Source organism: Quercus suber, unplaced genomic scaffold (genome assembly GCF_002906115.3).
Source record: "Quercus suber isolate HL8 unplaced genomic scaffold, Cork oak 2.0 scaffold_60, whole genome shotgun sequence".
NCBI lineage: Eukaryota > Viridiplantae > Streptophyta > Magnoliopsida > Fagales > Fagaceae > Quercus > Quercus suber.
In genome coordinates, this window is record NW_027069525.1 from 1025243 (window position 1) to 1097331 (window position 72089).

General features: G+C 36.2%; 3 protein-coding genes across 3 annotated transcripts; 1 reads left to right on the forward strand and 2 right to left on the reverse strand.

The window, feature by feature from the left end:
* Positions 1-19371: 19371 nt before the first annotated feature.
* On the reverse strand, positions 19372-20698 carry LOC112032845 (uncharacterized). Its single transcript, XM_024065617.2, has 2 exons — positions 20643-20698; positions 19372-20383 (listed from the first exon to the last, which is right to left on the reverse strand). Exons 1-2 carry the CDS (start codon positions 20696-20698, stop codon positions 19372-19374), a joined length of 1068 nt encoding a protein of 355 aa, XP_023921385.2.
* A 3238-nt stretch (positions 20699-23936) lies between these two features.
* LOC112029964 (AT-rich interactive domain-containing protein 5) lies at positions 23937-39439 on the forward strand. Its single transcript, XM_065772543.1, is given in 15 exon segments — positions 23937-24384; positions 24857-25417; positions 25538-25671; positions 25769-25808; positions 31524-31576; positions 31753-31798; positions 34141-34230; positions 34817-34939; positions 35070-35121; positions 35217-35289; positions 35993-36059; positions 36167-36217; positions 37482-37551; positions 37554-37573; positions 39106-39439. Coding segments are annotated over 14 exon segments (1455 nt in total). The 5' UTR covers positions 23937-24384; positions 24857-24886; the 3' UTR covers positions 39211-39439.
* A 20915-nt stretch (positions 39440-60354) lies between these two features.
* Positions 60355-62568, reverse strand: LOC112029958 (AT-hook motif nuclear-localized protein 27). Its single transcript, XM_024062636.2, has one exon. The coding sequence runs from the start codon at positions 61531-61533 to the stop codon at positions 60622-60624; it is 912 nt and encodes a 303-aa protein (XP_023918404.1). The 5' UTR covers positions 61534-62568; the 3' UTR covers positions 60355-60621.
* Positions 62569-72089: the final 9521 nt, after the last annotated feature.

Here is a 72089-nt window from a genome sequence, read left to right on the forward strand (position 1 = left end):
ATCCTGCCAACAATGCCTTATATTCGGCCTTATTATTGGTCGTCGGGAAGTCTAATCGGATCATGCACTCGATCCTGTCTCCGTCAGGGGTTTGAATTACCACCCCGGCGCCTCCAGCTAGCCTGTTTGATGATCCATCCGTGTGGATGTTCCACTGTCTGAGGGCTTGTGGCTCCTGCTGCCCCGTTTGCGTGTATTCGGCGATGAAGTCAGCCACAGCTTGGCCCTTTATTGCGGTTTGCGGACGGTAGTGTATGTCAAACTCGCTCAGCTCTATCGCCCACAGGGCCATTCGTCCGGCTGCTTCGGGGCTGCTCATTGCCCTTTTTAGGGGCTGATTTGTTAGGACGATGATGCTGTGGGCTTGGAAGTATGGTTTCAGTTTTTGAGCTGCGGTTATCAGCGCGAAGGCAAGCTTTTCCATGTGGGGGTACCTTTCTTCAGCCCCCCGAAACCCCCTGCTTACGAAATAGACAGGCCGCTGCGTCCCTTCTTCTTCCCTTACTAGGGCCGCGCTTACTGCCACCTGCGAAGCGGCTAGGTATAAGTAGAGGTCTTCCCCTGGTTTGGATGGGCTGAGCAAGGGTGGCGAGGCAAGGTATTTCTTTAGATCTTCAAATGCCTTCTGGCACTCCTCCGTCCACTCGAATGATTTCTTTAGGACGCGGAAGAACAGTAGGCACCTGTCTGTTGCTTTTGAGACGAACCTGTTCAAGGCGGCAACTCTGCCGTTCAAGCTCTGTACGTCCTTCGCTGTCCTTGGTGGTTCAAGCTCCATGATGGCCCGTATTTTCTCTGGATTGATCTCTATTCCTCTTTGGGACACCATAAAACCCAAGAATTTTCCTGTCGTCACCCCGAATACACACTTGTCCGGATTCAGCTTCATGTTGTATGACCGTAGGGTATCGAATGTCTCCTGGAGGTCGCTCAGATGATCTTTTTCGAACGGGCTCTTGACCAGCATGTCGTCAACGTAGACTTGTACGTTTCTCCCAATCTGGTGTGCAAACATCTTGTCCATTAATCTTTGGTATATTGCCCTGGCGTTCTTAAGTCCGAACGGCATCACCTTATAGCAAAAGAGGCCTTGGCTGGTGACGAAGGACGTTTTCTCCTGATTAGGTTCCTCCATTTTGATCTGGTTATAGCCCGAGAAGGCATCCATAAAACTTAGGAGCTGGTGTCTGGCCGTGGAGTCGACCAGTGCATCTATCCGCGGGAGGGGGTAACTATCCTTTGGGCATGCTTTGTTAAGGTCCGTGAAGTCGACGCACATCCGCCACTTTCCACTAGCTTTCTTGACAATGACCACGTTCGCCAACCACTCTGGGTAATATACTTCCCTGATAAAACCCGCCTCGAGTAGTTTTTCGACCTTTTGTGCTATTGCTCTGTCCCGTTCAGGAGCGAACACTCGCTTTTTCTACCGGACTGGGGGGGTTGAAGGGTTCACGTTCAGCTTGTGGACTATAACAGAGGGATCGATCCCGGGCATGTCTTCATGGTTCCATGCGAAGATGTCTTGGTTCCTCCTGAGGAATGTTATGAGGGCCTGGCGTACAGGTTGGCAGGCCAATGTTCCCATTCTGGTTGTTCGCTCCGGTTTGGACTCGTTGAGTGTTACTACCTCCAGCTCTTCAGCCGGTTCTGCGACCGTCCGCTGTTCTTCTATGCACATTGCCTGATGGTGATCTTCCATTTCTAGCATGGCAATGTAGCACTCTCGGGCGGTTGCCTGATTCCCTCGCAATTCCCCAATCCCGTAGTCCGTTGGGAATTTGATCATTAGGTGGTATGTGGATGTTGCTGCTTTCCATGAGTTAAGTGTGGGTCGTCCGAGAATGCCATTGTAAGCGAAGGAGCAGTCTACCACGAGGAACATTACATTCCCAGTGAGTTCTTGTGGGTAATCACCCACTGTTACCGGTAGTGTGATGGAACCTATTGGGAATACCCTGGTCCCTCCGAAGCCGACAAGCGGAGCGCTCGCCGGCATTAATCGTGCTCTGTCTATCCCCATTTGCTGGAATGCTGGATAGTATAGAATGTCTGCTGAGCTGCCGTTGTCGATTAGTACTCGGTGGACGTTGTAGTCCCCCACACGTATACTGACGACCAGCGCATCGTCATGTGGATGATGGAGTCTCCTTGCGTCTTCTTCGGTGAATCCTATAATAGGGCTCTCCACTCTTGTGGTATTAGGCCTTGAGCCCGTTAGGTGGACGTTCAGGACCGATCTGAGGTACGTCTTTCGAGCTTTTTTAGAAGAACCGGTAGATGCGGTTCCCCCCACTATCATCCTTATGTCTCCGATAGGGGGTCTCGGACGCTCGTTATCCCGTCGGGGGGCCGGCTCTTGGCGACTATGATCCGTTTTCTCTTTGTTGACGAACTTCTGTAACTTCCCTTGTCTAATGAGGGCTTCAATCTGCTACTTTAGGTCATAGCAATCGGCCGTGTCGTGGCCATGATCTCGGTGGAAACGACAATATTTGTCTCGCGGCCGTTTGCTTGGGTCGCTCTTTAGTTTTCCCGGGAATGTTAGTGTCTCCTTGTCTTTGATTTGCATCAAGACGTGGTCAATCGGGGCGTTTAGGGGGGTGAAACTTGTGAACCTCCCGCTCGGGGGCTTAGGGCGTCTTTCGTCCCTTCTGTCTCCTGTCCTTGGTCTTTTCTGCCCTTGGTCCTGGCGCATGTCCACCTGGCGTTCCCTCTTCCTGGGCCTTTCTTCCCGCGCAAGTAGCGCGTCTTCCGCGTTCATGTACTTGGTGGCCCCGTAGAGTACTTCTGACATGGTTTTGGGGTCGTTTTTGTATAGTGAGAACAAAAACTTGCCCTTCCGCAATCCGTTCGTGAAAGCTGCCACCAGTATCTTGTCGTCGGCTTCATCAATTGAGAGTGCTTCCTTATTGAAGCGGGTTATGTAGGATCTTAGCGTCTCGTCTTCTCTCTGTCTGATGCTCATCAAACACGCTATGGACTTCTTGTACCTGTGTCCCCCTATGAAGTGTGAGGTGAACTGAGCGCTTAGTTCTTTGAAAGTGCTGATGAAGTTCGGTGTCAGCCGACTGAACCAAATCCTCGCGGGACCCTTCAGTGTAGTTGGGAAGGCCCTGCACATGATTTCGTCTGGTACCCCTTGTAGATGCATCAAGGTCTTGAATGTCTCTAAGTGGTCTAGGGGATCCTTGACCCCATCATAGCTCTCTATTTGCGGCATTCGGAACTTGTGTGGAAGGGGGAAAGAATTGACGGGGCCAGTGAATGGAGAGTCGGTCCGGTTCACCAGGTCATCCAGATCGCTGGACACTCGCCCCTTTAGGACGTTCATCATGACCTCCATCTGTTCCTTCATCGCCTGCATCTCTGCGAACATAGGCGGAGTCGTCGCATCCGTGAGGGATGGGAGACTCATGTTCTGTCGTTCTGGCCTGCTTGGGGCGTTACTCCCTTCAGGCCCTTCTCGTTCTCTTTGCATGGCGCTTATGCCTTCCTGATCCTCCCTCTGGTTGTGGGGTGCTGTGTTTCTTTGACGCAGCTGTTCTTCCAGGTCATGATTTTGTTTGGTGAGACGCTTCACGGCCGCAATGAGGGTCCGAACCTGTCTTTCGAGTGCGGTCGTGGGTAGTCCCTCTCCTTGGATGTCGTTGGTTGTTGCCATCGAGCGAGTGAGCACCATGCAACTCTTCTGTCTCAGGGATGAAGCAACGTCTGACCGCTTTCTTCTTACAACGTTCCCACAGACGGCGCCAACTGATGAATCAAAGAAATTCACCAATGAGTCGCACAATGCTCTTTTCGCTTGTATGTTAACCTGCACGAAACAAAGGAGAAAACCTATCGAAGGGCACCGGTGTGGTGCCGGCCAAACACCCTCCGAAAGTTAAGTCAGAAAATATTATCACAACTCTAGAGTTCTAGAGAGGGTTAAATCATGCGTACCTTGGTTTGTGAGGGTATTGGGGCTTTTATAGTGGCATAAGGTTGACATCCCTTTCTTGACGCGGAAGTCTTTTCCTTATAGGACTCTCCTTGTAGAATCCTAAACGTGATGAATAGATCTCCTCCTTATATGGAAGATCTTTACCAAATATGTAAGATTTCCGGAGTCCTACTAGCGCAAGGACTCTATTTGGGCCCTTATGAGAGTGGGCCAAAATATCCCCCATGAAGGGTCCAACGGGCCCATGGACAACCAGCCCACCTTCCTTCACTCCGTCCATATCCGGCCCGTTCACATCAGATTCGTCCATTGGAGGCCCGTACAAATGACGGACTCGCTTATTCGGACGTCTGCGAACCATATTCGACCCGTCCAATCTCATAAGACATTCCAAGGTATTTTGTCCCTTTCAAGGGGAAATACTATTATTTTCATCCTTACATTTTTACCTCATTCTTACTTTGGTTCCTACTTTTTTATTTTACAATTTTTATTTCCTAAAATGAAAAACGCGTTCTAATTTAGTCCCTACTATCATCTCACTAACGGAAATTGTCTACATGGCAAACGAAGTGTATTGTTGACACACTAAATGCTAACGTGGCCATTTAAATAATAATAAAAAATTTATTTTACATTAAAAAAAGTCACATTAGCATTCAAATTTAAAAAATTAATTTATTAATTTTAACTAAAAAAAAAAAAAAACAGAATTAAAACCCAAAAATCACATGAATTAAGATCTAAGTTTATCTTGAACAAAAATAAACAAGGACACCAACCCAGATTCAAGAACACAAAATTAAAAACCAAAAATCATAAACCCATAAAATAATAACACAAAATTAAACTTCAGATCCACATTAGATTAAACATGAACACAAAATTTTAAATCCAAAATTTGGATTTCTAGGTTTTGTAATCCCTCTTTCTCCCTCTCTCAAATCTAAGGCTCAAATTTTTATATTTATTTTAATTTCCACTCAATGAGACTCCTAGGTTCTGGCTCTACGCATGTGTGTTTGAGTTTGAGATTGTAAGTGGAGAGGTTTTGTTTTTAGGTGCAAAGCTTTTTGGCTTTGCGTTTCATTTCTGGGTTTTGTTTTGGTTTTTGGCTTTATAGGTGCGTGTGTGTGTGTTTCTCTTTCAGTTCAAGTCTTGAATCATTTGGCAAAATTTGGGAAGGAGAAAGACATGAGACATGAGCTGGTTGATAATTTGTTGGCCTAAACACAAACGCATTAGAATTCACGCCAACATTCTTGACAAACCTAGATAATATTGATAAATTAAACATGAACACATTAAACATTTGAACAAGAACACAAACTTAGAAAATTTAAAACCCAAAAAATTAACATCAGATCCACATCAACACAAAATTAAACATGAACAATTCAAAAAATCTAACCCCCACACCAATACACCACCAAAGCATCAAACACAAAAATCAAACCCAGATTTTTGGCCCCCTAAAACACAAAATTCAAACCTAGATTTTCAACCCCCAAACATAAAACTCAAAACCTAAATTTTCTTATACTTTCTAAGAAACCAAACACAAACCTTAGATCCAAACCTCAAAGTTGAAACCAAAACCACCTCCAACCTCAGATTCAAAACTATCAAACTCAAATGAAATCAACCTCAAACTTGAAATCGACTCAATGAGAGTACCAAACTCCATAAAACCATTGGATAGATTACACCCAGCTAACCAAGAAGTTACCAGAGCTTTTTTTTTTTTTTTTGGGCATGGCTGCTCTACAATCTACATTCCACGAAGGGAAAAAGTTTGTGTTCTTATTTGGAAAAAGGTTTGTTAAATCATTTAAAAGATTTCAAATTTCACCTACTAGCTAGGTTAGATAGATGATTTTGACTATCGGCATGGTACTAGGTTTGAAAGGCACCCAAGCTAACTGGGGTTTAAATGGTACGGGTTGGTTTAGCCGGCTGAAGGGCACCCAAGCTAAGAATAAGTAATGTGCTTCATCAATTAATTGGCTTGTACTTCCCATCCAAAAAAAAAAAAAAAAAGGAAAAAGAAAGAAGAATTGGCTTTTAATTTTGTGTTCTTAAATCTGGGTTGGTGTTCTTGTTGTTTTTGTTCAAGATAAACTTAGATCTTAATTCATGTGATTTCTGGTTTTTAATTATGTTTTTAATTTTTCTATTTAGTTAAAATTAATAAATTAAATTTTTTTTTTTTAATTTGAATGCTGATGTGGCATTTTTTTAATGCCAAATAAAATTATTTATTATTATTTTAATAATCACGTCAATATTTAGTGTGCTAACAGTGCACTTTGTTTGCCATGTAGACAATTTCCGTTAGTGAGATGACAATAGGGACTAAAATAGAACGTGTTTTTTTTATTATAGGGACTAAAAACAGTAAAATAAAGAAGTAAGGACCAAAGTGGAAATGGTGAAAATATAGGGACGGAAATAGTATCTCCGCCCTATATATATATACCCGATCGAAGAGATCTCCATATCAATTTATAAGAATATATATATATATATATATTGTTGGGAGTGGAATAGTCACCTCTCGGGCCTGAAGCCCAAGAAGCAGTTGGGCCACGAGAAAGATTTGGGTCTAGCATGTGTATCACAGAAAGAATTAGGCCACGAAAAGAGAATGGCTGGATCATCCCAAGTATCACAAAAAATAAAAAAATAAGTGACGCAAAAGATTAGTTCCCGTGGAGATGATAAGGTGCCACTTTACTCGAGGTATGGGGCGTGGGTGGTCCACGTGTGATAGATGAATCCTGGAAGCACAGGAAGGTTCAGGAATATGCAAGAAGATTGAAGATCTTTACCTCCGCGTCAGTGATGAGGTTCTTACCTCACCTCTGCCGCATTAAATGCAAGCGAGACAACCTGAACAATAGCAGCAACCCCCAAAAGTCAGAGTTCCAGGATAAGGGAGAGGAGGAATCCGATAAAGTGGAGAAAAATTTCCCTGAGGCTTTGGTAGGCAATAGGACAGCTGTGGTGATAAGAGCAAGGATTGAAGATATAAAAGGGGGAGGGGAGGTAAAGTAAAGGGGGATCAGAAAAAATCTATCTAGGGAGTGAAATAGAAAGAGATAGAGAATATCACTAAGGGTGTCACCAGGGGAACAAGAAAGTTTCCTATATTAACGTTTGTAATTGTAATCGTTACATGAATGGTCAAAGAAATCCACTGCTTGTGTTTCCCATTATGGAGTGTTTATTCCTTGTTGTTTATATGTATTTAAGTTGTGTGAATTATTATAGTAGAATTTCGAGGTGAGTTCCTCAGGGGCCAAATTTTGTGTCCTTACATATACATACATACATACATATATATATATATATATATTATATTAAATCACAGAGATGGGTTCAAGTTACACCTGGTGTATCTTTAAAGAGTTATACATTTTTTAAACTATTGGATTTAAGTAGATTCAACGGTAAAAAAAATACCCTAATTAATGCTAATATTTTGATTAGGATCTCATTAATTATCCCTCGTTTATTATATTTTATATATATCTCTAAACCCAAAAAAAAAAGTGTTATATTTGACTCTCTCTCTCTCTCTCTCTCTCTCTCTCTCTCTACGTTTCTCTCACTGTCTATCATAGCAAACCTTGAAGCCTATTCATCCATAGATTCTTCAATACCCTGTGAAATTTCAAATAGAGATGTAGAGCTCTTGTCACTCATAGGACCACTGACATAGCTTGTAGTCACTCCAAAATCAGCACCAAAACTTCCAAAACTCAACTTGGTTCTTTCAGACTCTCCATGGATGCTAAAGTTGGTTGTTGCTACCTATGTTCCTTGAATTGTTAACTCAGTCCATGGGCAGTCTAGGGCAGATGATTTTTATTCTTATCTGGGGTATGTGTACTTTTAAATAAGAGTTTGTTGATTTGGTTATCCAATCAATTTTAAAAATAAATAAATAAATAAAAAATAAACAACAATAACAAAGAGTTTGCTGATTTGTAAGCTAAGTTATGGTTGTAATAATTATCTGATGTTTTCTGAACATTGTACATGTGTTTTGCTACTTGAAAAATATGGATTTTGTCAAATTTTGTCTCTATTGCCTAGTTGATTCTCTTCTGAATGAATTATTGCCATTGTAGGCATGTGTTTCTGTCAATCTTTTTGGCTATAAATGAGGAAGTTAGAGCTGATTCGATCTTTTGCCTAATTACTTCTTGCTGTATCTACTAACATTTTACTGTCAGCCAGAATTATTACTGTGATATAACACTGATTGTTTAGTCTGAGTTCATAATAAAATTTTGATGACTTGCTTAATATTTATGAGTAGTTTATGATTTTGTCTTCAACAGTTGGTCCTAATAAGGAATGGAAACCAAAGCCAACAAATATTAATGTTCAAGATTATGGAGCAGCTGCTGCACTTGAGGCTCCCACTATTTTGGTTGAAGTCACTGCGTTGACACAACATGACACTAGTGTCCTTGATATGGAAGAAGCAACTTCAAAACTGCAGAGGAAGCTGGAGGAGTAACGTCTTCCACAACGTCAACTTGTTGTACTTCCAAACCATATCCATGTCCCTGAGTCTGAAAGAACCAAGTTGAGTTTTGGAAGTTTTGGTGTTGATTTTGGAGTGACTACAAGCTATATCAGTGGTCCTGTAAGTGACAAGAGCTCTACATCTCTATCTGAAATTTCACAGGGTATTGAAGAATCTGTTGATGAATAGATTTCAAGGTTTGCTATGATCGACCTTGAAAGAAACATAGAGAGAGAGAGAGTCAAAAGTAACACTTTTTTTGGGTTTAAAAATAGGTATAAAATATAATAAATGATGGATAATTAATGAGATCCTAATCAAAACATTAGCATTAAAGAGGGACTTTTTTTACCATTAGATCTACTTAAATCTAATGGTTAAAAAATGTGTAACTTCAACCTATCTCTAAATCATGTGAGTCATTAAATTATATAAATAAATTAGTACGCATAGATAACATTTCTGAATGCCACATAGTGGGTCAAAGGAACATTGTGAAAATACTTTATCTATATTTAATATAGAGATGCAGATGAATTAGAATTATACATTTAATTGTATACATTTAATTAAAAAATAGTAACAAATTATAAGTCAAATTATAGATTTTTTAGAAAATAAGTTTCCTTTTCGTCAAAAATAAAATAAGTTACCTTATTTTGTTAGGTGTTTTTTAGATAAGATTTTACATAGTTTTATAATAAAAAGGGTAAAATACAGTCAACAATCTTGGGGTTTGGCTAATGTCAGCTAAGTCCGAAATATTTCAAAATTGACCAACTTGGTCTATAATCACTGTGAGAGATGAGAAAAATGAGAAACGCTTTAGGGACTAAGTTGATTAGTTTTGAAATATCTTGGATCTGGCTAGCTTTAGCCTAAACTTCAGGCCAATGTTATGAATACCATTTCGGAGCCCGTTTTAGTTTGTCAATTGGAACGGAATATTTCGATACCAGTCTAATACTGGTCTATTTCGGTATGCCATTTCGGGTTATAGCTATTTTTTATATATTGTATGTTATTCATCAAAACCCATATAAATTTTTAAGAATTTTATAATTATAAGTTCATATTTTAACTAATATGTCAAACTTATTAAGCCCAAATCCCAAATATCACTCAATAATAATAATAATAATAATAAATTAATAATTATTTTTTAGATTATAACAAGAGTAACGATAAAATTAAAATTAAAAGAGGAAAAAAATTAGAAATGGTGAGACATAAGTTAGCCACGTGGAGTGGGATGGCTTAGAAGTCAACACAAGTGGCCTGAAGGCAGACTACACGCAAAGGTGGAATAGTGGAAGAAGGTTAAGGCTGAAGCATTCTATTTTTATTGTTAGTCTTGTGGGGCTCACAAAAATATAACAAAGAAAAAATTCAAATTTTAGAACACAAGTGACAAGAGAGAAGAGTATCACATGGGCTGGAGAAACAAACAAAAAATTTAAAACAAAGGACATAGCATATAAGGAAGAGTAAGGAGGCTGACAAACGAGAAATTATAGAGTCCTCTGATGGATCATATCATTTGTCCACCATTTCACCAAAATACTCCCACTTGTTTAAAATTGTTGAGTCAATAATCAATTTCCGTTTAAAAAAAATTTCAACTCAGCAATTTTAAACAGGTGTGAGTTTTTTAGTGGAATGATGGATTATGTCACTTGTCCACCATTTAGTGGAATGGTGGATTATGTCACTTGTCCACCATATGGTCCTTATAATTTCTCCTGACAAATAGTCAAATACATCACCATTTACCCGTACAGCACACAAATAAAAAACAAAACGGAGATTGGCAAGACTGAAACCCACCAGAAGAAAAGAAAGAAGAAGATGGGTTCGAAACCCACTAGAAGAAGAAGAAAATAACAAGAAGAAGAAAAAGAAAACAAGAAGAAGAAAGGTCCGAAACCTAGAAGAAGAAGAAGGAGGAGGTAAGTTTTTTATTTTATTTTTAAAGCCAAAATCTAGTACCGGCCGAAATATGTATTTCGATCGAAATGGCCGGAACACTCCGAAATAAGCCAAAATTTGATCCGAGGTGGAATGAGGGGTATTATGGTACCGGTTTTCATGCCGCTACGAAATATTCCTGCCGTTCCGGCCAAAGCGGAATCAATAACAATGCTTCAAACATGTCGATTTTATTACCAAAAAAAAATTAGATGACAATTGTAGGGTTAGGATTTGTGGCCCAAGTCCAAAACAATGAATTTGTAAAGCGTGGATGATAGAGTTAGGTTAGTTATGGAATTAACAATGATTGGTTACAACCTCCAAGTATAAACCAGCGGAAAGATACCCGTAAAAACAAAATGAATTGTAGTCTGAAGAGGTTTATGATAAATTGAGCAGTGATTACAGTTCTTAGAACTACAGTAAAACCTCTCTTTTCTCTCTATCGTCCCTTCTTCCTCCTCCTTTATCAGGAGCCCTTCTTCTTTATATAGCATCCTTCTCCCTCATCTCCATCGTCCACTTGTTCTTTATCTAGATCCCTACTTGAGTGTATGTCATGTGATGTATCTTTCTTAGCTTTTTATGAGTGGCGGTAGCTGAGGTTATACTGTTCAGGGGTCTTCTCTACATAAATGCAGTCAGAAAAGTTGTTGCAGTGCATTTAATACGGTGGTGGCAGCTTTTCCTTTTAGATGTTTCTCCATTATTCTTATCTCTAGGCGTGTCCAAAACTTATCCAGACTGCTGAACTCATTAGTAAACTCATTCGAACCCCCCAGATATTTATATGACCAAGAATCTTTACATTCGAGGAGAATGATCTCTTCGGAACGTTGGTGCTCTCTTCGGATGGATCTTCTTCACTCCCAAGTATCCTTCTTTCGTGCGAAGTACCCCTCAACAATTTTAGCCTCTTCGGACATACAATAACCTTCACATTGGGCTCTAGGCCCACTACGTAAGGCTGGACTTTTCCCCCCACAATAGCCCCTCAAAATTCTAATTTTTCCCTCGCATCCGAGGAGAAAAAATAGGATTTTGATTTGCTACAAAATAAAAATAAAAAATGCAAAAATATCTTAGTCTACACGTGTAGGAGCATGGATTTGTGCGCTTTATAATTGCTGTTGCCGTTTCAAGGTTTCCAAAACGCTATTAATTACTCCAGGCGGCGTTTTGTCTTTGCCATCTAACGGTGGACTAATGATCCAACGGACGTGGTTCTCCCTCGAAATTTGGGTGGGATAACTCCTTCCCCTTCGTTTGTCTCTATATAAAGCCCTAGAGGAGGTTTTTCCTCCTTTACTTTACATATTTTCAGACTTTCCAGTGAACAGAGGCATTCAAATTGACCAAACTCTACAATCATCAAATCCAGAATCTACAAGCATCTCCACGAGTTCAAATATCACTTTCCGATCCGGTTCGTGTAAGTCCTCATATATTCGTCTTTAATCTTCTCCTTAGACACCCTTTTTGACCTTCGAGTAGTCGCCCCCTAGTCACTGCGTTTAGAGTTCCTCCTTTCTTGTTTGTTTAAGATGGGTAGATACCAGTATCTGATGGATAGTCCCGCTCAGATGGAGAAGTTTAGGGCCACATACCATATACTTGAAGATGTAGGTTTAAGATATAGCCCCCCAGAAAAAGTCCTAACAGATCGAAAAATGGGTGAAGTGATAATCCCCATCATCGCCTTCCTGGAAGGAGGAACGACTATTCCTATGGGCCCCATCACCACTAACTATCTTCGAAACCATAGGCTTAGCCCCGAGTAATGTGCGCCCAATGTCTTTAGGATTTTAGGAGCCATCGATGATCTGAACCGCCATCTAGGCTTGGGACTCACCTGGCGGGACGTGGTACATATGTACGAGTGCCACAGTCAGAAAGGAGCAGGATATTATTTGAAATCCCGATCCGACGCTGTTAGGCTCGTCTCCTGCCTTCCCAAGTCTAACAAAGGGATGAAAGACGATTATCTGATCGTCTCGGGCGCCTAGCATGATAGTCTTCACTACCCAACCCAACCAGGAAAGCCAGGTGGGGGCATCTTAGATTTAGGCTTGCTAATAGTAGATTTAGGATTGACATCTCTTTGCAACTTAGTCTTCTCGGTCTTGCTGTTTTCAAGTTTCTAACTAAATTTTGTTGTGATGTTGATAGATAAAAACCACGTCTCTCCTCGGCTGAGTCTTACCAACACCGCCGCGCTTAACTACTTGTTACGATCAGAGATTTTTGTGAGTGAAGACGGGCAACTCCGGCCGATTCCCCTCATTCTCGGTTACACGCCCAAACCATCTGATTTCCAGCCAGTCGGAAACGCGATAAGACAAGGAGATTATCGCATCAACTGAATCGACGTTGGTCGGAAGGATTTTTTGGCTCCATTCGACCTTCCCCTGGTGCCACATCCAAAACCACAGGGTGTACCTCTGCTCGTCCAGCCGGTTCAGCAAGTCCCCCTTGAACCAGTGGTTGTAGGCGAAAGGGTTGGCTCCTCGTCCTCTTCACTAGATGAGCAAATAGACAAATTCAAATTTGAAGGGGAAGCTTCAGGAGGGATCCAAGTGATACCATCCTCGAACTCCGAGGAGGAAATTGATATGCAATCCAGTGTCCATCCTCCCATTCTGATAACTGCTCTTCCAGAAGACTCTTCAGAAGAGGAAAACATGTCAAACATAAAGGCTCTGTTGAGGAATAGGGGCAAGAAGGCCGAGCCGAAAGGAACCGATACTTCCCAACCTGTGGTGAGTCTGCCTCCACCACCACCTCAAGTTCCTGATCCCGGCTTAAAGCCCTTGCCGAATTTAAAGAAGAAAATGCCCCTCCTCCTTGAAATTGAAGAAAGGGAGGTGGTGCTACCGAAGGCAACCAAGCAATAGAAGGTGGCGAAAGACCACCGGAGCAAGAGGGCTTCATCTACTGAGAGCCAAGATGACCCTCATGTTATTGATGTGCGCCGAGGGTCACGCACATGGGCTCCCAAGTTGGAGTTGGATGACGCTCCTATTCCTTGGGATACCTCCCTCAGAAACTATGATAGGGGGAGAGCAGGAGTAGTTACTGACGCCTTGGAGCAACCATTGCTTCTTCCCCGAGACATGGATTCATACAGGCGCTTCAGCCAGTGTGAACTTTTCATGTCCCTAAAAAGGGATTTGGCCATGGTAAGTGAGTTATTCCAACTCTTCAGTTTGGGATGTTAATTTTTGTTTGTTTCGTGCTAACTCTTTCACTTTACTATGCAGATTACTCAACAAGTCTTTGTGGCTGAAGATTAGAACAAGAAAACCTATATCGAAGCCCAAGCAAAGGCCTACTCTCGGTCCGAGGTAGAAAAGTCTTTGGGCAGCCTAAAGGAAGACTTTTTCCAACTCTCTGAGTAGCTCAAAGAGGTAACTAATGAAAGGAATAGTCTTAATGTGGGCCTACGGAATGCTGAGACTCAGGCCAAAGCCCAATGCAAGCTGCTAAATGAGACACAGACCAATTTGTCAACTGAGAAAGCACTGGTGAAGGAACTTTGCGCCGAACTTCAAAAGGCCAGGGAGACTGCCAAGCTGGCTCAGAAGAATGCTCAACTGGCTAAGGAGGCGACCGAGGCTGAAAAAAGCAGCATATCAGTTGGGGGTGGAGGAGACTGAAAAAGGCTTCACTGAGCAGTTTGCCTCGGTCAGCCGAGACTATTGCGATATAACGTGGGGCAAGGCACTGGATGCTGCTGGAGTCCCTGCGGACTCAAAACTAAGACTGCCTGGGAGCATATACTATGACCCTAATATCCGAGAGCTCCCAGGGTTTGATCCCTCTCCTCCAACACAACTCCAGGAGGCCTCGGAGCAACCCTTGGTCAGCCAAGCTCCTCCAATCACCCTCGAGGCGTCTAAGGAGTCTAGTCAGCCTGGTGATCAAAGTAAGCCAGCTGAGGCACCCAAGGATAAGGGTGAGGGCTTGGGAAAGAAGAAAACCCCTCCAGCACCTAAGGACCAAGCCCCAGAAGCTGCTGTAACTCAGTCCAGTCAGGCTGCCGACCCTTTGGTCCCTTAAGCGAAGACTTAGATACTTAGGTGTTTTTTTTTTTTTTTTTTTTTTTTTTTTTTTTTTTTTTTTTTTTTTTTTTTTTTTTGTACTTGTATTTGTTTTTCTTTTATGTAAGGGATTGTAAATTATTTTCTTTTGATCAATGAAACAGTTTTCCTTTTACTTCTGGTGTCTTCGTTACATATCTTATGACTTACTTTTGCTGCAAATAACTGTCCTTTGCAATTATGGTAATGTAGGTAAATATAACCACCATATCATACTTACAATGTACATAACCAAAGTTGGTATTGAAAAGAGTAGTTTGTATAAGAATTACTACTAAGTAATGAATGCAACGAGTGATATAAAAGCTTCACAGGTCTTTTCAAACATGCAGAGAAAATGTTATCATAAGTTAGAGTTAATTTAAACACATTCGAGAATTTCAGGCATGACTCATTCCAAAGTTAAACTTTAATAACAATAATTGTATGGAGGTGTTGACTAACCCATATTATCTGGTCCGAATACTGCAGGCATACGAAGAAGTGCTAGTTAAACCAAATCATCTGGTCCGAGGACTATAGGCATGATTGGATTTAAGTTTAACCACTTAGAGAACCGTGAAGGAGTGTTAACTAACCCAAATCATCTAGTCCGAGGACTACAGGCATGACTGGATTCAAGTTTAAACACTTATAGGACCGTTAAAGAGTGTTAATTAACTCAAATCATCTGGTCCAAGGACTACAGGCATGAGTGGATTTAAGTTTAAACACTTAGAGAATCGTGAAGGAGTGTTAACTAACCCAAATCATCTGGTCCGAGGACTATATGCATGACTGGATTTAATTTTAAACACTTATAGAACCGTTAAGTAGTGTTAACTAACCCAAATCATCTGGTTCGAGGACTACAAGCACGAGTGGATTTAAGTTTAAACACTTAGAGAACCGTGAAGGAGTGTTAACTAACTCAAATCATCTGATCCGAGAACTACAGACATGAGTGGATTTAAGTTTAAACACTTAGAGAACTGTGAAGGAGTGTTAACTAACCCAAATCATCTGGTTCGAGGATTACAAGCACGAGTGGATTTAAGTTTAAACACTTAGAGAACCGTGAAGGAGTGTTAACTAACTCAAATCATCTGATCCGAGGACTACAGACATGAGTGGATTTAAGTTTAAACACTTAGAGAACTGTGAAGGAGTGTTAACTAACCCAAATCATCTGATTCGAGGATTACAGGCATGACTGGATTTAAGTTTAAACACTTATAGAACCATTAAGGAGTGTTAACTAACCCAAATCATCTGGTCCGAGGACTACAGGCATGAGTGGATTTAAGTTTAAACACTTAGAGAACCGTGAAGGAGTGTTAACTAACCCAAATGATCTGGTCCGAAGACTACAGGCATGACTGAATTTAAGTTTAAACACTTATAGAACCGTTAAGGAGTATTACCTAACCCAAATCATCTGGTCCAAGAACTACAGGCGTGATTGGATTTAAGTTTAAACACTTAGAGAACCGTGAAGGATGACGAATTGTCATGGTGATTGAAGAGAAGATTCGATTAATAATAGTACCTTTTGAGGTTATTTACATTCCAAGGGCGCAGTATCACATGACTATCTAGGTCTTCCAGGAAATATGCCCTAATGCCAGCCCCTAAAGTGATACGATATAGCCCTTCCCAATTGGGTTCTAACTTCCCCCAAGCTGGGTTTTTTTTGCAGTGCCCACAACTTTCCTAAGTACCAAATCACCAGGTTCTAAAGGCCTTAACTTTACGTTGGCATCATAGCCTTGCCTGAGCTTTTGTTGGTAACGTGCTAATCGAACTATTGCATTTTCTCTTCTTTCCTCAATCAAATCCAAACTCCTTTCTAGCAGCTCATTGTTGCTAGTCAGACTGAACGAGCTGGTTTTCAGAGTTGGAAATCCAGTCTCCAAAGGGATGACAGCTTTGGCCCTATAAGTCATCGAAAAGGGGGTCTCTCCAGTAGATCTGCGAGACGTAGTTCTGTAAGCCCAAAGTACGTGTGGCAATTCTTCCACCCACTTGCCCTTCGTATCATCTAATTTCTTCTTTAATCCATTAACTATGACTTTGTTAACTGCTTCTGCTTGTCCATTCCCCTAGGGATAGGCAGGAGTGGAGTATCTGTTTGTGATTCCCAATTCGCTACAATAATTTCAAAATGCTTTGCTGTCAAACTGTAGGCCATTGTCCGAGATAAGAGTATGAGGAACTCCAAAACGAGTAATAATATTCTTCCATATAAATTTCTGCACATCTACGTCTCGGATGTTGGCTAGAGGTTCAGCTTCAACCCATTTGGTAAAATAGTCTGTGCCGACCAGAAGGTACTTCCTGTTTCCTGCGGCTTTTAGGAATGGACCCACTATATCTAAGCCCCATTGAGCAAACGACCATGAACTAGATAATGAGTTGAGGACTCCACCTGGTTGGTGTATGTTCGGCGCAAATCGTTGACATTGATCGCACTTCTTAACATACTCATGGGCTTCTTTTTGCATGTTCGGTCACTAATAACCTTGAGTAACGGCTCAGTGAGCTAAAGACCTACCTCCAGTGTGACTTCCACAGATTCCTTCATGCAATTCTTCTAGTAGCAACTTAGCCTTTTCAGGATGCATGCATAATAGGTACGGTCCTAAATAGGAGCGTTTGTATAATTTCTAGTCCTCGGATAGCCAGAATCTGGTCGTCTTCCTCCGAATTTTGTCAGCTTCCCCCTTCTCTTTAGGTAGAATATCTTCTTTCAAGAATTTAACTATCGGATCCATCCAGCAGAGCCCGGTTCTAATTTGGTGAACTTGGATTACATCTCTTCTTGCCTCGGTAGACCCATGTAAGTCCTCGACGAGGATAATTCTTGGCAAATTTTGCGCCGAAGAGGTAGTTAGTGTGGCCAGAGAGTCAGCATGTGCATTACCACTTCTGGAGATGTGCAGCAAACTGAAAAATTCAAACTCCGATTGTAGACATTTAACTCGGCTCAAGTATCCCTGCATTCTCTCATCCTTCACCTCAAACTCACCTTGTACTTGACCCACAACTAACCTTGAGTCCGAGAACAACTCCACTGCCTTTCCTCCCATTCTTTGGACCATAGCCATTCTCATCAGTAGGGCTTCGTACTCTACCTCATTATTTGTTGCCAAGAAATCGAACCTTAACGATTTTTCAATGATGATTCTCTCGGGGGATATCAACACTAGCCCCACTCCAGAACCTTTCTGGTTTACTGCGCCGTCCATATACACTTCCCAATGGGAGGGGCCTTGTTGAGAAATCATGCCAACCGATTTTCCATCCATGTCCTTCTCTGCCTTTACTTCTTCTAAACTAGGTTCCGTGAACTCGGCCACTAGATCTGCAAGGATCTGCCTCTTGACTGAAGTGCGAGGCATGTATTTGATATCGAAAGCCCCCAGAATAATGCCCCACTTGGCTATTCTTCCTGTGTAGTCCGCACTTCGAAGTATGGATTTAAGCGGGAGTTGTGTAAGCACGACGACCGTATGTGCTTGAAAGTAATTAGGCAATTTTCATGTTCCGAGTACTACTGCCAAGATAGCTTTCTCCAGCGGCAAGTACCTAATCTCGCCCTCATGTAGAGATTTACTCACATAGTAAACTGGCCTTTGCACGCCTTGATCCACTCGTATTAGTACTAGACTTACGGCATAGGGAACCACAGCAATATAGGCAAATAGGACCTCATCCGGTTCAGGACTAGATATAATTGGTGGCCGAGCCAAGTAGTCTTTGAGTTGTTGAAAGGCCAAAGCACATTCTTTAGTCCATTCAAACCCTTTCCACTTGTTGATCAGTGAGAAGAAAGGTTTACATCTATTTGCCGACTGAGAGATGAATCGATTCAGGGCAGCGGTCATTCCTGTTAATTTCTGAACCTCTTTCGGATTCTGAGGAGACTATCAATTTTGAATAGCCTTTATCTGATCGGGGTTCACCTCAATTCCCCTGTGTGTCACCATGTAACCCAAGAATTTGCCTGACTTTACACCAAATGAGCATTTGGAAGCGTTCAGACGTAGCTTATGCCTTCTTAGGATTTCAAAAGTGTTGTCAAGGTCCTTCATATGCTCGGAAACGACTTTACTTTTCACCACCATGTTATCTATATAGACCTCAATACTTTTGCCTAACTGTGATTCAAACATCCTTGTCATCATTCGTTGGTAAGTAGATCCTACATTTTTCAGACCGAATGACATCACTTTATAATAGTAATTACCAGTAGGGGTAACAAAAGTGGTCTTCTCCTGGTCATCTAGGGCTAACGGTATTTGATGGTAACCCTGGAAAGCATCCAAGAAACTCATCCGAGGGACTAGCTGATCAATTTTCGGCATAGGGAAAGGGTCCTTAGGACAAGCCTTATTTAAGTCGGTGAAATCTACACAGACTCGCCATTTCCCGCTCTTCTTCTTCACCACCACAGTATTTACTAACCACTCGGGGTAGAAAACTTCTTTAATAGCTCCAGCCTGTTTAAGTTTCATTACCTCTTCTTTCACCGCATCTGCATGCTCCTTGGATGGGCGCCGAGGAGGTTGCTTCTTGGGGACAATCAGTGGATTGACCTTCAAATGGTGGCAAATGAATTTCGGATCCACTCTTGGGGATTCATAAGTATTCCAGGCAAATACATCAAGATTTTTCTTAAGGAACTCTATTAGCTCTTCTCTTTCTGGTAGAGGCATCTGAGATCCGACTTGAAAGAACTTTTCGAGATTGTCCCCAATTAGAACTTTTATTAAATCCTCATATCTAACGCCTTCATCTAGATCTTCAATGGGCGATACCCGCCTTGTTAACTGCTATAAATCTCTCTCGGCCCTAGCCGAGGACTCAATTTCGGGCTTGTGCTGGATGGTAGCCACCAAGCATTGTCTGGCCGAGGATTGATCTCCACGGATTTCACAAACTCGCCTTTCGGATGGATATTTAACTTTTTGATGCAAAGTAAAGGAAACAGCCCCTAGCGTATGTAGCCAAGGTCTGGCTACAATTGCCATATAAAGGGAATACACATTCACAACAATGAAGTCCACCTCCACTACTTCCGAGCCAGTCTGTACAGGCAGTTGTATCTGACCCCTTAGAGTGACGATTCTTCCCTTGAAACTGACCAGGGGAGAACTGTATGGTGTTAAGTCATCAGGTGTTAGGTTCAGCCCCCTGAAGAGGTCAGGGTACATTATCTCCACCACGCTACTCTGGTCCACCATTACCCTCTTCACATCATATCCTCTAATTCTGAAGATGACTACCAGAGCGTCATCGTGGGGTTGGATGGTACCAATCTTGTCATCATCCGAGAACCCTGTGATCGGTTGGATATCCTGTTTAGGTCCCTTCGGATCTTGACCAAAATCCCCTATCGGTAAACGGGCTATCGACATAATCTTGGATGGCCAGGCCCCTGTTTTCCTCGGTGCGACGAAAATGACGTTGATAGTTCCCAATGGAGGCTTCGAAGAATCATTCCTCTGGGGCTCAGAATTCATCTGACCTCCTCGGCCATTGAAGTGATGCAAGAGGTGTTTCAACCTACCTTCGCGGACTAACTGGTCCAAGTGATCCCATAAGCTTCTGCAATCCTCAGTAGTATGCCCATGGTTTTGGTGGTATTGGTAATAGAGATTGTGATTACGCCTCTCAGGATTTCCCACCATCTCAATCGGCCACTTAAAGAATGGCTCATTCTTGATCTTTTCCAAAACTTGGTGGACTGGCTCTTTGAACACAGTATTGACTGATTGAGCATTTGCTGATCCTGACTGCCTAGCGAAATCTCTCTGTGGCTTGTTGTTATTGTAACGGTCCGACCTGAAATCCCTCCTCTCCTAGGGGATAACCTTGTCCTTACTCTTCCCTTGCTGCTGATCTTCTTCAACTCTTTTATATTTTTCAATACGATCCATGAGCTAACGCATGTTAGTAACGGGTTTACCAGACAATGACGTCCTTAAACTGTGGTTAGTAGGGAGGCCGAGCTTGAACGTGTCGAGGGCCATTGCATCAAAGTTGCCCTCCATATCATTAAACATCTCCTGATACTTATCCGAATACGTCTTTAGGGTCTCACCCTCCTGCATGCTCAAGGATAGCAGAGAAGACAAGGGCCTGGCCACTCTTCGGCATGTGACAAAACGTGAACCAAATGCTTGAGTGAGCTCTTTGTAGGAATTGATGGAATCTGCTTTCAGGCTATCGAACCACCTCATTGCAATTGGTCCAAGACTGGAGGGGAAGACCTTACACATCAGAGCTTCATTTCTGGAGTAGACAGCCATCCTTTGATTAAAGTGGCTCACATGCTCCACAGGGTCCGTTTTACCATTATAAATGGTAAAAGTTGGCTGGTTAAAACGCCGAGAAAGTCTCGCTCCTTCGATCCTATGCATGAAGGGTGACCTAGAGATTTGATTCAAGGCTTTGCTCATAGCATCGTTTCCTACCCCTCCACGTGATGGGATTTGAGGTTGCCTCTTGCGACGGAGATCCTCTTCGTATGTAAAGGATTCACTGATTGGTGTCCGAGATCTCTGCTCGTAAGTGACATCTTGCTCGTCACCCTAGTCCCCATCAGAGTGCGAAGAAATATGTTTTCTCTTTGCATGGCGCAACTCCCTCTTTAGCCTCTCAATTTCCAGTTGCATATTATTCTTCTCTGCATGAGACAGGTGACTTCCTCCATGTGGTTGACTTCGCTCAGGGTGCGTAGTATGCACGCTGCCTTCACGATCTTGTCTCTGCTCCAAATTGAGAAAAGGGTCTATGTGTTGGGACGCCCCAGATTCTGCTGGTTGTTGCCTTGGTTCAGCCATTATCAATTATTGCTTCCACTCCTGCTCAAGCTCTTCCCACAGATGGCGCCAATTGTAGGGTTAGGATTTGTGGCCCAAGCCCAAAACAATGAATTTGTAGAGCGTGGATGATAGAGTTAGGTTGGTTATGGAATTAACAACGATTAGTTACAACCTCCAAGTATAAACCAGCGGAAAGATACCCGTAAAAATGAAATGAATTGTAGTCCGAAGAGGTTTATGATAAATTGAGCAGTGATTACAGTTCCTAGAGCTATAGTAAAGCCTCTCTTTTCTCTCTATCGTCCCTTCTTCCTCCTCCTTTATCAGGAACCCTTCTTCCTTATATAGCATCCTTCCCCCTCATTCCCATCATCCACTTGTTCTTTATCTATGTCCTTACTTGAGTGTATGTCATGTCATGTATCTTTCTTAGCTTTTTGTGAGTGGTGGTAGCTGAAGTTATACTGTTCAGGAGTCTTCTCCACATAAATGCGGCCAGAAAAGTTGCTGCAGTGCATTTAATACGGTGGTGGCAGCTTTTCCTTTTAGATATTTCTCCATTCTTCTTATCTCCAGGTGTGTCCAAAGCTTATCCAGACTGTTGAAGTCATTAGTAAACTCATTCGAACCCCCCAGATATTTATATGACCAAGAATCTTTACATCCGAGGAGAATGATCTCTTCGGAACGCTGGTACTCTCTTCGAACGGATCTTCTTCGCTCCCAAGTATCCTTCTTTCGGGCAAAGTACCCCTCAACAATTTTAGCCTCTTCGGACATACAATAACCTTCACATTGAGCTCTAGGCCCACTACGTAAGGCTGGGCTTTTCCCCCCACAACAATATTATAAAATGTCATTAAAAATACACGTTTTAAATTTATATGATAAGGTTTTCACCCAAACCATGTTAGAGAATTTTTCTTTAACTCATTATATAACGATTTATAAGACTATATACGTGTATTAAATCGCAATGAGTTGATTAAATAATTTAAACAGGTTACATGACTATTAAACATGTCATATGGTAAAAGAACACACAAATAATCTTTCCAATTGCCACATAGTGAGCTTGATGAATATTTTGAAAAACTTTGTCTATGGACATACATATGGATTATAAATAGGGTTTGGCTTCTATTTGGTTTAGTGAAGCACTAAACGTGATACAAACACAATATGTCTCTAAAATTAAACATGTGTTAGTCTCATGGCTTGTCTAATGCCTAGTGCATTAGATCGAGGCTTCATCGTCATAAATATATAGATGAAACATTTAGTTCATTCTAATAATCTTCTCCTCTTGCATTCTTTCATCTAAACACAATGGGTTAAGGTTCTACTGGGAAATTATTAAATAATTTAAATAAGTTACATAACTTTTAAACATGTCATGTGCTAAAAGTATACGTGAATAATCTCTCCAATTGCCATGTAGTGAGTTTGATGAATATTTTGAAAAACTTTGTCCATATAAATATGGACATACATATGGATTATAAATAGGGTTTGGCTTCTGTTTGGTTTAGTGAAGCACTAGACGTGATACAAACACAATATATCTCTAAAATTAAACACGTGTTAGCCTCATGGCTTGTCCAATGCCTAGTGCATTAAATCGAGGCTTCATCATCATAAATATATAGATGAAACATTTAAATCTTCTCTAATAATCTTCTCTTCTTATATTCCTTCATCTAAACACAATGGGATGGGTTAAGGTTCTGCTGGGAAATTATTAAATAATTTAAATAAGTTACATAACTGTTAAACATGTCATATGCTAAAAGTATACATGAATAATCTCTCCAACTGCCACGTAGTGGGTTGGAGGAATATTTTGAAAAACTTTGTCCATGTAGTCATGGACATACACATAGATTATAAACATGGTTTGACTTCTATTTAGTTTAGTGAAGCACTGAATGTCTCTAAACATGATATAAACATGATGCGTCTTTAAAATTGGCTACATGTTAGTCTCGTGGTCTGTCCAATGCTCCAATGCACAAAATCGAAGCCTCATCGTCATAAATATATAGATAGAACATTTAGTTCCTTCCAATCATCTTCTTTTCTCACATTCCTCCATCTAGGCTGGGTTTGGATTGCACTGAAAAGGAGAGCAAACGTTTGTTTGTGTTTTTTTTTGTGGGTCTTGTGCACTATTCACAGGACCTACAAGTACAGATTTCAACAAATTTTTCTTTTAAACTGGGTCTTACGGCACTATTTACATATTTAAAAATTATTTTGTTACAATATTTTTAGTTTTCAATTTTCAATAATAAACGGTATTTAAATAAACCCCTAAACACAATAAGTTAAAAGTCCTGTTGAAAATTTATCTTATAAGACAATTTCATAAAAACCCCAATAAAAACTTGTGGATTCTTTATTGTGGATCTCACCGATGAGAGGACGGTCTCACGGAGCCGCTCTATACCATATTCGGTTTGAGTACATATATGACCTCCAATATAAACACTCCAAATGGGTAATAATACAGTGAGTGTTATGGTAAAAGGAGCATTAAAATGGTCATTTCGGTCTATAATTAAATAAAGTACAGGTGTTAATCAGTGCGTCGAGTCAAAGGCAATTTTGAGCTCCAAAAGCAGCAGAAACACGCTCTGACCGCCGTGGGTTTCTGCGGCCTCGATTCGTCTTTTTAAATTCTCTCTCTCTCTCTCTCTCTCTCTCTCTCTCTCTCTCTCCACACACCGGCAATTCAAAATCCACCTGTACCGTACATGCCATGAACACGTTACTTTCTATCTATTCTTCTCCTAGATAAGAATTCCCTCACAATTACAAAACCCCACTTTTATTACTGTACTCTCTCTCTCTCATCTTTCACATTTCACACTCCCTATACGTGCATTTCTCTCTTAACTGCCAAAACCCTAAGACGACGCCGTTTGAACTGGAAGGTGCGCTTGCTTCTTCGTCTTCCTCTTTCTCGAGAAAAAAAGTTTTTCTCCTGATGCGCCCTTAGAATCACTCCCTGCACAGGCAAGCTTTCATTTTCACCCTCGTTTTTCTTTAGAATTTTAATAACCGTTTTTTTTTTTTTTTTTTTTTTTTTTTTTTTTCTTATCGCCTTTTTAAAACTCATTCGAAGCTCTGTTTTGGCTATGGAGAAAAAAAAAAAAAAGAGGGAAACGAAGTCAAAGCACTCAAAAATTGGCTCTTGTTTCCTTTTTTTTTGGTTAAAAGCATTTATCTTTTTCACCTTTTTGTATCAGAGACCAAACGGGGAACTAGGGTTTCAATTTTCGGTGGCTTTTTATCAAAAAAGGCGGAACTGTAAAAATACTTTAGTCTTTGTTTTTTTATTTATTTGGTGGATCAATGAATGTCGTTTTCTTGATTTATGCGTTTATTTTATTTTGCCAGCAACGGTACAGTAATGTATTTTATTATAGTTAAATTATAATGCAATATATAATATATATATATATATATATATATTTTTTTTTTTCAGTTTCGTACTGTAGAAACCGTATAAGGGGAAATGGAAGATAACGAAAAGTTGGATCAAAATATGGCCAAAGATTCTGATATCGACCTTGTGGATGCGAATGTTGAAGTTCAACTTCAACAGCAAGAGCCACAGCAAGATGATTCTACTGTCTCTAAGGAAAATCAAAACCCTAGCGAAAATGGGAACCCGGATAAAGTTGTTGGGGCTAATGAGGTGGTGGAGGAGGAGAATAAGAGTGTTGAATTGGGTAGTAGTGATGATCAGGTTATGGTTGATGCTGCTCCTGATGATGAGGTTATGGCTGAGGATGAGAAAATTGACAGTGATGATGTTAAGGACCCAGTGGAAAATAAAAGCAATGGCGTCGCTGATGTTAAGGAGCCTGTAGAGAATAAAAGCAATGGTGCTGCTGATGTTAAGGAACCGGTAGAGAATAAAAGCAGCAATGGCACTGATGGCCGCATTGAAATTCATCTTGAAGCGCCTGCTGCACCTGTTTCCGCTGTGGAATACTCGACCCCAGTGGCACAGAATAAGAACTTATGGTTGAGTGATGTAGAGGTACTCCTCCCAAGTGAAATCCCAATGCCCAAATTTATTTGATTGTTAAATTAACAGATTGGAGTAGTGGTAAATTTTGAGTCTTTGAGCATATTATGTATTTTTGTGCTTGATGTGCAGATGTCTGAGGCCGATGAATGGGGGACGCCACAGGATCAAGCTGCATTCATGAAGGAGCTGGAGCGTTTCCATAGGGAGAATGCTTTGGAATTTAAAGCCCCTAAATTTTATGGAGAGCCACTAAATTGCCTTAAGTATGTTTCCGATGATGATTGTTTTGAATCTGGGATTTTTGTGTTTGGCGTCACTTTTATTACAGACTTGCTGTATGCATGCTTTTTATGGTTGTAGGTTATGGAGAGCTGTTATTAGATTGGGTGGCTACGAGCTGGTATGCACTCATCTTCCTATGTTATTAATCATTTATATATTTCAGGCTCTTGTACAGCTGCTGTTTGTTGTTTTGAGCTTCAGCAGGCAATGGCAAGTAAAATTGCAGTGCTTTCCGAAATAGATGTATTCTGGTTATTTTCAGAAAAACCACTTAATAATGATACCGATTCAAACAGATTAATGCAAGTGATGCCTATATTTAATAATGCATAAACTTAATAATGAAACAGATTGAAACGGATTTAATGCAAATGAGGCATATATTTAATAATACATAAAAAAATGCATTTGCTATGTACAAATCACTACCAATCTAGGATGTGGAGTAATGATACATTAAATGTTGTTGTTGCTACTTAAGCTGGAATGCAGTGTGATAGGCATAGATTCAACTGGTTACATAGTTGATATATGGCCTGGCAAGTGCAAAAGAAAAAGGCAGCGTTTTGGGCATTTTGAGCTTATTTTGGTGGGTCCCAAAAAAAAAAAAAAAAACTCCTCTTTTTCTATAGTAGTTACAACAAATAAGCAATTAGCATCCAAATGCATATTTGAAAAATTAATTGCTTCTAACTCTATGCGTTAGGTAACTGATAAATGTTAAATCTTAGTGAAAAAATTGACCAAGCATATACAGCCAATGTGGTAGCTCTTTAGAGGATTATAAAAAATTGTGTAATTGACTTGTTAAGAGATATAAAAAGAAGCCAAGGAAAAAAGAGAGTAATTACTCTTCCCTTTTGTCAAAAACTTCAGATTTTATTTCTTCCATTGGGGACCAGAAATTGATAGGATTGAATGGATGTTGAATTAATGCAAATTTGTTGAAATAATTGGCTTTTCAGTTCATTTGTTTGGAGAAAAAATTAAATTAAATTAAATTTTGTCAATTTGCATTGTGTGGAACTTAATATGAAATGATCCAATTCAGTCATTATTACCATTTCTTCATATTCCACAAATTTTTAGCAATCCTATTCTCTCAAATTTATTCCAATGCTTCAATAAATTGTCATATTATAAAAGCCAGTAGAAGAGACAATCAAAAGCATGTTGCTCTGGCTTGTCCATATCTATTTTTGGTGGACTTTGGTATTCAGATCAAATGGGTGCAATGTTGAATAACTATTTTAGGCTTGTTCTTACTTTTCGTAGATGTTGAGCAATAAGATCAAGAAGGGATTTTTGAGTGAAAGTGTTTAAGGGGGTTTTTGATGGCAGATGATGAGTCCCTGCTAACTGGGAGGCCAGGGAATATGGTAAGGACGACTATGGATTTATTGCCCACACAGCCTAGCGCGCCATTGAGTTCTGGTGCAGGTTTGCTGAGTAGGTCTGTTATGCTGCTTGAGTGCTTAGTGGGAGGAATGTTTTTCTATGAGGATAATGATAAAAAAGAGGATAGTGGTAGTTTGGACCTAACCTGTAACTAGTGCAAATTCAGATGAATTCTAAAACAATTTGTAGTTTGTGTATCGTTTAGTATTTATTATTTAAGATTCAAACAACTGGATTAAATTCTTATTCAAAATATAACTGATTTATCTTGTGTAGAGAAACAAATACTGAAGTGAAGTAGTTATTAGAGATTATCAAATCAAAAGCAGAAAGCAGGAATGTCTACATTTGCTTGATCAGTACTCCTTTTTTTGATAAGTAAGAGTAGAATATTATTGATAAAAGAATAGAAAGAGAAACACAAAGAGTTCACGGTAGTGAACAAAGGAAAAGAAGAAACAAAAAGACAGAAGCAGCCCCTAATCTATTCTAATAGATGAAAGAAAATCCAAAAGGGTAGAACAATCCGAATAACCCCAACATCGAGACCAATCAAAGAGGGTCCGTTGGCAATTCTCTAATAACTGAACCACAGTTTTCCCTTCATCCTCAAAAGACCGCCTATTCTGTTCAGTCCAAATAGTCCACATTAAACAACTTGAAACCAAATCCCAAATATCAGAGCTATGCTTCCCAAGCTAATGATACTAGAAAAATAATAAGTCCACAACTGAACCTGGCACGACCCATTCGATCCCAAACAACCGAATCATATACATCCACAAAGAATGAGCTATCGGACAAAAAAGTAACAGGTGATCCACTGATTCCGCATTGTTATAGCACAAACAACAACGGTTCGCCAAAGGGCGACCACAAAGCATAAGATTATCCAAAGTTAGAATTTGACCATGGGTTGCTGTCCACATAAAAAAAGCCACCCTTTTAGGAACCTTAACTTTCTAAATTCCCTTCCAAGGGAAAGTGGAAGGAGCTGCATTATGAATTTTATGATAAAAGGACCGAGTATCAAACTTTCCATTGCCATTAAGATCCCAACAAAGTCTGTTATACCCTCCACCCCAGGAATTCGGGTTTGGATGAAATGAAGAAACGAGTAAGAAGCCGCCAACTCCCAATCATTGAATTCCAACTCTTACATTTTGAGGTGTCAGTTTTACCTTTTTTACTTTTGATGGTAACTGGTAATGTTTCCAATGTAGATCAAGTAACTGGTGTCACCTGTTTTGGCACCTGTTTTGGCATATCACCATGTTTTTGAGAATTCAAACTGATCATATGAATGTGATCATATTGGTGAGAATATCTTGGTTTAAGACATCGGGGCTATGAGATATTAATGTGGGTCATGAACCTTGTGGGTCATGAACTCGCAACCTCACCTACCTTGCTCTTACAAGGGAAGAAGATGCCTTTTGAGCATAATTACTATAGTAATTTAATAATTAATGAAGGTTTGCTTTGGAGTTTGTGGGATATGGTTTGGAGTTGTGGGATATGGTCTTTGGTTTATTTGGAGTTTGTTGGGTTATGCCATTCTCTGTTGTTGGGCTTTTGGCTTGCTGGCAAGGTCATTTTGGTTGCCATCGTAATGGAGATGTATGGATGGTTGTTCCTCATTGTTTGATGTGGTGTATTTGGAAGGAGAGAAATAGTAGGTGTTTTGAAGACAAGGAGTGTTCCATGCCTAATCTCAAGCTTCTTTTTTTTAGAACCTTACTTGATTGGTTCTCTGTGTGGAGAAACCATAATTTTTCTTCTATTTTGGATTTACTTGATTTTTGTAATGTTCGTTTTTGATTTGTTCACCCCTGCATACTCCCTGTGTACTTGGGTGTCTCTCTATTTTTGATATCAATGAATCTTTATTACTTATCAAAAAAAATTAATGAAGGTTTGCATATGATGAGGCTATAGAGCTATTAACCTACATTTACATCTAAAAGACATTTTGGGTTACATATGGAGGTGCATATTTATATCTCCAATGGTTTGTGCTAGACTGCTCAACAGATTGACTGATTTGTGATTAGAAAATCCAAGCTCTTTCTAATTTAAATGAGGCAAACTTGGGAACGATTTCTTTGGTTTTTGAATGATTTGGACACATTAGTTTTGTCCTTTTTAAATTGTAGCACCCACTTGTAGTAACAAAACCTTGCTCGTGCAATATATTGCTGGCCTCACTTGTGTGAAACAAGTATGAATTTTTTTTCTCTATCTCTTTCCATTTGCAAATATCTAAGAATATATAATTTATATTTGCCTTTTCCTTTTGCTATATATATTTCATTAACATTGATGATTATGGAATTGAGTCTTAGAGCAACTGCATCAGTAGGTGTAAAGTTTCCTTCTATTTTACAATAAAAACTTTTTCTATTTTACACAATCAATTTGCAAAAACACCCGCATTAGATTATCTATAATACACTCTCTTTTATTAAAATAATACTTTTTCACATTTTTTATATTATTTCCCTTACCCATACACGGCCCCACCACCTTACCACACATCACTTCTCTGAACACTCTCTCTCTTTCTTTTTCTCCTTCTTCTTCTACGATTTTTCTTCTTCAGCATCTTCTTTCTTTCTTCTTCTTCTTTTTCTTTTTCTTTTGCTACTCTTTCTTTCTTCTTCTCCCTTTTCATTTCTAAAAAAATTCTCTCTCCCTTTCTTTCTCTATCAAATTGGTGCTCTCTTCAAATCTGAAAAAAAATCTCTCTACCAAGCCTACATGGCTCAATACACTCACACTCTCTCTCTCATGGTAGCAGCAAGCTTGGGTTTTGGGTTGATTTGGCAAGGGTTGATTTGTATTTTGCCAAATGGGTTTTCTGTTGTGTTTTATTTTGAGTTGATTTTGCTTTGAGTTGATTTTAAGTTGGGTTTGTGATGATTTTCATTAATTTTGGGTTGATTGTGTTTGGATTAAATTGATGTTGTAATGGGTTGGTTGTGGTGGTGGTGGTTGGTTAGTTGTGATGGTGGATGGATGTTGGTGGTCGGCTTCTTCTTCTTCTTCTTGTTGGCATTGAAGAGGGGGTGAGAGAGAGTTTGACAAGGCAAGGGAGAGGAGAGAGAAAAAAAAATCATATAGAAAGTTACAGTAACTGTGCATATATGCGCGGTTACTGTGACAATTTTGCATATAAATAGTGTTTTAGACAGACTGATGTGGGTAGTTTTTGATAAAAAATGTGTAAAATTTGCAACTTTTTCTATTTTGCATTGACTGGTGCGATTGCTCTTATTTTTCGTTTTGTGAAATTTTGAGCTCAAGTTGAAATCCTATTAAGTAAAGATTTTGGGGTGTTTGGCAAATCACAAAACTGGTTCAATATTGATATAAGCAATGAAGCAAAGATAAAACAATTTCAATCGAAGTGTGTGTGTGTGTATATATATCTATGTGTGTGAGTATGTATTCTGTTTGTCAAGACTTAGCTTGGAACTAATTTTAGTGGGATTGTGTATGTGAAAGTTCCAAACTAACTAAAACTAGTGTGTGTGCGCCCCTTTTAAATATGCATGTGAAAACACCAAAATTTAAAAACTCAATTTTTAGAGGGAATGTGTATTTGAAAAAACCAAATTTAAAACTAGTTTTTCATGGGAATACATCTGGTCTAAATTTTTTTGAAACTAAAGTGTTCCCAAACTGAAAACTAATTTCAATTGGTCAAATTTTTTTCTTGTTGGCTAGGTTCTATGATATGCCAAACATCCTCTTATGAGATTTTATTGGGTTTTACAAAAATGAGTAATTTTGTTAGTTTGGTCATGTTTAGAGATGAGCTATTAATGTAGTGTTGAGAAAGAGTGAGTTAATTCAAGTTTAGAGAACGAAAAAAAGGTAGAGGAAGACAGAAAATCACTTTTGTAAAAGTAGTAAAAAGGACATGTCAATTAAGAAAATAATAGAAAGTATGATTTCGAATAGAATAGAATGGTAGAAAAAGAATACACGTTGTTGACCCTGACTTATTTGTTGAGGATCCATAGCCGACTCCAAAATTTTTGGGACTAAGACTTGATTGCTGTTGCTATTAGGTAAATTCCTATCAGCGTACATGCTTATGGGTATCTCTAGTATACGTGAACGTTTGTTTTGTTATGTTTTATTTTATTTTATTTTTATGTAATTTGTACAGTGTTACATATCATTAACAAATGATGCATCCCAGTCCTCACCTAAGTTCTTTTATTTTAGTTACTGTGGCCTCTATGAATGTTCAAAACTTGGCTGAACCCTGGTTTGAGTTCAAATATTATAAATTTGATGAATGAAATTTGAAGCTTTGATGCAACTCTCATACTAATTGTTTTGTGATTAAATGTTTTAATACTAGAATAATAAGTTACGCTATCATAATTTAACAAAGCTTCTTTCACTTTGTGGGTATCTGTAGGTGACTGCATCCAAGTTGTGGCGGCAAGTAGGAGAGTCTTTCCATCCCCCCAAGTAAGGAATGGCTTGGACAATTGTTTTCTAATAAATCATTTACAAATCGCATGGCTTTCATATATGGTAGTTTAATTGTTTTGCTGTAGCTGTTCTTTATATGTTTGGGTTTGTTAGCTTTACAAAAGGTAATATTTTCCCATAATTCTTTCCATGAACTTATCCTTCTCTTTCAGGACCTGTACAACAGTCTCTTGGACATTCCGCATTTTTTATGAGAAGGTAATGTCTGTTGAGTTAAATCATAATCAATTATGCATCTTTCTTTTGGCAATGCATGACTTGGCGGATAGACCATCATCACAGTGATGACTGCACTTTTGAATTTTTTTAGGCTAGGGGAAATCTAATATAGGAGTTTGTAATGGTTTAGGTATTTATGTTGGAAATTCTCATTTATGATTTTAGTTTTATTTCTCTCTCTCTCTCTCAAACACAGTTTGAAAATGGTGTAGATGTTTGAATAAAGTTGATATTTAATTGAGTATGGAAATCTTCTTGTAGTGAAATGTTGATATAAAGCACGCTGAGCACTAGAAAGCACGGACACAGAAATTTGCTTGTCGTGCCCGTGTTGTACACCTACGGGACACGACGTACGCCTGGGACATGGCTGCACGTGTGTCCTTCCATTTTTATTTTATTTTATTTAAAATAATTGGACATGGCGAGGAGAGGGGGAAAAAAGCAGTAAAAATCCTAACCTGGAATGCTGGGTTTTGAGAGCATCGAATGCTGGGTTTTGAGAGCATCCCTAACACCCAAAATCAGTTTCCTCTCTCTCCATCTCTCTCCTTCTCTCAGTCTCACTCTCTCATGCCGATCTCCTCCACATCTTGATCTGTCTCTCCCTCTTAGTCTCTCGGTCTCCTTCTCCCTTTTTCTCCCTTGCAGATAAAGGGTTAGGCTGGGGATTTTGGTGTTGGGGTTTCTATTTTGTGTTCTTCATATGAGCGGTAGGGACGACATTGTTTAGTTATTTTAAATTTTTTATTTTATTTTATTTTTTTATTTTAAAATTTTTAAAATTAAGAAATTAATAATAATAAGTGGTGAAACTTAGAGGGTGAGTTTTGCATTTTAACCTATTTCTTTTTACTTTCTTTGTTTTGTTTTCCTTTCACATGATAACATTTAATAGGGTATAAAATTAATTAATAAATATATGTATCCCCACTGTACTTGTGTCCTTTTTCCAAAGATTTCTGTGTCGCCATACCTTACCTATGCCTGTATCCATGCAGGTGCTTCCTAGGTTGAGCATCTAAAGGAAGCCCAGAAGTCCATAAGTTAGCTAGTGTGATCAATCTTGGCTTCTTTTGTGTGGTGTTTGTTATGGGGTAATGTTTTAGGATTCCCAAGAATGTTTAAAGATTCCCATATTTGGTTGCAAATCACGCTAGGGAATTAGATGTCAGGGGAATCTGGATTCCCTCTTTAACCCCCTTTCAGTAGGAATGTGGATTTCCTTTAAAGCAGGTGGGTATCCAGATTCCCAAGCTTAAAAGAAATTGTATTTTTTATAAATTGACAATTTAACCATTTTTCCTTTATCATTTAAGCAATTGAGATAAAACAAATCATCAATATCTTTTCTTTTGTCTTTATCTCTTCTTGCCAAAACAATTGGATAGACAACTCTGTTGATATATTCATCTTTTTTTCTTTTAGACTATAGTTTTAATGAATTTGTCATAATTTATAGTTTATATATATTTTTTTCATTATTTATTTAGAGGAAGATTATTCTTCAAAAAAAAAAAAAGGCTTATATTGATTTACAAATCTAAGAATAGAATGGGAAAAATAAATAATTCAGTTAAGATTCTTAGGAATAAACCAAACATTATAATTTCACATTCTTAGGAATCTTATTAGATTTCCAATTAAACCAAACATAGGAATAGTTACATTCCTAGGCATCCATATTGCAAGGCATCACATTCCTAAGTATCTAGATGTCAGGAGTAATGTGGATTCTCCCGTACTAAACGCCACCTTAGTGGTTGTTTTGTGTCTTCATGTGAAGTTTGTGTGAGCCATGTGACCAATAAAAAGTTACGCCACTTTAATTAGTCGTGAATAATCTAGGACAGATTTCAAACCATTAGGTTAAATCTGAATTAGCGGTTGTCATTTCGTCTTTGCTAGGGCAAAATTATGTTATATTATTTTAAGATTTGCTGAAGTTTAAATAGTAGCATTTTGTCAATGAATGAATGAAATTGCACCTAATGTTTGCGATTTTCTCTCTCCCTTTCTTTCAGGGGTTGAATGTGGGTATTCTTGCTAATTAGTATGAACTAACTCTCATATTTACCTTCTTAAATTCATTTATTCTCTAAATCATATAGGCATTGCATCAAGCTTGAATGGATTAAAAGTTATGTTGTCACAGGGAATTTGGACAGCAATGAAAATGAAACCATTATCATTACAGTCTATTTCTTAGCTCTATATTTTACAAAGTGTGTCTCAGTCATCATATCAAGTAGCTATCTTTGAAACAATTTGCATGATTTGATCCTGTCTTTTTTTTCCCTCATTATTTTCATTTTGTGCAGGCACTTTTGGAATATGAAAAGAATAAGAGGCAAACTGGTGAGCTTCAACTCGCTGGATCCCTCCCTCCATCTGCAAGAGTTGAAAAGGAGGTAGAATTTAGTTTCTCTGTATTTGAATTTTGTTTTTGGGTCCCCAGACTCTTAGACACAAGTCATGCAACTAATGCTTCCCCCCCCCCCCCCCAAAAAAAAAAAAAAAGAAAGAAAGAAAGAAAAATCCCTATGTTGAAAAAGAGGTTTATCTCTTTTAGAGCCCATCAGCACTGCAACATGTTATGTTTACTTTGCTAGGTGGTAGATATGGCACTGGCGTGTGCCAGTGTATGGATTGAGTGCATGTAGCACTAGTTCTTCCCTGTTTATTAGGAAGTCAATAAGCATAAAATGATGATTGCTTACACCAATATAGAATGCATGGTTTTGAGAAAATTATAAAAGTCCTTGACAAACTTATAGTCCTTAAAAAGAAGAGTGAAGGTATTCTACTAGCTAACTTTTATAGTGGGGATCTGACCTAGAACCTATTTAACTAGATTTTTTAGTTAAAAAAACTTATATTCCTCACTCTTGGTCCCATGCATGTCTATGTATGTATATGTGTTGGTTTTCCCACTGGAAAATTTTTATTTAACCAATTCCTCTTTCTTCATAAATTTAACTCTCTGAGTTTCTTCAGGGAGGTGGCTACCAACCTCCCGGATCAGGTAGGGCACGACGGGATGCTGCAGCTCGTGCAATGCAAGGTTGGCACTCACAGCGTCTTCTTGGATATGGTGAGGTTGCTGAGCCTATTATTAAGGTCTGTTAAAAACTTTAAAGCCTAGCTTGTTATTATTGTTAAATTTTTTATTTTTTGTACTTGTAGCAAATTTGTGCATTATCCAATGCAGTACAATGGTGGTTTTTTATTTTTTTATTTCTCTGGACAGGACAAGAACTTAAATTCTACACTAAAGCGTGAAAAGAATCTCAAAAGTATCGGTATGCTCCATAGTCCCTACTAAAACAGATCTTTCTTGTCAACATTTATTTTATGCTAAACTGTATTCTCCATTTGTATTGTTCTTATGAGCCAGGTTCACTCAAACACAAGACACCGACTGGTCTGGAGCATGCTGAGAAAGCTGCAATTGTTGAAGCAGATAAGCAGTTAAGTCTCTGAATTTTTTCTTTTCCTTCTTTAAAAAGTTGGTTTCCCCTATTTCTAGATTGTATGTAATTTGGACAGTTTATTTGAGGGTGTTGACAGTTGTTTACTTTTAATCATTTAGTAATATGATTTCTTTGTAGCAACTGATTTTTCTTCTTATGGTGTCTTGAATCATCTTATGTGCTTCCATTACAAAAAAATCATGTATAAGCGTTCATTGCATATCTTTTTTGTTGTTACACATGAAGTTAGAGGTACCTCACTGGTGAAAAAAATTCCTCTATGGAATGTGAATGCTAAGCACTGAATTGATTTGATGCATAAAATCAGTCAAGGATCTTTTTTTGTGTATTTTAAGGCCTCAAAAAATAAATTAGAATACAAGGAAAAGTAGCTTTTGTGTGTTGGGCTCTAAGTCTTTAAGAACGATCTCAGAGCTCTTTTACCTCATATAAGGGCCATAATGTGTTAAATTCATTAAGTTCACTGCTATCCTTGTGTCATGAGAGGGGGTGGGGTGGGGGGTCAATATGCAACTATGTATGCTACTCAAGGCTCAAGTGAATATGTAACAGCGGCCCCACCCCCCCCCCCCCCCCCCCCCAAAAAAAAAAAAAAAACAAAGCATACACAATAATGTTTCATAGTAATCTCCTTTGGTGTAACCTAATTAAATCAAGGCTAATGGTTTTCATTTGGTAGACTGATCACGACAGTTGTTGACGTTGGACCCCCAGCTGATTGGGTGAAGATTAATGTGCGGGAAACTGTAAGTGTGTTGCTTTATCTTTTGTAATATTAGTGCTACTAAAAATGATAAAATTGCTGGGTATATTATGTTGGGATCCTGACTACTTCCACTGTATCTCTGCTCAGAAAGATTGCTTTGAGGTATATGCACTAGTCCCTGGGCTACTACGTGAAGAGGTAAGCATTCTTTAGTGATATCCTCTGTCTTATCCTCTATTTGGTGCTTTATTTATTTGTTTATAATATACTTGACAAATGGCCTGTTGTTGCCACTGGTATTCACATATTTAATTTTATATAAGGCAGATACAGATTTTGAAGTTGTTTGGATATTTTGGATGACCCCATTACAATCATACATCAGTAAATAAGACCATTGATATTGACACTGTGTGATCCATTGTGTTTGGTACTAATCTTATCAGTATATATTTAAATAAAAAATCATACAACAGTTTTTTTTTTTTTTTTTGTGGGGTTTGGGGGATGGATTTTAAGGAATTTTCCATTTATTATAGAATTTTGTGGGAAGTAATGGACTTGCTATGAGAGAATGCCCATTCCATTCACTTATATGTTCGTTGCCTAAAAGTGGGTGGAATGATCCGTTCTCCTCATTAATTGAGGAGAAATCATGTATTCCGCCCTGCCGCCGCCCCCCCCCCCCCCCCCCCCGGTTTCTTTAGAACACAAATAAAATATAATGGGCATAATAGTAAAAGTATATATTTATTTGATTTTCTTTCTTTCTTTTCTTAACTCCCAAGCATACCAGAAAAGAGAAAACAAATCCCCATTCATTTCCATTCCATTTGTTTATGAACTTTCACACATAGTATAAAAATCAGAGGTACCCATCACTTATCACATGTGACTGGATTTGCATGCGCACTTTGTTGATATGATGATATCATTATTAATGGTGTTACTTACTGCCTTTATTTTCAGTCTATGCATCTTCATTTCTAAAGAAAGAAACATGTTAGATTGGTTGGTATTATATATTTATGGTGATGGGATCACTATATACTTTTCTTTATGAAAATGTGTTAGATTCAGTTGAATTGTAATACTCATAATACAGTAACTCTTTTTTATTATTTTTTTTAGTCTTGGACATTTCCATATGATATTTGTGAATATATCATTATGTTTAGTGTGTGTTGAAGTATGAGGTCTGAATTCCTGCATTCTAAAAATACCAAGGTTTTTGCATTGTCAAATTTGTGAGAACCAATAGTCATGCTTTAAATTCTAATCTATAGATCTGGTAGTGCAGCATGATAAATGTCCAAATCTGTTGGTTCATCATTTTCCATACTCCAAATCTATTTTGTTCCTTTCTATTTCAGAATCCTATATCCCTTATTTGTATCATGTTATCACATGTACTACTCACTCTCTTGTACTTATGGTCAGTCTTGTTTTTTGGTGCATGCAGGTTCGAGTTCAATCAGATCCAGCAGGACGTTTGGTTATAACTGGTCAACCGGAGCAGCTTGATAATCCTTGGGCATTACACCCTTTAAAAAGGTATTTCTTTGACATTGACCAAAGGAACTCCACTTTTTGTTCTACCTGCTGTTGCTGACACTGGATGTAGAAAATGTGAAATATTTGATAGAATCCGTTTTGGGAACGGAGAATGTAAGAGGAATTTATGCGGCAAGACATGCACTGATTGATTTATTAGACATTATTTTAATTTCTATGATTTTATTTTTATTTGCATTTATGTAATTGGTCGGAGAATTATTTGCTTTCCTACTTGGTTTAGGACTAATTTCCTTTCCTTGCTTGGTTCAAAAGTTGGTATGTAGTTGGGGAATCCTATTTGAAGATCAATATTGTTTTTTTTTAATAATTTAATAGTTGGGGGAGGGAGGATTTGAATCCTAGATGTCTATATTGGAAACACCAAGAAGTGCTGTGCCAGTTGAGATTCAGACTCTTGGCATTAAAAGCTAATATTATTATGCTTGATTTGATGAATAAAATTGTGTTGGAATTTCCCAATGTCTTGGTGTTGAATCCAAGCAACCCAGGTGTTGGATCATACATGTGATCCTCCTAACCAATACAAGTAAAAGATTGTGTATTCGGTGACTGTGGACTCGTTGAAATTAGAAGTTGATCAGGAATAGCTTCATTTTACTGGTTGGGAGAACCATGTGAACGTCCTCCCATTTACTTTATAATTTATCAGGTGTTCGACTCCTAGGTTTTTATCCCTTTTCTTTTGTTTGGTGTTGACTCCTTGGTGTTATCTTTTTACTTATTGTTTTTTGGATTTTGTTAATGTGTGCCTCCTAAGGGCACACATTATTTTTCATTTTTGGAAAAGTTTTTCTTGGAAATTGAAAAAGTATTGATAGCTTTTTCAATTTTCGAGAAAATGTTTCCAAAAATAGATGGTTTAATGTGTGCCCTAAGGGCACACATTAACCGGACCCTTGTTTTTTTCCTGTTTCTTTCAAAGTTTTGTGCTGTATCCACCTGCTATCCTCTCCATTCTTGTATATTCCTTTTCATTTTTTTTTCCTTTCTTTTAGCTATTACTCCTTTGCATTCTTGTGTGCATTTTTCTTCTTTGGTGTTTTGTTTTTCTTTGGTTCTCAAGACTTGGAGAGGAAATCCAAGATGTGAAAGGGGATCCTCTCCTAAACCACCTCCAAATTACAGCCATCATGCCCAGTTTGTCTAGTTTCCCTCTCTTTCTCTACACCCGACTTTTTGTAGAGCTGATCTTGTCTCCCAATTCCCACCTTGTTTCTCTCTCCCCCACCCTCCCCAATATATTTATATATATTTTTTAAATTATAAACATGTAAAACTCACTCACCAATATGTAGGAAGGTTTATGCATTAAACTTGGAAGAATAATCCTGCCTGTCTTGGCCAAATATGACTAATCAATTAAAACTTACTTTGAGTTTATTTCCAAGCATTTATGAATTTTATTCAGTGTGCATGAGTATTTGATCTAGGTATGTTTAGGACCGATTAATTTATTTCCTCCAGTATGTATATTATTTTAAAACACTTTATTGTGGTGTGGTTTTCAGGTGGTTAGCTTACCTGGGAGAATTGATCCACTTCAGACATCTGCTGTTGTTAGCCTGCATGGCCGACTCTTTGTACGTGTCCCTTTTGAGCAGGGATCAGTTTGAACCAATCCTTAATGGTCGGTTAATCAATTTTCAGGGAAGGAATTTAATTTTAGGAGATCAAGGCATGGAGGTTTAGTTTGGAACTAATTTTGGCCTTGTTAGATCTGTTCAAAACACTAAATTATATTAATTCAAGCATTGGCTAATTTAGTTCCCTATGTGCATTTCTCAGATCAGTTTTAGACGGCCCCATGAACTGATGAAATTGAATTATGTTTTATTAGTTTCATTTGTGGTTTCCCTGCTGTAGCATTTCATTCGAATGGCCGTGACTATGTTAGATTAAATAAATTAGTGTAGAAAGAAGGCACTAGTTCTTGGAAACATGGAATTTGAGTTGGTTTCTTACACCGTGATGGCCTCCAAGCTGATGAAATTTTGTAGTGATTGCCCAATCTCATTTCCTCTGTATGTGCGCGTGGACATGACCGAGGTGGTTATGGCACTGCAACTTTTTTATCCAAAAGAAAGGGGAAAAAAAGAGACAATTTCCATTCAAATAAATAACAACTAAAGGGTAGGGTTTGTTGGACAACGGATTAAGATCCTCAAGAGTTCTTAATATATACGGATAGAGTTCCTATGATAATCTTAACAATTTTAAAATTAGTGGATTGAATTTTGTTACATCATCACTAATTTAAATGGATACCAAAAAAGTGAGTTATCAACTATTATTATTATTTTTTAAATGCTGATGCAGTAAAATCTAAATAAATAGATAGGACCTTTTTTGAGAGGAAAATAGATAGGACTTTAAGAATCCTATGGTAGAGTAAAAACTCTACGGGATCTTAATTTGTTGGACAACTAATTATGGAGCTGGAGCTGGCTCCGTTCGCAAGGCAGTTTGAGTAAGAGCCCAGTCCATAACAAGTTAAGGAAATCTAAATGCCTTATGGATGAAGAAAACAATTTTTTGCTATCCCAAAATCAAATCGCTTGCTTTATAAATACATACAGTTTCACAAAGTTAATAGAAAATCTCTATTTTTAGGCTCTTCATAATTTGGGCTGGATTGCAATTTTTACCGTTTAAGAACATCCGAACGGCTAAACAGTGTCTGAAAATCTTTGGTAAGGGCACTTTAAGCTTATACTTCCCTATCACCACTTAATTTATTAGAGATTTTTACCCCCATTATTAGAATACTGAAGTAATTTTGAAATTTAGAAGCCAGTGTATGCAACTTGTATTATAATTGTTGTCATACGAGGTTGAGTCCAATATTCTTAATTCACTGTTAATTGCAGGTTGAAAAAAATCCAACCCGTAGCTGATCTATGATTCTCTAAAACTTACCTAAAACTGGTGGGTTGGTTGAAAATCTTTGTCGTTAGGTGGGTTGTGTAGGTTGGCAAATTTGTACAATATACATTTCTTTAGAAAATGGAAAAATATGAATAAAATAGGGATAAAAAAAAATCATTTGTCCTACTTTTTGTGTTTTACTTTATACTCTACCAATCACAACTAGTCATGTATTCATTTGACTTTTCTTGTAAAATAAATAAAATTTAAAATGAAAAAAAAAAATCAAATACATGACAAGTTATAATTGGTAGAGCATAAAGTAGAACAACACAAAAAATGAGACTAAAGATTTATATTCATAAAATAGAGCTTTTATGTTTATCTTTTTAATGGGTATTACTTCAAATAATTCTTGTTGTCTCAAATAGAAAAGGAAATAGAAAAGGAAAGAGGAAAAATAAACATTAGAAAATATACAATATGCCACATTAAATTACACTATCTGATTCCCAAAAGTCTTTAACATTCCAAAAATACAAGTTCTTATATGGTAGGAATTCTAACATCAAAATCATGACATACAAACATAAGAAATAAATTTCAAAAGCCATAAATGGTCTCCAATATCCTTTTTTTTTTTTTTTTTTAATCCTTATATATAAAAATATAATAACATACAATTCACACACACACACACAAATTACAACTTTTTTGAAAATTTTCTGCCTTTTTTATAGCTTTATCTTATTTTTTGGCTTTATAAGTACCGTTTGATGTCCTTTTTGACTTTTTTCTAACATTTTTTTTAAGTTTTTTTTGCACCTTAACAAGCACTGGTCAACATTTCCCATATTTGTATATATTAGACTAGTCTCTGAGCACGCACTCACACGCGTGCTCAAAGATTACCACATTTTTCAATCACAAAAAAACCTAGAGGTGTGATGAAAAATTATTTCACCTGCAAATGCATAATACTCATCACACCCCTAGGTTTTTTTGTGATTGAAAAATGTAATAATCCCAAATTATAATGGATGCAAATTATTGACTTTTTTCTAAAAAAATAGAAGAGTATTTGAGTACATGCTTAGAGGCTAGTTTTAATAGAAGACTTAGAAAATAGGAACACTCTACAACGTCAATTATTACTTCAAAAAACCCAACTTTATCCACAAAAGCATAACGCTCATCACACTCCTATGTATTTTATAATTAGAAAATGTAACAATCCTAAATTATAATGAATATAAATTATTAACTTTAGTAAAAAAAAAAAAAAAAAGTTAAAAAAACTGTCTCCCACTAACCCCGCAGTTATACAGTTATCTGTTTTTTTGAAAAACCTCTTCCTCTAATTACTAAAACACAACCCCAGCCACTACCTTAAGATTAAGCCACGTTTTAAATTTTTAACCCACCTTTTTGGCCAAAATAGAAAACTAATACTCTAAAATTTTCGGATAATTTTATTATTATTATTATTATTTTTTTTTTTATGGAATATTTTCTGATAAGTTACCGCAAGTTTATCCATTTCCAATTGGCAAAATTTATCCATCAAATTCTACTCTCATTAAACAAAACCCCTAAAAAAAAAAAAACAAAACCCATATACACCATGGCCATCAAAGTTTTCATATGTAAAAGTTTCAAATAAAAATTCCAAAATTAGGACTATTGGACTGAAATCTGCTTGTTTCGCTTACGCAGCATATGTGAATGGCACAATATTTCAATTATAGGTTAATGACAAATCTTACTTGGAAAACAGTTGGAATGGGCTACAAAACACGATGAACTATCATCATCTTTGTCACGGCCTAGTGAGTTGGGGTGGATACAAATTTCAAAATACATTTTGATTGTCTATTTTTTATTTAATTTGGGATTTGTTATACATTGCAATTATGTAATAAAGCAGAAGTATAGTTCTAAAACATGCATGATTGGATAATTGAAAAAAAAAAAAAAAAAAAAAAACCAAGTATATACATCTCCTGAAGCATTCCACCAAGGCAATAATGCATTATTTTCTGCATCACTGGCAAGTTCCAAAAGCTTTGGCACGACTGAAGCAACAGTTGTTGTTGTTGAGCCTTTGAAAATCTAATTTATAAGTGAATAAATTAATTTAAAAATTATTTGGAGAGTGGTCCTATTTTTTAGGCAATATTTTAGTGGGAGTTAGAGTTGCATTTTTATCAGATTGTCTTTTATGGCTTGTTTGGAAGTTTAAAAAAGGAGGGGAAGTAGAGTAAAGGGAAGGAGAGTAATTCAATTACTTTGTTTGGTAGTTTTTTAAGGAAAGAGTAGGAGGGGTTTGGAGGGGTTTAGAGGGGTTTTAATTATCTCTAACCCCTCATTTTTAATTCCCTCAAATTGGAGAGATTTGAAGGGAGAGTAGAGTAGATAAATTATTGACCATATGAATTCCCAGTTTATCCTTTTTAAATTAACAAAATTACAAACTAATTATATAAATAATCTTTGTTTGTTTCTTGAGAAAATTTAAGGTGAATGAAAAAAAAAGAAAATAATCTCACTATTTAGACGTCGCCAAGTCGTGGGTTGTCGACGACGACATCACTAGGTCCATGTCGCTCGCAGCGATCGATCTCGAGTCTGTGGCTATGCACAAGATTGGGCATTTGCTTGGGCTCGGACATTCATCGGTGGCGGTGGCTTTGGATCAGTATGCGTTGGGAGTGATTGTCGTCTCAATTTTCACGCTCGTCGTTGCGATTCATAGTTTCATCGCCGCGAAGAAAAAGGTCGTTGGAGAGGCGGTGAATTGCGTTGCCGCAGCAGTGGCGGCCGCCAACGGAGAATGTAAATCCACTAACGCTGCCGACGCCAACGTTATCATCGTCGGTGCTGGCATCGCCGGCTCCGCTCTCGCTCACACTCTCGGCAAGGTCTGTCAAATTCTCTATCATTTCTTTTCTCTTCTTTCTTTCTCGACAATCAAACAATGCACTAAGAATTTTTTTTTTTTTTGGAATTACGAAAAATCAACTTTGGCTTGCTATGTGCGTTTTGTTCAGGAAATTAATATGTTAATTATTGAATTTTAGATACAGTAGGCTAATTTGGTTGATGATTTTTCGTAATATGTTAGTACTTAAAAAAAAAAAAAAATCAAATTTTGCAATTTCTCTTGTATTTTTTTAATTAGCAATTTTGTTTTTGGTATGATTTGTAATAATAAAATTTTTAGATACGCGTTTGTATGTATAAACTGCAATAGTTGTTGAAAATTGTGGTTGTATGTATAAACTGCAATAGTTGTTGAAAATTGTGGTTTCGTGTTTATATTCTAAGATTTGGACGAATGATAATTAGGTTTAAAACTTTACAAAACTAATAAATTAATCATAGACTAATGTTACAAGTCCATTTTCAAATAGGGGTAAATTTGTCTATTTAAATCATTTTATTTCTTCTCTATCCTAATTTTTAAATCATCCAAACAAGAGGAAGGACTAATTACTCCCTTCCTCCTTACTAATTTTAAAAACACTCAAACAAGATAGAGGATAACCATTCCCCTCTACTCTCCTCCCCTCTACTCTCCTCCCTCTCTAAACTTCCAAACATAGCATTAATTTTGTCTCTACTTAAATATAGAAGTGTATGGACATTATTGAACTAAAAAATAAGGAATCCAAATAGGAGAAGCTCCTTAAATAATAGTATAGATAAGTCGGAGGGTTGGTACATCTTAACTTGCTAGTCAAATTGACCCTTGATGTTCTAAACTATCCAATCTCTACCATTTCACATAAAAGACCCGTGCTTGTTGGGTTGGTTGGTGAGTCAAGCAGGTTTTTTTTTAACAACCTTTTAGTTGTTGTAATCTGAATGGGAGGAATGGATATTGGAATTTCGTAGCCATGAAATGACATATGAAGGGGTGAGGCAATAATTTATTTCGAGTGATTATATATATATATATATATATAAATCAGCATGAGTGGTTGTACCAATTAAGAGAACCCTATTAGTGCTTTGGAATGCATAATTTTTAGAAGATAAAGGTAACCCTATACATTTTTCATGAACCTATTGTCATGGAACCAAATAATTTGATGATTATTGGTAATTATATTGAAATTTATTAGGCACTTGGTTGTTTCAGATTTGATTGTGGGTAAAAAAAAAACAGGGGATTTTGTTGTAAATGGTTTGATTGATATTTACCTTTGTAGTTATTGTTTAAGAAATAACAATCCTACAAGTCTTTAGTGATAGAGACATTCCCTTTCATTGCTGGAAAGTAAAAGTCTTTTTGACATATTGTTTCTTCTAGCACTTTGTCCTTTTTGTGTAATCTGGGTGAATTGTTAAACTGGTGATATTATTATTTATCTTGAATGGGTTCAAATAAATGCCTCCATTTTTTCATTTGTTTACCATTCAATTGTAGACGAAACTTAAGCTTAAGTTGGTAATATGCTTTAAATTTTTTTTTTTTTATTAATATATATCTTTTTAATTGTTATTTTTAAACGAAGTTAATTGCTCACACCGAGTAAGATAAGCATTCACTTCGATTATGATTTCCACGATTTAAAGGTAATATCTTTGATTTGGTGGGACTTAAGCTTTTCTTGGCTTTGTCTCTCTTGCAATAAAAAGAATTGCATTTTTCTTGATGTTCACTTTGCTGTAAAGCAAAGCGATGCCAACCTGATGTGGTCCAATTTTGTAATGGAAATTATTGTGCAATTAAGGTTGTCATTCTACCAAGAAAAGGAAAACAAGAACACGTCAAAAGCACCAGTAATATATAGAAAATATGATTGAAACTTAGGAAAAAGAAAGCTTGGTAAAATTCAATAATTAAAATCACTAGGGCATTAGGGTTTGCCACCAATATTGTTAAGCATATGATAGCGCTTAAAAATGTATACTTATTATATATTCATTTGGGTATTATCTCCTTATTACTATGCTTAATTTGTATAATTAAGCCATGATTTGCAGTAGTCCATATTATTTATCTTTACATAATTTCTTGAAAAAAATGTCATTTATTGTGTATAATTTTTTACTTTCAGGAAATCATGTGAGAAAGATAAGTTTACAGGAATTTGTGAGAGAATAGAGGCCAAACTAGAATTAAAGTGGAGCTAAAGGACCATGTTTAAATGTCTAAGGAGGTGCATTTGGAGTGATTGGGTCATCTACCATGTTTGGAAGCTTCAAATAAGAAAAAAAATCAAAGAGGTAGAATTTGAAAAGGAAAAATCAGATTTGAGTACTGATCAGTATTTTGGGCGTATCTCTCTCCTCAAAAATCCAATTGACACAAGGTCAAACAGGTTGGAACCGTGACTTAAATATCTACAACTTTCTAGTTTTGAATTTTTCGAAATTCTCAATTTTGAAGGCCAAAATTAACTCACAAGTTAATGTGGTAAACCTAGAGGAAAAATAAAATAGTAAAAGTTTTATTTTCTTTGGACACTTTTGACGTTAGGATTTGGAAGGGAGGCTGTGTAGAATGAATTTTGGCAGAGAAAACATTGTATTTTCCTTTCTCTAATGGCAGCCTAAACTCTTTGCTAGGGCTAGGGGTTATGTTTCTTCTATATGGTATGAATATTCAATGTGATTCTTTCTATCATTTTAGACAATAACATATTTGATTGTTCAATTAGATTTTAGTTCTTCCATGCTTTCAATAAGTTCAATCACGTTTTTTCTTGTTGTTTAGATGAATTTCTAATAGTTTCAAATAGAAATCACGTTTTAAAGTGAATGAGTTTTTCTGAAAACTATTCTAACCGCATTATTAATCTAGGTTATCATGCGTTCTTGAATTGTCTCAGTTCAACCGAATCATAAGTTTTTAATTGTATAAGAACAATCAATTATGAAATATATATTTTTTTAGATCACAAAGAATTTCATATCGATGTAGAGAAACACCCCGATGCCCTAGTATTTACATTATTGATTTAAATCAGTTTTTATTATTATTCTTGTTAACAATTACTAGGCAAAAATTATTCTTCATCTTCACCAAAAGTTTTTTTTTTTTTTTTTTTTAATTACATTGTCTTTGAATTTACCCGCTCCTTGTGGTTCGACCTCGGTACTCCAAGAATTATATTGCTACGATTTCCTGCACTTGGGAGTGAGCAAGCAGTATACACTACCAATCCAATTTAGTACACAATTAGGTAAGTTAACATATAAATTATCCGATTGGAAGACTTAGAAATAAGCCTTATTAATAGAACTCTCTTTGGTTGATTATATTTATCAATTGCTCTAACAATTTAGTTTAGAAAATAATAACTTTGTTAGAAAAAATCAAGAACATCGTACACCCTAGATGCAATCCTATGGTAAAAGTTATATCTAACAAGATTACCACGTTTTACTAGAGAGATTATAAAACCCTATTCTAACCATAAGAAGATTTAAGAATATACTTATGAAAGAATTAGAAATTAAATATCAATCTAGCAAAACAATTATGAAAAATAGAACAATTAATTTCAATTATTAAAACGTGAAAAATGTGCTTGGATTGAATAGTGGACAACTTATAGCTTTTAGGATTCACTCCCAACCCTAGCTTAGGTTCTTAAGCTTCTATAGAGAATAATGTTGAAAAATTTGGTTTTGCATCTCATACAAAATACATAGAGGAAGCAACAAACACAGATCTACTTCATTCATGAGAGATAACATGTAACCTTGAATTCTAGAACAAAGAATAGAAAGCATACCTTGATGTAGTGAAATTCAAAAATAAGACTTGAGAATATCTCTAATCAACATCCCAATTACACATATGTGATCAAGGGAGAATAAGAGAGTGGCTTACACTCACATACACACAATTTCCATACATATGAAAAAATGTATGTTTCTTTTCTTATAAATATAATTGATTATCTAATTAGGTTAGCCTTTTGGGCATGCCCAATTGAGTTTTACTTTGTGGCTTGAGATGGGACTAAAGAGAATAAATAAGACTCAAGCTCGAATTGGCCTTGGCCTTATTTGTCAACTCTTGACAAGTCCAAAATTACCATTAATTATATTTAATACCACTATATAAATATAATTGCACTCTAGGCCTTATTAATAAATCGTATCCTAGGACTTTAATGATATCATTTGACCTTTCCATGAAATATCCATAGTGAACAAAGTTATAAAGAACTATCACTTTGTAAACAACTATTTTTTCATTGAGTACCCAGTTTAATCTTTTAGTTATTCACATTTATTGAAATCCAATTTTAATAAATATAAACTTTAGTAACTCCTTACTAAAGTGAGCACCTTGAATAACCAGTTTTCATTAAACTTATCTCAATTAGATATTTCGTGTCTCTATAAAAAGAGATTATGAATTCAATTTTGAGAATATGTGTTCCCTCAACACTACGTGTGGTTACCTAATATACTAAAATTTTGACCGTGAATATTAGGTCTCACTTTTAATATATCAAAGTAATCTACATTTCATGATCGGGTTCACTATCTTCTTAGGATTGAGAGTTTATGAAATTAAAAGTCGTGAGATTAATTATTCAGGTGACAGTTATTGATTGAATAATTAACCCCATAGCGGTCAAGTTCATTATATCTTAACACTTAAGACACATCAACACATTAACTAGAAGTCTCCACTTCCATGATCAAGACAAATCATCTTAATTGATGTGTTATATAGTCTTCATTGATGAAATGCCCAATTTCATCACCGACTATGAACTATATTTTGAGTTTACAAGGAACTTGTGATTTATATCTTCTGTGACTAAATCACATAAATCACATACAATGCATTTCAAGGACTATGATAATGTCCCATTAGTTCATTTATAAATTGTCTCATATAATTAAACAATTTAATTATTTATGACATGCCAATAAATTGGATTTTAGGGCATAAACTCCAACAAATAAAAACTCTCAAAAATTGATAAAAATAATTTTTTTCAGCAGCCCAAAAACGTGGCTGCCCTTGTACCACTTTAGTATTTATAACATTCAAAACCCTTATTCTTCCTAAAAAGGAAAATATAAAATGTCAATTCCTGTTTTTCAATGATGGGTTAACTTCCAGGTTAGTTTTGGCATTGAATACGACAGATTCTGAAGTTTTGATAAACTACAAAGTTTTAGATATATAAGTTGAAGTAATTCTTAAGTACTCTTGGAGCATAGAGAATGGTGCTCCATCCTCTCATATTCATGTTGAGATCTGCTCATTAAATTTATAGTAGGGTCCACCATGAATGTGAGAGGAAGGAGTACCATTTCACTATACTCCGGAACTACCTAAGAATTTTCCATATAAGCTCTCTTTATGTGGCCACAAGAATCAAGTAAATCCGATATCGGAGTAAAAAGATATGGCCAAAATACCAAAATTGGTCAAAATATTTCCATGTCAGGATTTTTTTTTCCATCTTTAGCTTAAACGAATTTCTCTCTTTCCTTTTATGTTTCCACACATCTTTGACTCATTAAATTCTTCAAAAGCCACTTATTAATTGATTTTCACTCTTGGATTCTCTTGGCTTCATGTCTGCATATTTAACTCATTAGTTTTTTTTTTTAGAAAGAGCTCATTAGTTTTAATCTCTTACAAAAGAAAAATATACGTAATGAGTATATTTTTAGAGAAACTTGCAATCTCTCTTGTATACGTGTAAGTGTGGAATTAAACACAAAATAGATGTGATAATGCTTACCAAAGCTAAGATAACATTATACTTTTAAACTATTATTACAACCGAAAACTCTTTCTTAAAATTGTTGACGTGGAGGTTTAAAGAAAATAGTTAGAATTCTAGAAAGATCGATGATGTTTGGGTCAAGACTGTTACGTGGAATGCCATCATAATTCATAGCATTCATACTATTGGACTCAAGTGTGAAAATACCATTAGAGAATTTGCTTATTTGGTGGAGTTTATATACCTGCAAAACAATTCGATTGTGCATACTTTATGTTTAAATTTGGATGGCCTTTTAGGAGTGTGTGATGCTCGCTTGCTTTTTTTTTTTTTTTGCTTGAAATGCAATGGTGAAGGATGTTTTTCAAATCGATCTTTCTATATATAGATCATGGGACTATGAGTATAAAAATGTAATTGGAATATGCATATAATTGTGGGGTTGATAGTTTATATTGAACTACGTACTGTTAGTTGGACACATAATAATGTTGTTGTTGTTGTTGTTGTTGTTGTTTGTTTTTTTTTTTTTTTTTTTTTTTTTTACATTGAAACAATAAAGCCTAATTCCATTAAAAAAAAAAAAAAAAAAAGAAAAAAGAAAAAAAGAAAAAAAAGCCTAATTCTCACCGTAAGCTAAATAAATATATGTTATTTTATTTATTATTCTTAGGTCAGAGAATAATATTTATTATTATTATGCTCTTATTAGGTCACATCAGCGTAGTATTACGGTCCACTTCAATCCATTTAGTCCATGTCGGTCCACTTCGGTCTACTTCATTTCTATCCATTCAATTTGCTTCACTTCGGATCACTTTGGGCCACTTTGATTCATTTTGGTCCGTTTTAGTCCATTTTGCTTCAATTCAGCCCATTTTGGACTAATTGGGTCTTAAATTGATTCTTTTTGTAAGTTGCCTTTTCAATTTTGAGCTAAAAAATCTAAACAAAATAGGCATTAGAAATTAGAGATATGAATTATAAAAAAGTAATAAAAATGATAAATATTTACAAGATTACCTTAAAATTCAAGTTTCAATAATGTAGACATTATACTCGTATTTGGAAAGAAAAAAAATGCTACAATTCTAAATTTACATAATAATTTAAATTTAATGTTACATGTTACACGTGTTTTATGGAATGAGAATATACATTTTTTTTTAACATTCTTGGATCTTGGATCTGTTCAAATTAGTGAATCGGTATATATTTTTAAAAATCCTTATATATATATATATATATCACTACGTATTGTTGTTGAATGCAAAATACATTATATGTTTCATTAAAAATTTATATAAAATAATTTTTTAATAACATGTGAACTATTTAACCTACAAATTTTACATTATATTCTTATAAAGCTAATTATATTACATTTTTCCATGCATAGTATGGGTTTGCAATGAGTAGAAGTAATATTGGCGATGAATTTTATCAATTACTCCACCTCTCTATTCTCTCAAGCCCCTTTCTCTCCGGTAAGCAATGAAGACCTTGAGGCCTTAATTCCTTGTTAGCGTGTGGCTGTGATGGGTGATCGTATTACATGTTTCACTCTCACACGTACAATAACCTCACTTAATGGATGGTGTTTCTTTATGGATGAAGTATTTGTTTCAGTAGAGAGAAGCTGGTCTTTGGATAAGGTTGTGGCTTTCGGGGTTGATGTATCTAGTCATACAATTGTGTCTATTTCCAAGGGATACAAATTTCCCAATACATACCCAGGACTCTCATTTGCATCTTGACACAATTTTTACAATATATTCTCTTTGCAAACACAAGGTTGCATTTTGTGATTACCACCCTAGTGAGACTGCTATCCATGTTTGGGACTAACATGATGGTGAGAAAATAAAAAAGATTGTGTTCAACCTGGGGTGTCCAATACAAAGCTACTGACCTTGATGGAATGCCTACGATTTTTTATAAGCATTATTTGGAAATCATTAGCAAAGATATTATCAGTTGTCCAAAGCTTCTTCAATAAATGTTTCCCTCTCAAAGAACTAAATCACACCTTCATTATCTTCATCTCCAAGTCTAATCGTCTTGCCACAGTTTAAAATTTCAGACCTCATATATACCTATGTAATGTGGCCTAAAAAAATCATATCAAAATTATTTGCTGATAGATTTAAGCCAATCCTCTCTAGGATTATCAGCCCATGGAAATTAGCATTCCTTCCAGGCAGGTCAATCCAAGACAGCATCCTTGTTGCTCATGAAATCACTCATTATATGAAAGCTACCAAGTAAAAACTTGGTTATATTGCTATTAAAATTGATCTTGAAAAAGTTTTTGATAACATTGACTTACATTTTTTCTCCTCTCCACTGTCAAATGTTTTGGGTTATGTGACAGTTGGATTCACCTTATCAAACTATGCATCACAACCACCTATTCTTTGTTCTTATTAATGGGGTATATTATGGGTTTCTTTTAATCAGAACGGCTTAGGCAAGATGATCCCATCTCTTCTTTCGTCTTCATTCTTGTTATAGATGTCCTTTCTAGGCTTCTCCCTAAGGCTGAGGGAGACGAGGATATCAAAGGTATCCAAGTATCAACAGGCTGCCCTAGATTTTCTCGTCTTGTTTTTGTCGATGATCTTATAATTTTCGTTAAGAGAAAAAGAAGAGTGTGGGGGCCTTTTTTGTTGTGCGTTGGGCTGGGCTGCCTGCCGCGGTAGTAGGCCCGAGTATTCTGAGTAAGGAAGTTGAGACCGGTCCAACTGGAACTCAATTTGGGCCGGCTTGTGCGCAAACGTTGAGTCCAAGTCCAAGGGAACATGCTGTGAAATGGGCTTATCCCCTGTTTCTGCCGTAGGAACTTTTCTCCAGTTTCTACTGCAGGATTGACTTTTCTACTATGCAGCAAGTTTGTCTGCCGTGCTTTAAAGCTTCCTGCCGTGCTTTAAAGCTTCCTGTTTGCCGTGCTTTAAAGCTTCCTGCCATAAAGCCTTGTGCAATAGAGCTGTCTGCCGTGCTTTAAAGCTGTCTGCCGTGCAGTAAAGTCTTCGGCAATGTGAATGACTACCATTTTTACTGCGGAAACACTTTTCTACTTCCTGTGCATAAACAAATCTAAAAAACCCAAAGCAAATACCCATCAAACAAGTGTTAGTTTAAATGGGTTAGCATATTCTCAAATATATACATACATATATGAGTATATATACTTATACGTATTCACATATACATATATAAAATATATTTTTCCAGAACATGAGAAACAGGGTATATGTATATATATACTTACGGCAGGATAATGATTAGCTTGTGTCAACAGTAAAATACGTAACAACAAATAAAGAAGAAAGTTTCGGCAGGAAATGGTTTAGCTTGTATAATAGTTAACACGGTGAATATAATAAAAAGGTACTACAGCAGAATAAATAATACAACAAGTAAAGACACCACAGCAGGACAACTGATGCGGCAGACGTGATAAAAACGTGCTATAGCAGGATGACTAAATACGGCAGATATAAGTTATAATGAGAGAAATCAAATATATTTGCAATCAAAATCAAGTAATAAATCTGCCCATAGAATAAGTAAACCAAGAAGGAACCCAAACTCCAACTTCAACAATCTTATCATGAGCTCCTGCCATAAAAGTTGTTCATTTTGGAGAATAGGCCTAAATGGCTACTAGCTATTACTTTTAGAGATTTCAAAGAGTGGATTTGCTAAGAGGGAGGGAAAAGATGGTCTATTGATGCATGCCCCTATTTCTGCCGCGTTTTCTCTCTTCGTTTTCTTTCTTTCTTTCTTTCTTTTTCTCCCCTCTGGGTGTTTTTCTTCTTCCCCTGTTTTTCACTCATTCCCCTGTTTTTTACTCATTCCCCTATTTTTTCCTCCACTTCGGTCCCCCTATTTCTGCCGTGGTTACCTCCCTTTTATAGTGAGCTAATTCAATGGGATTTCTCCCTTTTACCCCTAGGGCTTCACCAACTGTTTTTGGTTTGTTGTGGGCATCCTTTCAAGATTACCCACTCACCCATTGGTTGCCCCGACCACTGCCATCTGCTCAGAACATGTTTGTTGCACGACAAAATTCTCTTTTGTTTGTTCCTACCGTATACTTCTACCTCACTACCTAGCTCTATGGCATGCATCAGTGGTCCCAACCATTTATTACTTTCTTTGGGTAAAATATCATCCCAGCAGGATATGTTCCCAAAAGAAGTCATGGCAGGAAACCAAATATAGACCCCATTTTTCCCCCACCACCAAACCACGCCCTCTGAATCTCTTTGACCGTGGGCCCACCTCCCTTGTATTGGCTGGGTACAGGTTGGTGGTGCCCCGGCCCTTCTGTTCTTACTCCACTGTCTTTTGTTTTTGTCTCCCATGCCATTCCTACCGTAGCAGATTATTTCTGTTTCGTCTACTGCGTGTTTTTGTCTTATTTCTTCACGCGTTTCCTGTTGCATTTGTCGTTTCCTTTAGTTTGACTCTTCCTTCACGCAATTCTTGCTGCTTCTTGTTTCTTTTCATCGTTCTTCTTCGTATCAGTTTTCATGCCTATCTTTTTTATACAAAATGATTTGGGCCTTTGTGGGCCAAATAATGTTGACTGGATCAAAAGGGCATTGGGCCCAATTTATCTTCATCTGCCGAAGCCATCCTGCCAGAAAACTGTATTCTGCGGCAGACTTGTATTCTGCGGCAGATTTGCGTTTTACCGTAGATTACTTTCACTTGCACTTCTTTCTTTGGACCCTTCTTGTTCTTTGGTTTTCTTGGTGGGCCTTTGGGCCTTGCTCTTCATTGAGCTTTTTTCCTCATAAGCCTTTGGGTACATATTTGCAAAAATGGGCATCAACAAAGAGGCTATATTTTCTATAATGCATTTACTATGATCAATTCCAAGCATGATCAGGCTATCCGTCAACAAAGCTAAATCTTCTATCCTTTTCAACTACACTGGTACCAGCACAAAGAATGTATTTATTAGCATGTCTAGCCTTAACATCCTCCAATGAGGTTCCTCCAATGCCTCTTGTCTTGGTATCTCTCTCATTTTAGGGACATCTAAAAGATCTACTTTCCAAGATCTCATTTCAAAGATGATACCACAGTTGATGGTTGGTGAACAAAAGTCCTTACAGCACTACCAACTTATACCATGTCTACCATATATCTTCCAAAATCCACTTGTATCTTAATGGATAAGCTCCTCAAGGATTTCTTTCGGAATAGAAATCCCAACTCTAGAGGTTGCCATCTTAAATCTTGGAAGGAAATATGTAAACCTAAATCAACTGGTGGTTTTGAACTAAGGAGATTCTCTGAAGCAAATAGGGCTCTAATAGCTAAACTTAGTAAGCAAATTGCCACTGGCAGTAACAAGTTCTGAGTTCAATTGGTGTTTTGGAAATATCTAAAAGGTACCCCATTCCTCTTTGCCTCCTTAAAGCCAAATCCATCCTTCACTTGGAATGGTATAAGATATGGGATCAGGAACCTCAATTAGAATTTGGGATGACTCTTGGGTCCTCCACCCCAATGTGATGTGACTCCTTCAAACCTTTTCCAAAACAAGGAGCCCCAAATAATACTTTTGGGTGGCTGATTTGATCAGTAACAGTACCAAGCAATAGGATCCAACTCCCAAGTATGCTTTCTAATTATTTTGATGATACTACAGTGCTACTGCTACTCACATCAAACATATCCATCTATCACAAGTTAGCACCATGGACAACTTAATCTGGACCCTTCTCTTGTGCCTATTCAGCTATAAATTTGCCTATCTCAAGAATCGAAAATCGAGATTCTCTCCTTATTATTAGGGAAAATTCTTAGGTTCTCTTGAAGTACGGAGAAATGGTGCTTACTCCTTTTACATTCATGGTGAATTCTATCATAAATTTAATGAATGAACTCCACTATAAATGTGAAAAGAGGGAATACCATTCTCCATACTCTGAGAGTATATAAGAATTACTACCTTATCATGTCTCCTAGATTCCTTAAAGGCTCTTTAGAACAAAAAAGATCCATGTAAGGCTAAGATTTCTGTCTTAGAAAGTTTATTCTGAAATTCTCCCCACCAGGGTATGTCTCTCTTAATTCCAAATTCAACATTCAAAAAACATCATGTTTGGAATAACTCAGTTTGGTCTCTCAACTTTGCCACTCCCTATTTCGAACAATGCAATGTTTTGGGCTCCTCACCATTTTGGTTGGCTCAGATTCGACTTTAATTTTATGCCTCAGTCATACATGATATATCATTTTTGGCCATAATCTACAGGAATCATAAGGGTCAACCACTCAACCCTTCCATGCATGGATCAATGCCAGTTAGGAAACTAGTATAGTTTCTACAAGTGAATGTCATCGTTTGCCAAATTTAGAGGGTAATCAAGCTAAACAAAGATATGTTGCAAAACAATGGAGAAATTTAGGTCTTGTTTTGTAATGTTATTTGAACAACAGTTTTCGTTGTTTAAACAATACAATACGTATTTTCACAGCACTTTTTCACCTACATGTATTTCTACAACACTTAAAAAATGTTACTAGAACAACATTACCAAACGGGTCATTATTTTGGACATGAGAGGCCTAATTTGCCACATGAAGCTCAACACATCTAATTCACGGCTTAACTTTATTTATATATATATATATATATTATTTTTTTGAGAAGAAAAACTTTGAACTTTTATTGAAAAAACTTAGTCAATATTAGCTAAAAGTACACATTATTAAAGTATAGTGGAATATCCTCCATCCACACAGAAAACCCACTAACATTTTTAGTAAAGTTGTGAGCTAAAACATAATCTAATCTACGAGTATGAGCAAAAATAATGTAACCAAAAGCAGCTATAGAAGACTGGATATCAAAAATCAAATTCACGACTTAACTTCATTGTCTTTATTTGTGTAATATCACAAACTAGGGTCTAATTGTTTGTCTACACTTTCTCCTTCTCCAGCACCTTGCCTTCCATTTTATTTATTTACTAGCCGATAATCCGAACAATATAGTAAAGTTTAACAAAATACAATCTTCTCTATTTTATTTTATTTTTCTAAATACTAACTTGATAATATTAATTATAACTTTATTAAAGTTATATTTATTAATAGAATTATTTATTTGTAAAAATATTCTAATATGTTATTTTATTCTACATTTTATAAAGAAAAGAACTTAAATCAAAATATTAATAGTGATATATTTATACAAAATTTCTACTCAGAGAATTCACAATTTTATAAGAAACTTTATAAAATTTTATTTAATAAAACAATATATATTAAAATAATGATGTGAAAAAAAAATTAAAAGTTTATGTGTCAACTTTAGAAGAAATCAACAAATAGTCAAAATCTTCAAATTTTATATATATTATAAATTTATTTAAAAAAATGAATTTAATTGAGAAAATTAAAAAATGAATTAACAAATACCAAGCTCCCAATAATGAGAAAAGACATGGTTGGGAGGACAGAAAATGAAATGAATTACTGTGAGATGGGACAGAAAAAACTAGGGTATATGCCTTTCCCAGGATATGATATCTTTGCTGCATTATTTATTTATTTGCCTGACATCTTTGCAACATGAAGACAGACATTGGTTTGCAAATAGTCCAGTGCATGCACTCTCTCTCTTTCTCTCTCGAGTATGTGTGCTCGGAGTGACAGTTGACACTCAATACAGTGCAAAATGGGTCTCCCAGTACCCAAAAAAACCTAACAAGCTCATGATACCAACACTTTGCTCCACCAACTTTGATAATTCCCCCCCTGCATGCTTCTTTTTATTTCTTCCAAGTTGATTGCAAATGGAAGAAAAAAAGAAGAACTGGAAACATATAATTCAGGTAAAAAGAGTCTTCCTTTTGAAGATCTTTAGGATTTAGGAATACATTGATAGCATCTTTTTCATCACATTATAACAAAGAAGGCTAATTATTACATACATCAGTGTGTAAGGAGTGTGTGCACCATATCAGTTGAAATAGTTTCTTCAAAATATGATTTTAAAATTATAACCAAAATCGTGTTTTCAAAATACGATTTCTAAATCTTTGGTACTAATGTTTGCAACTACTTCTGTGCAACAAACATTACTGTAAAACAAATGCAGAACACTAATCAACAAAAAAAAAAAAAAACAAATTGCACAATTTATGTTATACAGGTGACTGTTAACCTGAAAGAATTTATACATATTGGTACATCAAATTATTGAGGAGTACTATCTTTTCCTTTTAGCATTTTAGTTTCTGAAAGAATCCATACATATTGGTCAATACATCAAATTATTGAGGGATACATATATAGAATAAACTTTCTTTCAAAAAAGGTAGTAATTAACTTATTGACGCTTATCCTAGAGTCAATAACCCAAAATAGGAAAATTGCAAGCGTGTGTATATGATGCTAAATTTTCAAGGGTCTACAATAAGGCTGCAATTGATTATCTATATATCACCTTTCATCAAGTTGTAGTATTGGAAAAGGAACAATCTTTTTGTTGTTAATAATTTGATAGTTACAAATTTACAATGAAGCGGGGGGAATTGAACCTTAAATGTCCCCCTTAGAGACATTAGAAACTACCAACTAATTGAATTATAAGAATTTTTGATAAAAAAAAAAAAAAATCAAACTCTTGTCTGTCCTAATCCTAGATCTTGCTTTAAGAACTTAATTATACATGCTCTACCACTCCCTTTTATATGATAGGGCTTTCAATGGTAGACAGCTATTGAATTAACCTTATCTTATGAATTTAGTTTCTTGGCACTTTATATTTCATGTAATCTTTATCCGTTTCAAGTCCCATCTACTCTCAAATATATAAATATAATATATAGAATACTATCAAATTATTGTGTTTCAATTACAGGTAAGATTGTCGAAAGCCTTTTAGCTTAGGTGGCCTAGAGTTCAAACCTCACTTCTCCATTGTAACTATCAATTTTATCAACAAAATTAAATTACAGGGAAGACCATGACCTATAGAAGATGGCTTCCTATCTTAAGACCAAAGGTAAAAGAAATAGAATACCAGGGGAAAAAAGTAGAGGAAGAAAGAGGATGAAGCATGCATGCATGTAATGCAATGTATCAAGCCAGTTTTGAAATACATAAAACTGCGAAGTAAAGTTTTCAAAAATTGTTCATGCTCTACTATACATAATGAAGAACACGAAAATATTGCTCTCTTTCACGTTGGACCAATAGTGCGCACTATGTTCAATCTTATCGTCTAACCTATAGTAGTCAAAATCAATTTCTTTTCTTCTGCATGCTCCAATCTGCCACATGCAGCCTTGGTCTCTCTTACATGAATGTTTCGGGAATACATCCTATTGCTTTCACATCAGTCAAAACACTAATTAAGATAAAAATTAAACGAGTCTTAAGTTCAATGCTCATCATTTTAATCAACTACTTCTGATGAGGCACTCAATCAATGCACAACGTCTCATCAACAAAATGTATCAATTTTCGCTTAATCCATGCATGCATCTCTTGACTTTCTATCTACATATATCTAAATAACTTCAATAACAGTTGCTATCTAGGAGTAGGAGGACCACTTGTGATTCTAGAACAAAGCTAGATAGACGTACGTTTCCTACCGTTCTTTGTATATATATCATAATACCTAGGTATAAAGTTCTTCAGTAGCACTGAATCTAGCTTATTTTTGTTGAAAAGAATTATAAGGTCTAAGAAAGTGCCATCCGTTTGGTATTTCAAGTGATAAAATGAATTGACTCAAATGAAGGGAATTGGAGAATTTAATGGGAGGGGATCTTATCCCATTAAGTAATCTGGTTTCCATGGATGCATTCTTTCCTACTATGCTTGTGTATCGACTATGGTAGACATGAGTTCAGATGACTAAAACATTGTCCAATAAAACGACTATCAGTGTGCAAGGTAAATAAGCAATTTGCAGAGCTGGTAGGAAATTCAGTATCATTAACTGCGGAAGATCAATACAGACAGGCCTCTTGGGGTTTGGTATTTGCATGATTCGAAAGTAGTAACTGATTTGGAGGAAATTTAGGACATAAAATCAAGCATTTCAAGAACCAACCAGAAGGAGAACATATTCCCAAGTTTCCAAATCAAAATTTCCCCTTTCCCAAGTTTCAAAGTCACAAAATACAACCAATTCCTGAGATTTTTACCTCTTTTTCTAGGTTCTCTATTTTTGACAGAACTTGTTGATAAATGTACTATAAGTTTTGTACATAATGCTTATAAATTAATATGGCAATGTATGTTATTAATTAATTTCAACCATGCACCTATTTGAAATGTGTTTAGGTGATTGGTGATACGTCATATATCAGATTCTAAGCTCTATGTAATAAAAAATTATAATATTCCTAGCATTACTCAAACACTTATCTCGCAAGCTATAATATTATATTTTTGGTTTTCTTAGGGAACAAGTTCCATTCTTTTAAAATCCAAAAGTGTTAAACAGGTGGTCAAATGTTGTAGGCTCTTAGACACAAAATATTTTATTTCCAAGGCTCTAACACTGTAAATGTTTTATGTTTTATAACTGACAAGATAAACGTTACTGCTGTAACGTTTGGTCAGCTAACTGCAAGTTGGCATGGCAGGAGAGACGGAGAACACATTGGTTCATGCAACAAGCAAACACTATCTGCAATATGGACTCAGGATGTTTGGCCAGACAAAAAATAAAAGATATAATTAAATGAAAAAATGATACTTTAATTTTTTTTTTTTATATAATTAAAAAAATATGCACTAGGTAGTATGTTCATGCTTCATACCAATGATACCATAAGTTCCCATACTGTGTAAAATTTGTCAGAAATTCACAAACTGAAACACATTCTTTAACTCTAATATTCAATAAAAATAAAGCATGTGATGATGTGCTCCTCATGAAATGGAAACTCATAAATAAGCCCTAGAGATGTTCATCATAGCAGTCATAACCACAATACAACTATCACTTATGCATAAAACTAGCTGCAATAAGTAGAATGACATTCAAGGACCCAAATGGTTTTGTGAAGTCGTACAAATTACTGACCTTTTGAGAAGTCTGCAATCCTTAATTTGCTCCAACCTGGGTTTCTTCCAGTTCCACTGGATAGTACTAAGTCCTTCATTCATAAATTTACCAGTTAATTAAACATTATTCAAGGAAACCTTTTCTTATTTCTCTTCCAATTTGTAAAGATAAGAGGAGGAACAATTTGTTAAAATTATATCACAAACATTTTTATCATACAACCAAAAAAGAAGCTAGCTAGCTACATGATTTCCCTCTCATCAACATCATCATCATCCTCCACCTTCATCAATTATTCAAAAGCTGAGAAAATTAAATTAATCTCGATGGATCAACCCCTACAATCACTCAAAATCTAATACTACTAGAAACCCACCCAGTAATTAAAAAGGAGGCCTTGCAGCACTCCCAGTACCCCATCCAAATAGATCACCTGAAAATGGAAAATTTCCCATATTATTGTTCCCTCCCATACTAAAAAGACCACCACCGCCGCCGCTTCCACTTCCTCCACCACCTTCACCAAGCTGTGCAGCTCCGGCACCACCAGTGACTCCTGAAGACTGTGAAGCAGTGGGTTGGACTTGCACAGCAACTTCTTCTGGATCATCCAAAGGTAATCTTTCAAACACAGCGTTAGCAAATGAAGCAGCCATTAAAACCACAGGACCCGAAGCAACCAAAGGACCAACCACGCTTCCCCCAACCACTTGTCCTTGTCCACCAGACAAAAATATCGATAAACCACCCGCACCAGGAGGAGCAGGAGGCGGCAACACAGTCCCCGACAAGGAAAGAATCTCGAACCGACCGTGCAGCGTCACCACACTACTCCCCGCAGGTTGTTTCAAAGTAACATTCACCACTGTCCCAGTTCCACTCAACACACAAACCCCTCTCCCTCTTCGCCTCGCGTAATTCGACACGCTCTCCACTATGTCCGCAGCATTCGACACTTCCAGCACGTGCGATCGGAGCGCGTTCGGACTGTCCCGAGTTACGATTATCGGTGGCTTCGGCTTGTTCTTCGATCCAGGTGGTCGGCCACGTGGACGGCGGTTCGAGTTTGTAGTGGCTGCACCGGAGCTTGTGGCTTGTGCATCGGAGTCATGCTTGTGATCTCCTTCGTCTGGAGAGTCCGGAGAATCGGAAGGTTGAGGATTATCAATAGAAAGAGGTCTCTGAGTCTGAGTCTGAGTCTGATTCTGAAGGTGCAGTTCAGGCCTGAGAAGGTGATGAGCATAGCGAGCTGAACCGGCTTGACCTGGGTTTTGTTCATTGTTGTAACCCGCCATGGCCACATCAACTCTCTCCCACCACTTATTAGTATTATTTGCCAGCTTTCTCTCTCTCTCTCTCTGATCTTTGAGACTTAGACTCAAAGCAAAAGCCAAACCAAACCACCGCCCCAAGTTAACCGTTTTCTCAAGCAAAGACTTGAAGAATCAAGCTGCCAAAGCTTTTATCTTTATCCACAAAAATATATAGCTGCAGAGATTCTTGAAAAATTCAAAGATTGAGAACGGGAAAAATATGAAAGAAGAAGAAAATTCAACAAGTATTTTAGATCCGGGGTCAAGATTTGAACTTGGGGAGTGATCGGTTACAAATTATGGTAAAACTTAGGAGGGATCTTATTCTGCACAGTTTTCTGTACTGCTCAACAGAAACTAGCAGTTACATAAAGACCCAACAAAAGGCTATATAATTCACAAGTACTGTTGTGTCAAGTCAAGAGCTTTGTGTTCTTTGGCTTTTTACTGACAATCAAACCAAAGACCATGACCATGACCATTCCAAAGATAGCTCCAAATTCTTGTGTAGCTGCTTCTGAACCGTAGATGTTGCTGTATCCGAATCAGATCGTACGGATGAAATAATTAAAGATATGGGGTAGTGATATATTATGGGCTAACAAATTACTACGAGCAAAATATATATGTACTGCTAGTAATCAGCGAAGTGTATATGTACTAGCTAGTTTGAAAGCAGAGAAAGTACACTTATCATTTTATCAATGAGAATTCTGAGTGAAGTTTCCCACCGTCGAGCTGTGAAGACAGAGAAGAGAGAAAATTAAAAAAGAAAAAGAAAAGAAAGCAGCAATATGAAGCTCTTCTGGAGAAAACCACGCGCTAGCTTTCAGTGATGAAGGAAATAATGGGGCTATGTAGAGAATAATATAGTTTTGTGAGAGAGCTTTAAGAGGAGAAAATGGTGGAAAAGCGTGCGGTAAAAGCGGAATCCAAGCAATTACCAAGACAAATACTTGGTCACATGAGAAGCTTTGTGAAACCCAATTCTCTCTTCTCAATTCTCAATTCTCAATTCTCACTTCTCAACCTCCTCTCTAGCGCGTATATATTTTCTTAATACTTTACTAACTATTTTTTATTAGTTTTTGTTTATGCACCTCATGCATATTTCTCTTTAAAAAAATAAAATAAAAATATTTTAATCCTTTTCAAATTTATTTGTAAAAACAAAATTCATTTTTAATGTAAAAAAAATAATTTTTGTGCATGCCCTGCATGTGTCCAATTATAATCTTATATACAAAATCCAATTAGTTGCACGGTAGGTAATCATTTGGGATTAATATTGAAGCTTTGATAGGTTGAAAGAGTCATATATGGTTTATTCAAAATAGTCAAGCGTCAATTTTTTTACATTTTATAAAAAAAATTTCTCCACGCGCCCCAGAGCAGCGTGATTTTACTGCTTATCTTATTCGGCAAAAGTTGCATCAACTAGAAAAAATTAGTTCAACTTGATGGCCTAGAAAACTGTAATTAAGGGAATGCATAAGATGCAAATTACATATTAGAGAGCAAGGCATATGTTCCTCTAACCACGATTAATTAACCAACCTTGCTCTGAAATTGAGTTTAAAAACTTTCCTTTAAAAAATAGTTCTTTCTTTATGTATATAGTGAGTTTTATGTTTCGATAAGACATCAATGTTTCGAATGGTTTTCTTGTCACGCAATTGAGGTGCGGAAAAGAGCCTTCTCACAAAACCTCTCACTTATTGGCTTTTGAAATAGGTATTTCCAAAGAAAAGAAAAGAAAAGAAAAGAAAATCAAAAGAACATAATTATTAGAGGAACACAAAGCTTCTTTATTTTTTTCATTTGGAAGGCAATATAAAAATTCTTTGAAAAAGAAAATTTCCTAAATGAATTAAGTCTTTGAGTAGTTAAATTGGGAGGATAATTGATGGACTGAGTGTGTTTGGATGAATTTTTTTTTTTAAAATAAAATTGATAAAATTAAATAAAACTATCAAAATTTAACTATATTTAAAAAATAAAGTTTTAAAAACCGTATAAAAGCTAAAAATAAAAATACACTAACATATTAAACTAATACAAGCCAATCTTCTTGGTGTCTCTAATGGGAGTCTAGAGTTCAAATTTTCCCTTTTTCAAATTTCAAATTATTGGGGGGAAACAAATCCTCTCTCTCTCTCTCTCTTCCTTGTAACTAAACTTACCCACCAACAAAGAAACTAATAGTGCTATTAATATCTAATGCAATTTCTTGAGGAGTGAAAATTTTGGGGAGACTCCAATTAAGTAGTAATATATATAACATATATATAGGAATACCACTGAACCCAAAAGTTTAAGAGGCATTCACATTGGTGTGAATCTCTTATTCTATACTCTAGTTTTTATCCATAAATTGGAATTTTATTCTATTTTAGAGTGCCCAATGCCATTGCTCTAAGTTTACAAGTTTTGGTTCAATTATGTTATATTAACTACTTCACTTATAAGTCGTAGTCATATTTCCAACACTATTAGGGAATTCTATTTGCTTGACTTTGATATAATAGATGTTATAGATACCCTATTAATTTTGATACCTGTTTTACAAAAAATGCAGCGAATTAACAAAAATGAGAGACAACCGCAAAATAAAAATACCTCTTCTAAACACTAGCCTATAAACATAACAAAAATTACACTTCCATCTCATGCATTTTATTATCTTGAGTTTATTGTATTAGTTACAGATATGGAATTTGAAGAGAACAAAGTAAGTTAAAGATGAATTAAGTTTCTACGATCTATATAAAAAGACCATATAGGGATTATCGCTCTAAAAACAATATTATTCATTTGGACACTAAGCCTATCATAGAATTACAACGCAATTACATAATAAAAAAATTCAAGGTTAGAGGGATAAAATATAAAATTTTAATACTATTTTCATGAAAAATATAAAAAGTTGTTAAAAAAGTTTGTTGTTTTTTTATTTTTCCGTAAAAAGTTTATAAAAATATTTTTTAAACCAATTCTTTTAAGACATCCAATAACTTTTATCTAGTATAAATGGCAGGGGAAAAAAAGGTGTTATTTGGTAGTGCCCATTTTTTAAGGTAGCTTGAACCTTCGTGCTTCTGGGAAACAAGCAGGTTGATCTCTGGAAAACACTTAAAACCTCCAGGCTTTCCAACAGACATTTTCTCTTTCAATTGTAAGGAGGGCTACATTGATTAATAATGATAAAAGTGTGCTAATAATTAAATATCATATTTAATGCGGTTTTCTTCTTTATTTAAATTCTTGAAGTATTGTAGTTCATGAATGCAATATGGCCTTGTTGATTTCCAAGAAAAGAAACTATGATACCAAAGTAACATTTCAAAAAGGAAATAGCACAAAATACAAAACTGATAACACTGCATAACTGCAAACCTTGGACTCGTTGATATATTTTTATAAAAATATAGTGTCAAAATATTTTAAAATTATTTATTAATAAATATCTTAATAGCACTCATTATACCGCAATTTAACACCCAGTAACACATAGATTAATTTGATTATAATTAAAGACAGGCGAAGAGAAAATCAAACCAAACCAAGACCATATTGCCTTGGCCGGCCGAATGTTGTGAAATTATCCACCTGCTGAGATTTAATCTAACGGATATGGTACAAGTTTCGGGAACGTGCATGCATGGAACGGCTTACATGTTAAACGCTTGATGCTAGGCCCAGTTCTGCGCAATGATCCCGTACGTTTAGTAACTGGGACCCGGTGATCCTTCGGGGCTTCGAGTGATCAGAAACATTTCAAAGCTAAATTATGTCCGCCCACAGTTACGAGAAGGTACACCCTGCATCCGGTATAATTTTTTCAAGGCTCTCATAGCACGTGGGTGGGGCTCACTCTTCCACGGACTTACACTTTTTTCTACACCTAAATTCATACCTTTGTGAAAGTGTGTTAATTTGTGATTGAATTACATGAGTCCATTTACTTGTTGATGAAAATATTCCTTATCACATGTATTTGAGCATGTTATGTCAACTTTAGGGGCGGTGCCATGTACATGGGCGAGGGGTCATGACCCTCCCAAAATTTTCCTCTATATATATATATATAATTATTTTAATGTTTTCAAAATTTAGCCTACAAAAATAAGAGTTAGATCTTCCAAATATTTGAATTAGTTCAATGGCTCTTAAAAAAAAATTGGTCTAATATTTATAGACTTAAATTTATTTTTTATTGTAACATGTGCTCATATATATGTTAAATATTTGATAAAGTTTGACACTACATATATTTAGATCTATCTTTTTTAACTTATTATGTGGCGATTAACAAGTCTTTGACTCATTAAAAAAATATTGTCACTAAAACTACACATTAAATGTCTTTTTCGTTGTCACATAATGAGTTAGAGTAAGATACCTTCAAATATGTTTGGAGCATAACTTATTCTTTCAAGTTTTGGATTATTCATATTTTTGAAAATTTCATTAATTCAATTGAATGATTTTTTACTTATCTTAGTATAAAAATTGATAATTTGTATGGAGAATAAAACTTTTTAAGAATTTCACTGTAAAAATAGTAAAAATAAATCTTATTTTATGAAAATTTACTCTCAAACATAACTTTACTTGAAAATACTAAGCCCCTTCTTTTTTTTTTTTTTCTTTTTTAAGTGTATATATTTGTATATAGAAATTATCTTGATAAATATATTAGTGGCCTAACTTGACCCAAATAAAATTTTCTAACGCGCCCTGGTCAACTTACACGCCAATCATGTGTTAATACTAAGTAAAGCATGAATTTGGGTTCGGAGAGAAGTGTGTCTCTAACGTTGATACTTCTAGATGTAGGCTCAGTAAATGTTCACTCTTTCACAGTTTCACACAAGACATACATATTCTAGGATGTCTAGAAGGGATGATACTGTATTCTTTGAGTGTGAGAGAATTAAAGCCTTTCAAAAAAAGTGGGCTTCACACTCAGCGGTCTGAGCCCCTCAAACTTTACAGACACGTGCTTGAATGGCACAAAGCCAGCAGAGGTCACGTGCGGTCAAGATGTCAGGGACAGTGAGGGGTCAGACCACGTGGAATATGTCGGGACATCGGAACTTGGTCAACCTTATCTTTTGCCATACGGATCGAGTAGTATTTATCATGATGATGATCCACACCAATACCTATCTTAACTCTTAAGGGTTCAGATCAAGGAGAGAGAGGTGGCTGAAAATCAGGGCTGTTTGGTGGCAACCAACTTTGTCTCTGTCCTTGCTTACTACTACTTCTCAGGTTCTCAGCACAAGGAAAAGCATCCTCTTGCCCCCAATTACTCCCCAACCACACATTATATTCCTCTTCAATGGGTTACACATATGGGTCCCCCTACCCAAACATTATTAGTCCTAAACCATGTATAACATCTCAGCATCAGTTTGCTAATGTGGTTTACACTGCATGGATGCATTTGCATGCCATGTATGATGTATATATACACCCACACGGCTCTTTCCTTAATAAGACAAACTTGCTAGTGGCAGCACTAATAAATGGAAAATTACCCGTGGCCACAGGGACTAAGAGACTTGCGAGCTACGGCGCTGCTGATTCAAGACTATATCCTAATGGACAAATAAAAGGATAAAATGTGTATTTCTAGAAGTGGATATATAACTCTTTCTATATTTAGATTGCCTAGCATCACACACAAACAATTTATCTTACATATATATCCTTTCTTGGCTAAATTAAGAATCCACATGACTGATCAAGATTGTCTATATCTACGACTACAAGTTTACATAAATCCCACCTACATAAAAATGAGAGAGAGAGAGAGAGAGAGAGAGAGAGAGAGAGAGAGAGAGAGAGAGAATACAAGTTTACATAAATCCCACCTACATAAAAATGAGAGAGAGAGAGAGAGAGAGAGAGAGAGAGAGAGAGAGAGAGAGAGAGAAGTGAAGGTATCATGATCAAATCCTAAACAACAATCATCATGAAAAAAAAAACATGTAAAAATATATAAGTGTCATGGTTTTAATTGGAGATTTTTTAAGGTTTAGTCCATATATATAAAGTGAAGGGCCCAAACCATTGCCTAAAGGGAAAATTTTTGGCTTGTTTATTTGCCAATTGTGAATCCCCAACCCAATATAAATATTATTATTTCATATATATTAGAATTTGATGTGCAGTTTTAGAGAGAAAACTGTGTACTATGCACTTTGTATAATTTCCCTAAAAATAGTAAAATCACTATAATTTCGTGGATGTAAACAAATTGTCGAACCACATAATTTCTTGTGTAGTGTACTTAGCTCCCCCTATTTTTTTCTTTTCTTCTCACATATCTAGAATATTAGATATATTCCCAACAATAAAATCATATATAATATAGACAAAATTTAGGTACAGTACCTTAGATGTTATTCCTTAGATTTCCTTCTTAAGATTCAGTCATGTGGCTACTTAATTAAAAAAATACATTTTCATTTCATAAGAAAAAATCCACATAGCAAAATTTTAAGAAAAAATCTTAAAAAACAGTACTTAAATACTATATGTAAATCTTGCCATATATATATATATATGGAACCTCTTATTTTCTAAAACATTTTAACACTTTAATGGAACCTCTTAACTTTTTTAATTTTTTGAGAAACTGAGACCTTGTAACTTAAATTCACATTAATCTAAGATTCTAAAAAAAAGAAAGAAAGAAAAAAGCATAAACTTAGGTGCCGTGCTATGGACAAGATGACAAGAACAAAGAGTGAAAAGACCCAGAGATGGATGAACTGGAAAGGTTGGACAACCAAGTCAGCATCCAATTCATTGTCTGGGGTTCGGGGGCCCATCCACACAAGTGGGGCGACGATTGATAATATTGCGATTAATTGTCATGCCAAAGTCCCCATTTTAGTCATCCCAATTGTATTAGTGTCCCCCATTATAGACGCGCCGCCCCCGTAGTCAGTACTAATGCACTACCGACTTTGTTTCTTTGTCAGATCTTCAGTCCCTTCCTTGCCATGAACACATGCAACTTGCTAGCCTCGTTAAAACATAATTTAATAAGGTTATGCTTAGATGAATTGTGTAATACTTTACTTTGAATTTTTGTGTGTGGTAAATTAGATGACTTGACGGGTTTAAGTCTTATGATTGTGGTTCAAATTTCACCTTTACTCACCTACTATTTACTTATTAAAAAGGAAAAATCAAACTACTCTTATTACCATAAAATCAAATAAAGACAAAGCTTTGGTAGGAATCCAAATCCCTCATTATCTACCTATCAAAAAGCAAAAGTCAAACAACTCTATTACCCTAAACTAGAGTAAAGGCAAAACTTAGGTAGGAATTCAAACATGGGTTCACAATTCAATTACAAATTTACAACTAAGACTACGTTTGAGAGAGAGAGAGAGAGAGAGAGAGAGAGAAATTACATTTGACAAAGCCTAAATAGGCAAATAGCCCCAAAAAGATATACAAAGAGAGAGTCACAAGCTCTCTAAATCTATCTCAAAAAACACAACAACCCTACTAACCTATTAATTAATCGACATCAAATACAATCTGAAAACACCCCAATTAGAAAAGTAAAACTTGATGCTATTGAAAATTCTTTATCATGAATTTTTTCTTCCATTTTTGAGCTTTGACCTCTCTTTTGATGTGCTTGACCAGCTACTCCTTTGAGCTTGTGGCTTCTTAATGAACTCTACCCTGTGGTTGTATCCATAGATAATAAATTGTTTCCCACCAAGCCAGTTTACAATGAGAAACTCTAAGACTACTTCCTTTGAGGAAATTGAAGCCCCAGCTCACCAAGGCTTCCAAGTTAGTAGGAGTATTATGAATCAAATATAGGTTCATTATGCATTTACCCCTCATGAATCAAATATATAGGTTCATTATGCATCAAAGGTATGCTCATGAGTGGTTAGATTATTTAACTATCCATAGTTTCCCATATTATAATTTTGGACTAGACCAACTCATCAGTGAGTATGCTCATAGCACTTCTTTAAAAAAAAAAAAAGTTAGCTCATGGCAGTGAAATCTAGCTAGTTTACAAGTTATAACCTATATATAGTTGTCTCCTATACATTTAGCTATTCATAATTTTGTGTTAAAAAAAAAGGAAATAAACTAACTAAGCTATCCATAATTTCTCATATAAGGAATACAAATTCTATCCCACTTTTTCTGTTTCACTTTATGTTCCACTAATCATACTGGTATTTGATTTTTTTCCCCCATTGTAAAATTTGATTATTTTATAAAAAAAGTCAAAGAGATACATAACAAGCTGTGATTGGTGTAGTATAAAGTAGACTAGAAATTTATATTCCTATATCATAATCTATAAATAGAGAAAGTCTATAGACACAAAATTTCACAATTGACAAATGTGGCAAATTATTAGTGGTAAGTAAAAAAAAAAATAACATTAGTGGTGCATGCACATAAAAATCAGTAAAAAGTTGTCAACTTAAACTATTGTGAATTTTTTTTTTCTTTTTGTGTGTGTGTGGGTGCGCGTGCGTGTTTGTAGTATTGCTCCTATAAATAAATAACATTGGGGCGCGTTCACATAAAAATCATTAAAAAGTTGTCAACTTAAACTATTGTGATTTTTTTTTTTTTTGGGTGTGTGTGTGTTTGTAGTATTGCTCCTATAAATAAATAAGGGCAATACAATTTGCTTAAAAAATCGGGGTAATATAATTATAATCAGAATTCACAAGTATATGTGTAATGATAAAAAGGTAAAAACACTTTCATATCTCTTCCGGATTTCTACTCTCTGTGAAAGGATTCTTAATAAGTTGTGGAGTCATGTGCTTCACTCTGCAAACAAACACCAACATATATAAGTAAAAACATGTTTTCAAAAAAGAAAGAAAGTAAAAACATGAAAACATTATTGGCAATATAAAGCAACTGTTGAATCGATGCTTAAGAACAAGTTTTTCTTTCATCTAGAAATGGGAGATTTAATTATCCCTCTATTAGTATAACATTCTTACAAATGAGAAAAATATGCACAACTCAATTGAAAAGAATAAGAAAATAGGAGATTTAAATTATTTCTCGATTACTACAGAGAAAAAAAAATCCTATACGTGTGGCATGCTTCACATGATTTGGAAATGATAAAAGAATATATTTAAAAAATAGAGTTAAAACATTAGTGCAAAAAATTCACAACACAATGAACCCTTTCTTCCATACTCGCTCAGTAGAATACAAAACCACAAGTTATCATTCTTTGACTGTAGGGATTATTTTCTTATGTTTGTATATATATAATAAGTAATGACAATGCAATAATAAAAAATATTACATTCCTTTTCAATGATTACTTCAGGTGAGATTGACAAACATATAATTTATCCATATATCAAAATTTTGATCTAGTTTGTAGTCCAATGGTGGTTAGAGAACTGGTGTGTTCCTTCAAAGTTAGTAGCCAATCATATTTGACAACCTTTAACAAGATTCATAGTTTAATTGATTAAATATCAATTTAGATTATAATAAAAATTAGTCCAATTTTCAAATTTGTCTGTGATTAAAAATCTTACAAGAATCACCTGACATAGATCGAGGAATCTTTTTTTTTTTTTTTCCTCCTCTTCTAAGAAGTAAGAACCATGACCAACACTTAAAACTAATATAGGCATGAGGCATCTCAGCTCAATATAAAACTATTTCTTTTACCATCTTCTTGAGCCACTTGAAAAAAATTAATTGCATGTTTATACTTAGGTTAATAATTAGTCCAGAGTTTATTGTGTAAAGTGGAGGCTATAATCATAATGATCCTTACCTTAAGCTGTGGGCAACCACTATCAGCACTAGGGTTCGAAAAGTTCCGTTAAACAACCACAATATGTTAAATATATTAAAAATATTGGAAAACAAAACAATTAGATTCGGACAACATGATTGAGGTTCCTTATCATGTTTACTGAAAATAATAATAAAGGACAAGGTAATGGAATAAGATAATAAAATATAATACCCATACAAATTAATGTATTTTTGTTGGATGTTCGTCACTCATGCTATAATTAAATATAATTCATGAAATGATGGAATAAGTTAATGGTTGCAAAGATTCTCAAAAAAAAAAAAAAAGTTAATGGTTGCAATCGCCAATGTCCTTCTGATTTAATAGAATTTCGACCATTTCGTACGGCTTAAGTTTGAAAAATTATATACCCATAATTCTCACAAAGGAAAAAAAAAAAAGGTTTATGGATGCAACCTTACCCTTAAATATAAGATGCTTCCATTAGATTTCTGATTAATTTTATCCTTATCAAGCCATTATTAATTTTGTTTGTATAATGAAGACAATATATACCTAGAAGCAGGAAGCACATACACTTTATTTAAAGTGTCATACTCGTGTAGAACTAGCCATTTCTTATTATAATTTTTCAAAAATTTCTTATATCGTCATGTTGTATCTATACCTGAGTCCGTATTTGTATTTACTAAACATATACATATGACACCAAAATTGAGTTGAA

Coding starts and splice junctions, on each gene's coding strand:
- LOC112032845 (XM_024065617.2), bottom strand. CDS start 20,698: ATGCCGAAGAGTGGCCAGGCCCTTGTCTTCTCTGCTATCCTTGAGCAT. Junction 20,384..20,642: donor ATCCTTGAGCATGCAGGAGG/GTGAGACCCTAA, acceptor GAGGGATTTCAG/GTCGGACCGTTACAATAACA.
- LOC112029958 (XM_024062636.2), bottom strand. CDS start 61,533: ATGGCGGGTTACAACAATGAACAAAACCCAGGTCAAGCCGGTTCAGCT.